Below are 72,089 nucleotides of genomic sequence, written 5' to 3' on the forward strand. Positions count from 1 at the left end.
CAATTATTAAGCCATGATTATTGTTTATGAATACGAGCGTTTGATCCTTGTTAACTAAGCTTTAAACCAACGTGTGTTTATAGTTCGGTGTCCATGGCAAAATAAACATTTTCAGGTTTGCACGATTTCTATACAAAACTCAAGTATCTCATAGGAATAATTGATAGATTTTTGAATCTTCAAGTCAATTGGTTTTTAGCACTATTTCAAAAGGGCATTTGTAAGTTTGAAGAAAGCCTTATGTTTGAGAAAGAGCAAGGAAATTTGTCAAGCGACCGGCTTCATTTTAAGTTCAAACCTATCGTTGAAGCAATCGAAGAAGCACAAGCATCAACTGTTTTAGGGGATGATGTTAATTTATATTTAAATTAGCATTAGGTTATTGTATAAGATTATTATTATTATTATTATTATTATTATTATTATTATTATTATTTGTATGTAATTATAGATAATAGCAAACTGATAATTAGTTGCTATCCAGCAGGTGCCGTACGGGGTCCAGTTTTAGAATGAATTGGTCGGGATGGATGCCATACAAATGTAAGATTATGGCATGGCGAGCGGAACTTAACAGGCTTCCAACTAGAGTAGAGCTGATCAGACGCGGGATTATCGTAGAGGTCTCCTGTCCGTTTTGTACAGTTGACCTGGAGACGTATTCTCACATTTTCACGGGCTGTATATTCTCTGCGGAAGTGTGGTCAAGAATAGAAAATTGGTGTAAATTGGCGCCTATATTCGCTTTTGAGGTAGATATTTACTAACGTTGGCGGAGCATTTGGGGAAGACAAAACATGAGATCCAGACAATTCACGACATCGTTGTTACCACTATGTTGTGTCTTTGGATGAAAGGAATGCAAGAATTTTCAATCGGAAAGCACGGAGAGCAATTGAAGTGGTGGAAACGATTAAGTCATGTTCAATCGGAAAGCCGGCATAGATGCATATTTAAACATTTAGAGTGGAATGATTGGGGTAAATATCCGTTTGGCATTATGTAACTTTGGTGAGTGAAGTTTATCTTACAAAAATAGGTGATGTTATTAATGGGTCATCATCTTACTGTTTAATGGTTATGTATTTCCCTCGTTAATAACTGCTGCCAACATCTAGCAATTATATGTACTTCCTGTAATGAACACGTTACTAGGTTTATTCCATTCGCATATTGACAGGGATTAATCCCAACACATGAAAAGTTTACAAATAGTGCCAAATTTGAACGTATTTACCTCCAGCAATCATAAATTCATGCATATAATATCAAAAGGAATTTAACAAGAAGCCATTTGTTGATACAACATACACTCACACAATAAGGCATACTTGATACCTCTAAACTTATTACTCAAGTTGCCATCCTTAATTTATTCTTTCACACACAAATTAAGCAAAACATTCATCCACTTATGTTTGATTAGCGTTTGCAGAACTACTTAGTGATGTGATGAGCATCCAGATCCTTAGTAAGATTGCATATATAATCCATCAAAGAAATTGGATATGGTACACTTGTATCAGGCCTCTCAAACTCAAAGGTCCATGCAGCCACCTGCTTATCACCCTTTGGTTCGACATGAAAAATGATCGTGAACCGCTTGTAGAGCTCATCGACTAGCTCTCCACCGACTACCTTGAACACAATCATGTGGTTTTTCTCGTTCACTGATTCAATTATATTTTTTGCCACTTTCTTCTTTCCCTCTGTAAAATTCAAATCATGATTCTCATTCAAATGTAAACGTGATTACAAATTAGTATTTATAGATAAGGAAACATATACGGAAACATATAAGCATATATGCTAGTTATCATATACGCTAAACATATACGGAAACATATAAACATATACGCTAGTTATCAACACCCTCTTTGTTCATGCAGAAATGCAAGAAAATGTCATCAAGTAGGTTATAGTTAAGACATAATAATAATAATAATAATAATAATAATAATAATAATAATAATAATAATAATAATACAGTTTTCTAAATAGTGGCAACTCTATAATACAGTTCAGACCGGACGTTGAGCTGGATGATGTTATAATTAATTTAAAAATATTCAATATTAGATAGTCTAAAAATATTAAAGGTCGAATTTATTAATTGTAGAAGATGAATCTAATTTTGGTTTTAAGTTTATAGAGTTTTGGTTTATGCTTATAGAGAAAGATATTTATATATGTTAAATCAAGAAATCTAACACAATTACCATTTAAGTAGAGTTGGAAAACATCTTCGGTTTTAAACATGAGGTCTTGGGTTTGAGATTGTATTACACAATAATTTATTTTTTAAAATTTTACCAAGCGACTATTGTTAGTTGGTTTGGCTATTGAAAACGGGTCGTGGGACAGTAAAATTAGAAATCAGGTCCATGTAATGCAATAGTTTATTTATTATTTAAAATATTAGATGATAATTAGGATTTAATAGGAAATAACTAACATAGCATCTACTTGATATCATATGTGGAGGACATAGTTGAATGTCACGTGGACAACAAGTCTTCTTTAGATTGTATAATTAGGTTCATTTAATAAAACACTATACCAGTTTTCATTCTGTGTTTATTATCTTTTTATGAATGTAATTTTTAAACAACTTAGTTTTGCTATATATCTAAAGAGGCTAGCGGCACAACTTGTGGTTATTTTGCCTTCAATTTCAATGTAAACACTATCGTTTATCATTAAAAGAAAAAAATTATTCTCAGAACAGAAAAAATGTATGAAATACACAAGCTGGATTCGAGAAGACAGAAGTCAGGACGTACCATGAGTATACTGCCAAGAGATGATAGATCCAACGGCCCCTCTCTCACCCTCAAGCAGCTCACAATCATGAACCCTGTCAGGGGTTATTGCAATCATCTTGCGTGGGTCATGCCTAAAGAACTCATGAAAGACATCACTGTCTTTACTGACGTCTACATAACCGATTAACTTTCCTGATAAAGCCATCTTTTCTTGATAGTATATCAAACACTGTTGGGCTTATATAGAAATACTGGCTGCCCCACACAATATATTTTTATCTTTAGTATTGTGTGAGATCCCATATCTGCCTTCACTATGTTTTATTCCTGCATGTGATGGGAACATTATGCCATTTAAGTCTTCTTTCCAGCCATTAATACTCTCCAAGGATCCAACCTCCACCAGAATGCTTATCATTTAACATGTATAAGTTAATATTCCTAGTGACCTTATTATTTATTATTTTTTTAAGTAATCATTTTCATTGCTAAACTCAAAAAATTACAATAAAGTGGTAGATAAGCGGGTAACGAAATGCGCCGCAACCCTTTTTTGAATAGTTTTAAGTTCAATTTGCCTCAAAATAACAGATTTAGTGTCATCTTCAATTATTGTAAACAGTCATCAAAGAAATATAGGACCCAGAAGAGCACGATTCAAACAGTTAATCAAGAACATAACAAGAACAATACAAAGATAGGATAAAACCATAAAAACGAATCGTACTTGATCTAACAAGACACCTCTGTAATGTTTACGTCGGCATCTGTATATACACAAACTCAATCAACACAATATTTGGGATAGACACGGATTATATTAGGAGATAACTGTAATGCAGTTATGTATGACCGTTAATCACATGTATATAGTTTAAGTGTTTCGCTATAACCCCTTAACTATTTTACATTATAGAAGACACTAAAACGAACTATTAACTAATTACGTAAACGTCAACTCATTACTTTCATCCAAACTTGTATTGCACAATTAAGACCAACAAGATTTTGCGTATACTAAGAGTTTAGACAATAACTAACTAAAATGATAAAGATAACTTGAGTTTTTTGCAGAAGATAAATTTATCATTTTAGTTAGTTATTTTCTAAACTCTTAGTATAGGCAAAATCGTGTTGTTTTGATAAATTGTAGGAAGCCTATGGAAGATTCATGCTTGCTCGGTATGGGAAGGACGTCACTCAACATCCTGAGGATGATGATGATTTCTAGGGAGGAAGGAGCGGGCATATATTCGGGATATGATCTACGAAATTCCGATTTGTTGTGACCGGGACACCATCTTCAGCATCTGCCCGTCCCATATATGTTGACTACAAGTAGTCGGAGGAAGTTGTAAACTTATTAATTAAATGCAATTTGTATTTATATATTTTTAATGTTATTATTGTTGCAATTTGTCTCAAACCTCAAAAAGTGCTTAGCCGAGGATAATCTTCACATACCCCTCGACGAAGTGCGTATCGACAAAACAATGCACATGGTTGAAAGACCTGTAGGTCCCGAAACCAGATCCGACAACGAATGGCTTTGTTCTTGATAAACGCTCGAGACGGGTGCGATGAAACAAACGACCGAACATAAATAATATAACGAGAAAATAAAGGAACGATCTCGTAATTGGTACGAAAGATTCATAATATTAAAACAAACCGATCCCACCCAAGGTGAGCTCCCCTTGGGTGGTTGTTTACACTATAAAAACACACACATAGATGACAAACAAAGTCCTATTTAAAGCTAAACTAAAAACATTCTAGAAGCATTCTTCCCGTTAAAGCTAAACGCGTGCACGAAGTTCTCGTCTCGTGTCCGGAATTCTCGCCGACATTAATATTATCTTGACCGTGAATAAATAATGGGCTTCGTAATTTGATATCGCAAGTCACAAATATTGGCCTTACAATCACCCCCTTGACTTGTGATATCAAAACTTTGTCTCACCGTGTCTCGCATCTTCACAAGTCACCCGATAAATCGAAGCCTCTTCGTTTCAATTCACCCCCTCAAGGTATGACCCACCTATATTTAATGTTGAAGTAGTTCTCGCTTGTATATAGGCATGAGATGAGCTTGAATTTCTACAAATCAATCTCGAATTACCGGCTTCATCGATCAAATGAACAAAAGTTATTATTTTGTTCGAAGGTCACCTTTCGGATCCAACTTCTCGAACGCCTTAGAAATAACAAATTTTGAACACGGTTAAACAATACAAAACCTGAAGAAATTTGACTTTCTTCAATTTGGTTAAACCGCAAACAATTATTTCTCGGCCCGAAAACATCTTGCAAAAATGTGGCAAAAAAAAATATTAATCTCAGCAGCCCAAATAAGAAAGAAGTGGACTGGCCTGTTTCTTGATCAATTTGGGCAGCCCAAGTTGAGTGATTAACTTCTGGCCCATATCACACACATAAGCCCAAGTGTTCTCAGCCCAATTACCGAATAGGGCACAAAACAGGTATAGATAGAGCACTTAGTTCCGGCCCTCATCTGCCATCTGAGGAAGTCGGTCGCCGGAAAATCCGCCGGAGCTCCGGTACCTACCAGAAACCCTATTACCGGCCACCAAAGCCTCCATCTATCTCACCTCCTCCGCCGTAACTATCTCCACCGCCGGCCACATCCAACATCATATCTCCAACATCATCATCAAACAATCCCAGCCGGCATCCTCACCAACCGGCGCCGTAAAAACGATTTCCTGCCTCCGGCCACCCCATCCACGGCCACCTAGCACCGCCGCCCTCCTTTCTTCTTTATTTCTTACGCCGTTCACTACCGCCATCATCCTCCACCATAAGTACCGGTCACCGGCAAACAGCCGCCGGCATACCAGGCTCCGGCACCACCACCACCAGATCAGTGGTGGTCATTCCACCCATATTCACCATTAAACGCTGCCAACATCTACCACCCACCACGAGCCGCCGCTGCCATAGCATAGTTTTTGGCCCACACGTCACCGAAATACCGACCTCCTTGAACAAGCCGAGATAACCGACACTCATGTCAGAGTTTGATTTTTTACATCTTCAATCTCTGGAATCGTCACCGGAGAAAAACCTAGGCTCGTCGGACTTTCGGCGCATGGCGGAACGGTCCCGAAACACCGGATCTACAAAGACGAACTTCAAACACCTTTATTTTCCCAAATCTTCAAACTTTATTTCCAAACATCAAACTTTATTTCCAAATCTTCAAGAAATTTAACGTCTCAGTTCGGGTAATAGCGGAAATAGAACCCGAATATCAAGAACAAAGTTGAATCATAAGATTCGACCCGTTCTGATACCAATTGTAGGTCCCGAAACCAGATACGACAACGAACGGCTTTATTCTTGATAAACGCTCGAGACGGGTGCGATGAAACAAACGACCGAACATAAATAATATAACGATAAAATAAAGGAACGATCTCGTAATCGGTACGAAAGATTCATAATATTAAAACAAACCGATCCCACCCAAGATGAGCTCCCCTTGGGTAGTTGTTTACACTATAAAAACACACACATAAATGACAAACAAAGTCCTATTTAAAGCTAAACTAAAAACATTCTAGAAGCATTCTTCCCGTTAAAGCTAAACGCGTGCACGAAGTTCTCGTCTCGTGTCCGGAATTCTCGCCGACATTAATTATTATCTTGACCGTGAATAAATAATGGGTTTCGTAATTTGATATCGCAAGTCACAAATATTGGCCTTACAAGACCCGTTGAAATCATGGATCGTAATGAGTAACAAACAAAGTGAAGCCGCATTTGGTTAGTCTACGTCCGTTGGGAATCACTGCGTGGCACAGAATTTACTTCGAAACACGAAGACGTTATAAAAGAAAAGTACCCGCATCTCTTTGTCGCGGCTACTTCCTAATTTGGGACGAAATTTTCAAAAGTAGGGAATACTATGGCATTCATCATTTTCAGTTCGCATTTATACTCATTTTTGTATTGTAAACCTAACCTATTTTGGCCTTCGGATCATTGGATATTAACAAAACAAAGAATTTTTTATGTTATAATCATGTTTCATACTTGTCGTTTCGTTCTAAAGTCTTTAACGGTGTTTAAAACGATTCTTTTCTGCTCAAAACGACCAAAACGAATTACAGGGACTAAAATTGACAAAAAAGCAAAGTTTAGCCGAGAACCCCACCTCACGTGATGCGTAGGGTTGGCCTCAGCCCGCTTCGCAGCAGCCCACAGTTCAGTTCAACAAAAAAAATCATTTTTTTAAACATTTTTTTGTTTCGTTTAAGCTCGTTTAAGGCCCGAACTCGTGTTCTAACCAATCAATCCGACCAAGACTCAACCCGCAATTATTCTAGAACCCTCAAAGCATGTTTTTATCCCTGATCATACTTTATTTAAATCGAAAATCATTTGAAATAAAAAGAATCAAAGTGCATCGGTTTATCCAACTGATAAGTTTATGCATCATTATCTCAAACCCTAATCCTCCCCTATAAATACCTCTTTATCTCAGCCATTTTTCTCTACTCATTTTCATCTTCTTCTCTCACAGTGTTTGATCTTTCAAGTTGTTCTAGCTAGTTTTGCTTAAGGTAGGCTTTAATAGTCAACGGAACCGAATCTTGCATTTCAATTCTTTTCGGGTATATGTTTTTGATATTTTTAGTTGTTCTAAGTTATTTTATGTTAAGAAAACTATTTTCACCCTTATTTAAGGTTTTTGGGTATTTAAACTCATATTTATGCATTTTCCGACCCGTTTTGCTTGTTTTCGGGAAGTTTGCTCGCTTAACTTTCACATATGAGTTTGGATCTGAAAATTTTACTTTATTTTTTTTCAATGGTTTTGGATATGTGGTAACTGTCCTCGGTTTCATACCGAGTCAAGAACCGAACCAAAACCGAACACTCGGTTAAGCACTTTATTTAACTTTTAAACAAACATATTGTATGGAGCACTTTAGATTTGAATTTTTCTTTATATTTAGTTATTATATGGTTGATATAAAAATATAGAACAAATCTTGTCTTGAACCCAAATTTCGGGTAAAAACCGAGTAAAACCGAACACTCGTTTTAACGAATTAGTTAATGTTCGAACCACCAAAAGTTAAACTTATCTTTTTAGTTATGTTTTATTTTATATTACTCATGTTACTTAAGATTTTGAAAGTGTTGGAACAAATCTTAGCTTAAACCAAGTTTTGGGTGAAAATCGAGTAAAAGTCGAACTGCTCGTCTTAACGAGCTAGTCACCGTTCAAACCACCAAAAATCTTTCCGAACCTTTTTAACTCATGCTGCACTTTGTGTTATTTATATTTCTTTGATTATGGTGTGCCACAACCAAACTTGGGTTTATACTGAGATCGGGCCTACTTACACTCGCTTAAACTCAAGTTTGGGACTTTAATTAATAGAAATCCTCAAACTTGTTTAAGCTACTGATTTTATTGAAGTCAAGCATATATTCAAATGTTTTTGTAAGTTGGATGTGGATTTGTTACTTTATCAAGCCTCAAACTGACTAAACCAAACAAATCTTTAAAAGTCGAATCTTGATGCTTACATTAGCGAGATCGTGCACTCTAGCACTAAGCCAACTCCCATATGTAAAACTTAAAAAAGGTTGAATAAAACTAAGCATCAAAGACCCGGTTTCATATCAAACTCATTCTATGTAATGTTTACTTTATTTAACCGCATTTTGTAAAATACATAGCTTAAACTCCTAAAAACCCAAGCTTTGTTTTAGAGATTTTCATGCCATTATATTTCATCATCAAGACTCAACATTAACTCAAGGTCTTTAATCTAGGACACACACGTTAAACGGTCGGCTCGCTTTCTTTAAGACTATTATTCTAAGTTTTCTTCATTAAGGTCACTATGTCCAAGTGAGTAATTTCATCCCCGTTTCTCTCTTTTATACTTTGGGGGTAGCATGCATACTTAATCAAAAATGATTTAAGACTTGGATTCTCAAATCGTAAACTCTAGTTATGTGTTACTTAGAATAATTGCTTGATTGTGTGCTATATCTCTCAAACCGCAAACTCTAATTATTGAAGTCATTAGAACCCTAGAACCATTGTCGGAATCAATTGGTGGTGCTCAAATGGTGGTGGATGGTTTGTTGTGAGTCATTTGATGGTGTTCGGGTTAAGTTTACCGGCAAAAAATGTGAATTTTCCAGCCAAAATCGTTTCCCGGCGATCTGCAAGTAACAACATTATGATTTTGTTAATCGCTGACAGTTGGAAACAAACACATTAAAGTGGGACTGTCAATATCCAATTCCTTAGTTGGAGCGAGCAGCGACCAAAAGATGATGGTTGAGATCAATAAAAGACATTACACCTTTAAAAAAATTCAAAAATATGTAAAATTTAATATATAATTGGGTTTTGAAGATACGCCAAAACAGTTTAATGTAAGTTAATCTCCTTTTACTATTATATTGAAGTTACATCATTAAAATTTTAAGTTTCTTAAGTGAAATTAAAATAAATGTATTTTATTAGTATAAATAGTATTTTCTATAAATTATACGATTATTTAAAAGATAGAGATGTATGAAATAACATAGAGAGACAAGAAAAAAAATGGGGAGATCCTATGGCAAGAGAAATTTTCAATGTTATCAGCTTATACTATCTTTGCATTGTTTTTGAAATAACCAAAGTATTGATTCTCAAAATAGGAAAGATAGGTCAAAGTACATGCATGAAAATGCATGTTTCAGTGTTAAAATAATCACTTCTAATTCCTTTTGTTTATTTATTTTTCTAATTTCTTTTTATGGTTTTCATTTTGTGACGTATATATAAAGAAAGAAGTAAAAGGTGATTATGTTATAAAAGTAAAGTTGGAGCCGTTGCTTATTTATTGGGATCTTGATGGACCATTTATGTTCTTGCCTCATACTCCTCCATTTATAAAAGGAACCATAATCTCCTTCAAAGAGGCAGAGACACGATCTTCTTCCTCACAAAAATCATTCACTCTATTGAAGCATTCTACTGAGACATTGTCTCCAGAATCATTTGGGTTACCTTTGTTTCTTTTCAATCTTTGATTACTAGAGATCATTATTACTCTAGTTTGTTTGATTGTTATTTGTAAACCCTTTGAATAAATTCTGGTTATACAAGGTTTTCGTCTCTATTTGATTATGCAACTTGTGGAATTTTACATTCCGAATCATAGAAAGTTAAATCAATGGATAATCAATTTAACAAGAGAGCTTTAAATTGAACTTTAAATCAAGTTCTTTTTTCTACTCCTTTAACGAATTATAATCGATCCGATTTGAATGACACGTGAATCATTAATTGTGTAGATGTTTTTATGATTTTATCTATAATATTTTTAACATAAATCACTGTGTAAATTACAGGATTGTAACAAAGTTGAATCTTTTGCCACTAGTTACTAAGTTTGATTATTTGAATTTTGTCGAGAAAGAAAATGAGAACAGGTAATGAACTAATGTGAACTCTTAATTAGTAAAAATAAAAGGTTTATTGGATTTTAGTAATCCCTATTTAATGGTATTGGCCGATAATCCCTATTTATTTTATCGTCACCAGCGGTCCCAAATTTAAAAAAGTTGGCCCCCAATGGTCCCCCGTTAAAAAAGATATAACGTCGTTAAACTTTTTTCTGAATTTCAAGCTAATGTTTTAGGGCTTTTGATCGAAATGAGAATACGAGTCAACTAATGTAAAATTTAGTTCGAAAGCGCTCAAAAATGATGAAACAATGCTTCGATTCGGGTCTTTGAACTTACAATTAACAAAAATCAAGCCGTTTGGATCAACGTTTCAAGCTAAGTTTTAGACCAATCGAATCGTATCCTCCTTCCGATCAAAAACCCTAAAAACATTAGTTTGAAATTCGGATAAAAGCATAACGCCGTTAAGTCCTTTTTAATGGGGGACCATTAGAGGCCAACTTTTTTAAATTTGGGACCTCTGGTGGCTATAAAATAAATAGGGATTATTATCGGCTAACATCATTCAATAGGGATTATTAAAATCCAATAAACCTCATAAAAACATCGTCTAGAACTTAGGTGATATTTAACTTTAAGTATCTTTTTAACAAAATAACAATAACTATTTTATAATAATAATAGAGATTTTCTAACATGTGCCCTAATGGCACATGTAAGAAGCATTTATTAGGTGAATATTCTTGTTGAAACTAAAATTTTATATTAATTACATTTATCTTTTAATAACTACCATATTTAACTTTTCATTCTTCCCTCTTATATATTCCCTTCATGGATGACTACTAAATAATTTTTTTCTAATTCCCTCTGAAATTACTCTTTCATCTCCCACCATATTTCTATTTATTTATATGTAAAGAATTTCTCAAATTTGAAAGTGACTTTTTTTTGTACACCCAAACTAACAATGACTTTTTAATATTAAAATATAAAAGTTTAGAAACCAAAAGAAGAAGTAATTTCATTATTATATGATAACAAAAAAAAGCATTTTCAACATTTATAATGTAAGATGGGGTTGCAATCTACTTCACTGTGCATATAAATTTTTTTTTAGTAGCCAATTGTTGAGCATTATTAGCATCATCAGAACCATGCCGCTCTGGACATGTGCTGAAGTTGTGACTAGAAGATCTACAAAGTTTGCAATGTTTTACTTGTCTCGTTAATTCCTTTCCACTTTTCATTCACTTTTGCTTAGGTCGTCCCGTTGTTTTTGAGATAACAGGACATTGAACCAACTCAATTACATTAGTTATAGGATCACTATTTTTTATAAAAGATGATGTAATATCCAAAGTTCCTTCTTGGTGTAATTGAGAGACGTTATTGAATTGAGCCTCTTCTCGTCTCCATCGTGATAGCCAATAACTAAAAGGAATTTCAAAGCAACCCGTATGGAGAAGAACACTCAAGACATGACGACAAAGTATACCGACAAATTCAAAGTTTTTGCAAGTGCATTCAGCCATCTTACCATCCCAAACCACCTTATGCCATCGAGCCGCTTTGTAATGCTTGACAATAAAACTTGTGTCATTTTCTGTTCATGCCGAATATTGAACCGCTAGAGCAAGCTGATCTTGAAACTTTTGAACGCAAATGGAGTCAACACTTGGTAACCTTGATTTTCCAACGGTGATAATGATTTCAAATGCAACTCTTGATATTTTTCTAACATACCATCATGCATTTGTTTCTGCCCAACATCTTCAATGGCAAGATCAACCTATAAAATTATGAGTAAAAAGATTAGTAAAAATTGTTTTTATTGAAAAAATGCAATAAAAAAATAAAATGCAATAAACTAAATACTGGTACTCACTTGTCTAATAAACTCGCTTAAACATGTACGGGAAGATATAAACATTTTTATAAACGAATTCATACTCTCAGATCTTCCAGTAGTCATCATGCCACCAAAGAAAAAGCCATGAAGATAACTTGGAACCCAAAATGTTTTAATTTGATACAACGCTGTCACATGCTTATTCTCGTTGAGATTGAATTTTGCAATTACTAATGGCCATTGTTGCTCAAATTCTTCAACCGACTCTAACTTATATAAGTTTTAAAACTCGATGCACCAACTTGAATACTCACTTTTTAACACTGAAGTAAACCAACTATCAAACTTATTGGTGATATGTCATATGCAAAATTTTCATTTTTAGCATTTCTACGGTACTCAAAAAGCTCTCTTACATCATTCTTTAAATGTAATATTTGACTTTTGGTAAAAAAATTATACACATCCTTTTAAAGAAAAGAAAGTTCTCCATGCCTTACATTCTTTTCAAGCTCCATGACCCGCATAATTTGTTTAACGGACAAGCTTCCTTCTTTTAATAAAAGTATACATTTCTCATCTTCTAATGTAATATTACGATAAGATGGTAAAAAAACGAACCTCTTGAGTAAACAACAAAACATGATTATGCTCAGCAATAAACTTAGTGACTTGCCATTCTTCTTGAAAAATTTCGTTAATTCTTCTTAATGTTATTATGTGGGCCTTGCATTCACATCTTGCATAACCTCTGTTCCTTGATTTTTTTGTGTAGTCTTTTTTAGGCTCCTGTTTTCCTTCACGATGACAAAAAAAAATCACGTCTTTCCTATCTTCTTTATTTTTCACAAGCCTCCCTTTTCGAACGGAAAACCCATTCGTTCTTGCATAATTTTGATAAAAAAAACAAGAGCCTCTTCTTTATTTAAAAAACATTGACCAACAAATGGCTCCTCACAAATATTTTTCTGGTTTTCACTTTGTTCTTCAATAACATCTTCTTCAACAGGAAGCTCATTCAAATCAAAAAGAACATGTGCATCCATTTGAAGCATAATAATAATGCTTTATATTATTTGATCTTTAAAAAATAGATAGAAAGGTAATAAAAAATGATGGAAAATTAGAAGAGATGAAAGAGTAATTTTAGAGGGAATTAGAAAAAATTTATTAGTAGTCATCCATGGAGGGAAGAATGAAAAGCTAAATATGGTAGCTATTGAAAGATGAATGTAATTAATATAAATTTTAGTTTCAACAATAATGTTCACCTAATAAATGCTTTTTACATAATAATAATAATAATAACTAGGTTAGATGTAACACCCACAAACTTTTGGTTCAAATTTGACAAGTTTATAAAGCTAAAGGACTAAAATTATTCATGGGATAATTTATGGGAAAAGTATGATAAAGAAAAGAAGGCATTTTATGTTAAAGAAATAAATAAGAAAAAACTCTATCCCTATGGAAAGTGAGAAAGAAATGGAAACACTTTATAAGGAATGAATTTTCCATGGTAATGTTCTTGTATGGCTAACCACTCTCACTAGTCCTAGCGGAGGGTGCGAAGCACCTGACGCGCATGGACACAGACACGGACACGGACCCGGGCGATGGGCGTAATGTGGCGTTTTGATGGCGCACTTTGCACTTCGCATCACCGCGAGCCGCATAAGGGCCGCTTTAGTATTTTTGAGATATGATCAAGATGTGACAGGCAACCAAAGACCCGGGATGAAAATGAAAATTTAGCACCTTCGCGATACGCGAAGATGCATGAAGAAACCTCATCCGGTGCTGACACGTGGCAGATCTAGTGGTTGACTCAGCAAAGCTATGAAGCAACTTCGCGATACGCGAAGGAATATAATAATAATTGCGGCTATATTTGTCCTTCGTGATACGCGAAGATGCACAGATTCTGGCTATAAATAGGCAGCCATGGGGATGAAGTCTCCATCGCATCACACACACTTTACCTCGATTTTCGTGCCAAAATCTCGTCATTTCGACACGTTAGTTGTCTAGAAGTACGTGCAAGTAGGAGTGCTACCCACGCGAAGTTTAAGCATTTCGTAGACAAGCCATACAAGGTAGGGGTTCTGCCCGATTATTTTATTATATATGGCTTAGACCCTAGTCGGGGGTATAGTCTATACCTTGATCAGATAATAAGTGAAATATTGCTTTCATAAGATAAGGTTATGAATAAAATATTATTCTTTATTATAAAGATATTTCTTATGAATGAAAAAATGAGATATATTTACATTTCTTCATGATAAAGAAACGTAGTATATAAATGTTTTATAAAATGAAATGAATATCAAGGTAAAAGTTATGCAAATAGACTTAAGGTCTATAGCTAGATTGTAGATCTAGTTATTTATGAAATATTATTCTCGTACTATAGGTCTGAGATAAAGAGCAGGCATTTGTCAGTGAGATACATTGATATTACAAAAGGTGAATATGTTCAACCTTTTTATACTGTGAAATGTTTTATGATGTGAATACATCTATGTATTGTCTTTTTGAAAAGATATTTACTCTTATAAACTATGGATTGTTATCCATATGTAAAGAGTTATGAAAGTATTTGCATGAGGGTTGGTTCAAATCCTCTAAAACGTTTTGATATAAGGTAGTACTAAACACTCAGACTAAAATACACATGTGTCTGGATCCTTACATATATGTACTGTAGTGGGCACACTACAGACATACTAACCATGAGGCAAATGACTGTCTCTAGAGCGAGTGAAGTCCGATTATGTGGTTTGTGCGTATGTTTAGTTCCGATGAGATTGAGACCCACTGAGTCGCTGAACACTATTGGTGTTGTGTCATTACGAATTGTGAAAATGTTTTATTGAGTCAGCGTATTCATCAACATATAGCAGACGTATTTTCAAACTGTTTTCAGGTACTCAAGAGTAAGGTATAGAGATGGATATGCCAGTGGAGATAGAAAGATCACTAGGCATAGAAGCAGCTGGTGGCTCAACTAATTTTGTAATGATGCATATATTAAACTTGTTTTTAAACAAGTAAATTTTGTAAAACAATCAAGGGTATTTAATTCCCTTTGTTATGAAAATGAATATTTTAAATTAACATTTTCCGCTGCAAACTTTGATAAATTGACAAAAATGGTACCAACTGTGAGTCACACGCCTTGGCCCAAAGGCGGGGTGTGACATTAGAGCTCGTGTTCTATACAGGTGAAAAATATAATTAACATAAAAAATTATTATATGTAATATTTAAATTCAGTTATTTCATATATTAATTTTTATTTATGACCTTTTTAATAAGTTTTTGATATAGTATGTACTATAATTTTAAGTTGAAAACAAAACGTTGGTGTTAGATTTATTTTAAAAATAAAATATTCATGCCAATATTGTTATTAAATATTGTGTGTATAAAGATGATATTTATGACAAAATGTTGTCATTGATTTAAAAACTAAATTTATAAAAACTAAGGTTTGGTTGTAAAAGAAAATCAATAAAAATATATTATATTATATTTAAAATGAAAAGAGAAATAATGAACAATCTTAAATGTTTATGTTAAAGAGATATGAGAAGACAATGTGATATTGTGAATTATGAAAAAGCTAACAATTAAGTATAATTTTGATTTTATACTTAAAGAGAAATTACATTTATATATGTTAAGTCAAAAATTATAAAACAATTACCACTTTAGTAGGATTGGTAAGTATATTTAGTTTGAAACATGAGGTTTTGAGTTTGAAATTCGTATCACACAATAATTTATTTTTTAAAATTTTATAAAGTCTTACGGGTCATGTGCTATAATATAATAAGAAATAGTGACATGGCATCTATTTGGCATCCTATATGGAGTGCTTAGTTAAATGGTATGTTGACCACTTGTTTTTTCCTTTAATAGTATAGTTTTTTTTTAGAACGGCGAGTTTCTTTTTATTTAGGCTACCACAGCCTCCAAATTTGGAGGCCCTGATGCCCCACCCTGGCCGGACTATGTTGTCTTAACCAGACCCACGCTAGCTTCAGAGTTTGGCTTGGGCGTTCCCCAGGAAACCATACCACCGACTGCCACCACAAGAGCAGAACTCTCTGACGTAACACACGGTGGGACGAAAACCTGAGTGGGCTCAGGATTCGAACTGACAACCTTTGCATAAGGCCTAGCCCAAATCCTTCATTGCCAATATTCACCCAAATATGACACAAGTGGGATTCGAACTTGAGTCCCCACCGGAGAACCCAAGTCTCCTATCACTAGACCACAAATGAAGGGTGCTTTAATGGTATAGTTAAATTATTATTATTATTATTATTATTATTAAATTATTATTATGTTAAATAATAGTATAGTTAGATTATTATTATTATTATTATTATTATTATTATTATTATGTCAAATGATATAGTCTCATCACTTCAAAAGATATCATATTAAATTATATTGTATTATGACATATTGTATCTTATTAGGGAAGTGGGGGTGGTCCGTTATACACGTGATGGCCTCACGAACACCGCCGCCGGTCCCCCATCACGCGTGATGGGGGTCCGGCCGTGATAGCCATCACGTGGTGAATACCAATAAATTTGAACGTTGGGGAGGGGGGTGACCGTTGGGGTTGGGTAATTAAAAAAAAAATAAACAATATAAATTAACAACCATTTCAATCCAACTCAAAACACTCTCAATCTTCTACTACAAAAACCTATTTCTTCACCACTTCAATTCAAAACAAAAAAATATGGATTTTCCGAGCAACTCGTTTCCGCTAGACACCGATAGCTCTTCGTCTTCGGACGATGACATTGTTGAATGGTTCCCGTTGTTATATAACGAACTTGAATGCCCGAGCCGTCCAAAGAAAAAAATGGTGGATCGTGATCGTATACATGCCCACGAAGTGCTAATGAACGACTATTTTGTGGAGGAGCCGAAATACAATGACGAGACGTTCAGGGATCGGTTTCGTTTGCCGAAATCTTTATTTTTAAAGATTGTAGCGGACGTCGAAGCAAGCGAAGAATGGTTTCAAGAATCTTACGACGCGAGGGGCAAAGAAGTTTTACGGCGCTTCAAAAATGCACATCCGCTATTCGTCAATTAGCGACAGGTAACCCACCCGATCAATTCGATGAATACTTACAAATGTCTCAGAGAACTTCACGTGAATGTCTGCAATTCTTTTGTAACGCGATTATTAAATTGTATGGCAAAGAGTTTCTACGAAAACCAACAAGACACGACATTACACGTCTTTACGCCGCGCATGAGACTAGATGGCATTTTCCAGGGATGCTCGGTAGCATCGACTGTACACATATCGAATGGAGGAATTGTCCACGGGAGTTTCGAGGGGCGTATGTTAGGGGTGATATCAAACGACCGACTATCGTACTTGAAGCGGTTGCGTCAAATTATTTATGGATTTGGCATTCTTATTTTGGTGTTCCTGGCTCAAACAACGACATAAGTGTTCTATACACATCACCGTTGTTTCAAAGCGTGACAGATGGTACCGCATCCTTCTGTCCATATTTTGTCAACGGGAGATATTACAGACGTGGCTACTTTCTTGTCGATGGTATCTACCCGGCATGGTCTGTTTTTGTGAAAGCCTTTTCGTTTCCTGTCGAGGTCAAGGAAAAGGCGTTCAAGAAGTTGCAAGAATCGGCAAGAAAAGATGTCGAGAGATCTTTCGGTGTCTTAAAGGGTAGATGGTGCATACTTAGTCGACCGGTTCGTGCAATGAAAAAACTCATGATCTCTAGCATATTATATGCATGCATCATATTGCACAATATGCTAATAAAAGAAGACGAGCGTGCAATTTCTCCAGATTGGGTGCCGGATCCTCTTACTCAAGTTCCTGTTCCTGAGAACGTGCAATTAGACCTGCGAAACGAAGATATTCACCATCAGTTGAGATATGATCTAGTTGAACTTGTAGGTTCTTTAGGTTTGGAATTTCCGAATTCGGACGAGGAGTAGATTGTTTAATGTAACTTTTATTTTTTTTAATTTACTATTGTTTTTAATTTTTAAGTTGTAAAAAAATATAAAAAAAAATTCCATCACACCACACCACACCACCACCCCCACCAAAATTTCATCACTAGTGATAGAAAGTGATGGGGTGGCACACTTGTATTGGTGGGAGCAAGTGATGGTTTTTAAACCACCCCTTGTAATATCAAATCATAATACATATCACATTGAAATACCGAAATTGGTGGTGGTTTCATAAATCATGTTGACTTGGTGATCCCAAATTGATATACTCTAATATTGTCTTATTTTATTAGCGAAGAAGAAACACAAGTCTATATACGAAAAGACATACACTTTCAAAGGTTATAATGCAAATTTTGGATTACGGTGTAACCCCAGATTATGTTCTCTATAAGTTGATACATTGTTAACTTGATCTCTAAAACCCTTTCATCACCTCTAATCACAACCGCAATACTGCCATGATTGGTGGTTTCATAGCTCTAATCCCGTTACTTCCCCTGACGATATTAGACATCTGAATTTATTACAATGCAATCTTGTTAAGGATATGGATGCTCATAAAAACCGATGGTTTTGCTTAATTTGGGTTGTATAATAAATTGTTTGTGATATAATTTCCTTTTAATGTCATGTATCTTTGTGATCTTGATATGATATATGTATCGATCTTTATCAAATAGTATTAACTTCATATTTTATATATATCTTGAATCTTTATATATCCTTGTCTTATTCATAATCTTCTTAATCCAAATTATAAGTTGTAGCACGTTTAAAATGCATGAAAAGATAAGTACAAGTTACAACTAGGGGTGTTTAATGTTCGAATCGAACTAAAAAAACTCGAAATTAGATTAGATTCAAGTTTAGTAATTGAATTCAATCCAACCTTAAAATTCCGGATCGAATTCGAATTCAAATCTAAGCTTCAAAGTTCAAATAAATTGATTTGACTAATTATAGTATTCAAAGTTTGATTCGTTAAAGATCCTAAACTATGGGCTACTAAAAAAAAACATTTGAGCAACTTTAATAGGGCACGTGGAAAAGCTGACTACTGTTAGCTGGGTTTTCTGGTAAATAAATTACAAAATGCGAGTAATAACCCATATTTTCTTATTAAAGTGATACTATTTACCGTGTTGTTAACTTTGAGTAATCAGGATATATCTAAGATCAAATGAAATTAAGTGTGATGACTGATACGAGTTTGGTTTAAAATTGTTCATGTTGTAAATTGATCAATTTGTCTTGACTCATTCTATTAAAGACATTTGTTTTAGGTCGTTATTAATAAACAAGCCGACTAGTCTCCCTTTACACCACGTTGAACTTGTTTACAACTTGAATCAATCCATTTGCAATCCGTAAATCTATGCTACCTATTTAGATAAACCGATTACATAAACCATGTCATGTTACATAACTTTATAGTTTGTATACGTGTTCATCAATAATCTAACCCGAAATTATAAGAAACTGGCAAAAAATTTTTATCTAATAAAGTGTTTAATTGGTTAAAAATAGCAAATTAAATAACGTACTTTTCCCAAACTTTGTGCATGTGCACTTAGAGCATTCTCAGTTCATTCTCCTTCTCCATCTCTATAATTACACTAAAAGAATCATCTTTTCTCCCTCATTTTCAATTAGATAATATTTTTTTATACTTTTATCATTACATTTTCTCTCTCCTTCACTCACAGCCACTTTAAAAAACATTAAAAAAATTACAGAGGTGAATAGCGTGTTTCTCCAAATTTAACCATGAACAGTAACAATTTCTCACTACTTGACGTGAGGTCGAAGACTCACCCAAATTTAAACCAATTACAACTAAATAGATAGCGGTAAATGGGTATCGAACACGAAGAGTTTGTGGAATATGTGTTAATAAGTAGCTTAACAATTAAACTAATATAAACGTAAATGACAAAAGATAATTTTCAAGTTGATTTTGATTTGATTTTATTAACTAAAATAAACTAGCAAATAAGTTGTAAACATTCAATTAAGCAAGTATTCCTCTTGGAGTTCGGGTTATTACGCAACACTTATGTTAACATTCAATGGATAAACCATACTATTTTGGGTTTATGTACATGTAGTTGTTTGTGATTAATCAAGAACTAAGTACTCAGATTCCTAGACAAACGCAAGGTTGTTACTTGGTAATCAATTAATATTTTTAACCCTAATTCCTTCCACTAAATATCAATTGTCAACGACACCAAGAACGCATAGATTAAAATTAGGTTTAAACAATATGAACACATTACAAACAATCACATAAACATCATGATTATACTAACATAAACAATTAGACAATCAATCCAAATTCAAGAACGATTAACATAAAGTGTCTTGTAAATAACTTTACATCCAAGAGAAACACCCAAGAAATTAGCCACTCATGGTTTTGTTGATCATCATAGTATCAATTGTCTTCATCAAACGAATCAAACACTACCAATAACAATTACAATCACCCAAAATATTGTCTTGGACTCAACAATTCGTCTCCCAGTCAAACCAACTGAAAGCTAGTGAAAAGACAAGAGAACCGGCCTAATAAGCAAGAATAAATCCGGCAGTTACGACCTGGACCGTGGTCCACGGTCCACCCCACGGTCCAAATACCACCCACAGTATGGTGGGTTCTGAGTTTCTTGTTCCAATTGGACCGTGGGCCACGGTGGAGCTTGTTTCCGGTTTCTTGTTTTCCTTATATCACTCTCGTTTTAGCTCCGATTTCTTCGTCGTTTTCACCCATGTTCTCATAACATCATCCTTTAACTCTTCTATTCTGCAATCACACAAATGACAGTAGTTATCTAATTCCACCAAATTTAGTTGATTAAACAACTATACTTCCATTCGTTAACTCGATTAACATCCTCCTGACGAATCACTCGTCACTCCTCCTCTCACAACCACTTTTAATCATCTCTAAAAAATAGAGAACTCCCTCACATAATTTAAAGAACCCACTAGAGTCAAAACTTTTAAGCTCAGATTTATTCTTAAGTGATTAATAAATACCTTTTTTTTACAAAAGTTTGATGTGTAAATTCATTATTTTGGGTAAATTTTTGTCGACTACAAATATAGAACTAAAAACTTAACCAAACCAACCGTATGTAAAAGTTACAAAGCGAAACCGAACACTTTCTAAAATTGATATTTCAGTTTTCACATGGTTAAACACAAAACCGACCCATACAAACCGACTCAAATAAACCCAAGGCCTAGTTCACAAGCCCCCTCATGCGAGGGGCTGTGGTGTTTTTTGGGGAAAAAGGACAAAACTGCCCCTCACGTGAAGGACACGCTGATGGGTTTAACGACCATATTTAACGGGATTAGTGAATTCGGGTTTAACTGTAAGTAAAATGAAACCACGGGGACGAATCGCAAATTTGAAACTATTAAACTAAAATCACAGATTTAGACAAATCAGAAGGACGAAAACCACAGTTCACTCAAATAATAAATTGACGTAAGTTTAGACCCTAAATTTTTAGCCATCGGCGTTGCATTATTGAATTTTTGAACAACTTGATATTGTTGACCCAACCATATGTATTTATTTCATTAATTAGCATATAGAAATTGCATCAATCATAATAATTGATATATTTATGAAAGAAAATATGTAAACATATCATGTTAAACATCATGTAGCTAGTAGGCTAACAACTTTCTATTTATAGGCTAAGGTATCTTATATGTTTGCACACTCGAATTAGCTATACGTGCCTCCCTCTCTCAAACAAAGAAGCGATTTTAGAAACTATCGAAAGTTTTGAACGATAAAAGAGATGGCTCTTGCTGGAAAGATGATGATGCACGTAGAGATCAATTCAGGTGGTGACGTGTTACATGATATTGTTCGGAATAGACCAAATGACATCGCTTCGACGTTGCCTGATAAGGTTCATAGTTGCGTTCTGGTTGAAGGCCAATGGGGCGCCGTTGGATCAGTCATTTGCTGGAATTTTACCTATGGTATATATTTACTTAACTAGCATGAACTTTTTCTAGCTATATTTACATGCTATATTTTTATAATTGTTCTAACTTAATATTATTCTGAAAGGTGGTTGATTTAAATGGTCTAGAGTCAAGTTTGACATGAACCCGGAAATTATGTTGGACACATGATCTAAAGAAAAAGAGTCTTTTGTGATCGATGCGAACACGACTTTCTTAAACTGAAATTTTACTTTTATCTGTCAAGCTAATCTCTAAAACTACAAAGTACATTAATAGTATAAATATTTATAGAATAATTGCATTTAAACATTAAACTTATAAACTTGATGATCCGTTTCTGGTTAACCTTGTAATGTTCGCCATAACTTATAACATATCCGGTCAGTTTAATTAAATTGTTACGGGAAACACAGCTTCAAAAAACAAAAACAAAAACACACACAACTATAGAACTTTAATGGACCCATTTAGCTAAGTGTGTCCACATGTTCGAACAAAAATTGATATGAACACGATGAAACTAAACCAAACCAACCAATTTCATGTAAGGTTCGTTTCGTATCATAAATTCGCATTCTTGCACAAAATAACCTTCTTTTAAACTGTGTACTTATGGCGTGAATTAAAATGTAAATTAAAGAAAGGGTTTTTTGAGCGGCTAGAAAGATCGAGAGTACAAATTTGTGTTACTTTAACAAGTTTTTTTTTTTCATGGAAAACTAAAGATGGAAAAAAGGAAGTTATAAAGCAAGAAATAGAAGAGGTTAATGAGGAAAACCACAAGATAGTGTTCAAGGTGCTTGAAGCAAGGCTAGTGGACAAAATATACAAGTCCTTCAAGATCATATTTCATGTTGAACCAAAGAGTGATGGAGAGTTAGGTGTTGTGAGCTTTGAGTTTGAGAAGGTGAATCCTATGATGCCATATCCAACTGCTTTCATGGATTATCTATGTGATGTTTTCAGGGGTATTGATCACTATAACACGAACAAATAGACATGAAATATATTGTAAGCCCATGAAGGAATATGTATTCCACTAGGGTATTAACTATCAAGTATCATGTTATATACAAAATAACAAGAATAAACAAAATAAAGTAACCTTTGGATTAGGATACGTCTATTAGTGGTCATACATATGCTTGCTTCCTCCCATGTATCTTTATTTGATGTATTTAACGGTGTAAACTAATCAAATGTATACTTATTTGTTTCGACCGTTCGTCTTATTTTGACTTTATACCGAACAAGCGAACAAAAACACATAAACAAACAAACATAAATACATAAACGAACATGTTTTCTTTGCCCGTGTCCATTCATTAATTAAGAAAATGAAGTTAAAATTTGTGTGCTATATAACCGGACACGTACTCTTAAGTGCTCAAACCAAGATGAACTAGCGTTCACGTTTCCATAGCAAACGAAAAAGAAAACCCAAATAACGTGAACTAGCGTTCACGTTTCAAGAAGAGGGCGAAGAAGTACTTGCTCCAGAAATAGCGTACTTAATTAAATGAGATCTTTTTACTAATATGTCTAAAATGATATTGCACTCTACATGTGTAAACGAAATACAGTTCAAACCAACACGTAGACACTAAAGCATAAGAGCATTCTCAGTCCATCCTCTAAAATTATGTGAGGGGATTTTGCTTATAGGAAGAAGAGAGAAAATGTAATCATTCTTGTAAATTTGGTAAAACTTTGTTTACACCTATTTATTTTTTTAATATTTGTTGAATTAGTTGTGAGTAGATGAGAGAGAAAATGTAATGATAAATGTATAAAAAAAGTATTATTTAGTTAAACAAAAAAGAAAATGTAATGATAAGGGTATAAAAAAAGTATCAAATTATGCTCAATTATTATTTTGAGCTACTTTTAGCTAGGCCCAAATTCACGGTGAATCGATCCATAACCAAAACCGTTATAACCTTCTCTTAGTCATAAACAATCTACCAATTATTAGTTCATATTATAAGTTGTAGCATGTTTAAAATACATGAAAAGGTAGATACAGTTTATAACTAGGGGTGTTCAATCTTCGAATCAGACTCGAAAAACTCAAAATTTGATTCGATTTTAGTTCAGTAATCGAACTTCAACTCTAATTCAAATTCAGCTTCAAAAGCCGAATAACTCGATGCAATTAATTAGAGTATTCGAAATTTGATTCTTTGAACATCCCTAAATTATGAGTTAATTGGTTAAAAATAAAGCGCTTTTCTCGAATCTGGATCATATTATATTTTAACAACTGTTTCATTATTGGCTCTTTTTTTTTCGAAAACAATCAATTTTATTACGATCATTCAACAAGCAAGATGCTCATCAAACGAAACAGCCACCAAGATACAAAAACACCAAATTACAAAATATTATGAAAAGGAAAAGGAACACCAACTTTCCCAATCTAATCCTGTTAATTTCCCCTATATTAATTAACCAAGTGAAAATTACATCTCTCAATATCTTCGTTGAGTCTATTGATTGAGACTCTTCAGTTGCTATAAATGGTCTCATTTCTTGTCTTCCAAATGCACCAATAAGCAGTGAGTATCACCCCTCGGATAGCCTTTCTTTTTATGTTGTTTACCCCGCTACCTTATGAGAATTTAGGAGATCTTTTACCTTGAAAGCATACACCAGAGCAATCCCGCACCATTTGCTTACAAATTGCCAAATTATCATTGCAACGAAGCACGAGGATAAAATATGTTCCTTTGATTCTCGATGATCTTGACACAAAGGGCATTGCTGTACCTCTTCGATAACCCTTCACGTATATAAAGCATCCGATGTGGTGATTCTACCCATCTCCACCTTCCATGCAAGTAGATTTACCTTATTTAGTAGCCACTTGTTCCAATCCATTACAAAGTTTGAGTTTGAGTTAGATCTGGTTTGACATCGCTGGCTCCATTGTTAAGAGAATTATATAATTCGTCATCACCGACTCCATGATATGATAATAACTAATAAGTGAAGGAAATGATCAGCAGTTGAGACGAAAAATGATTGAATAATAAGCCAGTTACATAACATGTATTGCAAAGTCATGAATAGGTTTCTACTCAATCTAGCTAGTACAAGCAAGCCCATAACAACCTTATCTAGCTATTTATTGGATTATTAAAGTAATAACAAACAACTATATAAGAACAAAGGATGGATAATGATATAAAACAATATATGTGTCTTAACATGATTTCCTCCCAACTGGGCAAAGGTATCGATGTGCCAGCTTGGATTGAGACGAGTATTAGAAGTTTGTTTATATGTTTATTATATTTCACTTTAAACTTTTTTTTTTCTAAAAATTTACAAAATATTATACGTTTGTCTAAAAACTACTAATTTGTTTACAAAACATATTATTATATATAACATTCAAACTTGTTTCTTATTGAAATTTTTAGACTTAAAAAGAAATAAATAATGCTCAATATCGCTCGATGTTCGATCATAAAATGCTCGACTCGATTTTGGCTCATTTCGTTTTTCGCTCGGTTCGAATTTTAGCCGTTCGGTTCGGTTGTAAACGAGCCAAGCAACGAGCAAGCCTTCATTCAATTCGGCTTGGCTCGTGAACAGCCCTAGTCCCGAATGAAGTGTAAGTCAGTCTCAATGTTTTTGTTACCCTGATGAAAGACAGGGTTAACAGTCAAGTAGCACCAATGTTCTCACACCAAAGAGTGCGTGCATAGCTCATATGCAAACGTAACTCGCCATAAGAGGCATCGCCCATCTTATCTTGGCAATAGCATGAGTGATAGTTTGATACTCTACCTCACTTTTGGGGTAGGCCAGCGTGTTGCTTCTTGAAACTCCAAGTTTTTAACTTTCTAATCGATCGAAAAAATGGGTATTGATGACAGAACTTCGCGGCCATATTTCATCGCTATTTAGTGACAGTTGTGTGACCAAATCATAGCTAACTTTGTGGCGACAGAAACCCGTTGTGAAGAAATATTGGTTGCAAATAGTTACCCCAGTAATGTATATGTGGTAATTTTGCATGTTGTGATGAGAATTCAAAATGAAATAATCAAATTATAGGTTGTGCCGAGCAACAAATAACATCTACTTATCTACTTATATTATTAAATAAAGACTATTTTTTCAGATGTCATTTAACTAGAGTAGTCAGCTAGGATGTCAACTAATATTATTATTATTATCATTATATATATAGATAAATATCAACAGCTGGTGCCACAGAAAACCAACTGTTTTAGCATTTAAGATTTAAGTTTCAATATTCTAACAATTCTGTTGCCATGGTAAGTTGACGGAAGTTGGTTCTGTTAATTCATTTTAGTATTACGTTGCCCAGGTTCGTTCCGTAACTCTTGGCTATTGACAAGAGCATCTTTTTATATATTTATTGTTTTGCTTTTTGTAGGCTGTGAGCATGTGAATTCACATGTTTTAAAGATCTTTGAAGTTAGATTCTTCTTTTAAAGGCTTTTTTTTGTTTTTTTAAGTATATTAAGTTTTAGATTTAGTTTTGATATCGTAACGAACTTAAGCGATATCAACTAAATGCACATCGACTCATCGTCAAAACGCACGAGTTTTTGTTTCTTTATTTCAGTACCGTAACGAACTTAGCCAATAACAAAGTAATTTTTATGTTTACTTCTGGTGCGATAACGAACCTAACTAATGCCGACCGAATGTGTGTCGATTCGCCTCTGCAAAACCCATGTTTTTTTTTTAAATATGTTAATTTTTCAAAAATTATATTTTGGGTTTAGTCCAGTTCCGTGGCGAACCATCGATGCCGACCAGTAGGCAAGCCTTGTATACAAAACCTCACAATACCAATAGTAACCATCCCGTAAGTCTACAGAGACTTAATCACTGTAATGTAAGTAAAATCCTTGGAGAATATATTTAAAAACATTTGGACTATCTGTCATGAGTTTAAATGGTTTAGAAAAGCATCATGACAATATTGAAAAATCAATTATCTCACGCAATTATGAGTTGTATAAAAACTCAAATGTCTCACCTTGCAAGTTTACAATTAAAAGGCTTCTTGGTGTTAAGCGCAATGTAGTATATCTGAGTTAGTATAAACTCCATAATCATAACGATAATCACAAGACTAGAAACTTTACACGATGGCACAATGTCTTACCTTGTTCAGGTAGAGCCTTTAGATTCGCATATAAAAGTTTCTTTCGATCAGATAGGGAATCGTTACGACTACTCGGGTATTATATAGACTTCTAATATAAGAAAAGTGAGAAAGAAAGTAATTTTGGGACGAGAAATGAAGGCTGATTTCAGCCCCTTTTATAGCTGATTTCTGGTCCGGTCGTGTATCATGGTGGACATAAACAAAAGCCGTCGCGTATCACGACGGGCCTATAGCCTTGTCGAGTCAGCCTAGCTAGGCCACGTGGTGTCTCGCCTTTTTAACCTCCACGTCGCGTATCAGTCTAGGGGTGCAAATGAGCCGAGCTACTCGAGATCGGCTCGATCGAGCCGAGCTTAATCGAGCCCGAGCCCGAGCTCGAGCCTAAAAATAAGCTCGTTTAATAAACGAGCCCGAGCTTCACTTATCGAGCTTGAGCCGGCTCGCGAGCCTAAACGAGCCTCTCATTTGTATAAATTTTTAAAAATATATATTTAATAAATTTTAATTAATATATATAATGTTATGAAAAAACAAATAAAAACAACTAAATAATATATATTATTTTATACATAAAGTTATAATAGAAAAAAATATATAAAAATAATTATAATTATATAAAACATAGTTGATATATAGTAAACGAGCCGAGTCCGAGCCGAGCTCGAGCTTGAAAATCTACTCACGAGCCGAGCTCGAACTTTGAAAATAGAGCTCGAATCGAGCCGAGCTCCAACTCAAGCACTATGTAAGCTAAACGTCGGCTCGTTTGCACCCCTACGTATCACTATGGATTACTTAAGGGTCCGTCGTGTATCACGACAGTCGCAATAATTTCTGGATAACTTGCACGTCATCGCGTATTGCGACGAGACTAATGTGCAAAGTGAGCCATCAAAGGGCCACATCGCGCCCATCGCGCTTCACCTGAGCCGTGCGCGTCGGGTGCTTCACACCCTCCGCTAGGACCATTGGGTGTGATTTGTCAAATAAGAATATTATCATATGAACTCTTTTTCTTATAAAAAGCTTACAGGTTTTGTAATCTAGCGATATGAGACAAGAACTCACTTTCTTTATACTAAGGTGGAAGCATTCCATTTTCTTTTCCTCACCAATGTGGGATGTAATTTACTTCTTTTATTTTCTCCATCCATTTACTTGTTTTATTTATTTACTTTTCCTTTTATTATTTTATGGTTTGTTATAAGTCAGAACCAGCTTAAAACATGATTTTTTTAGAAATAATTTGATAAATGCATTGACTATTATATTAGAATTCAAGATGCATATATGTCAGTCTCACTATAAACTAATTGACTTTTCAAAAATAAAATGGATAAAGAGAACCCAACATAAAATTTTAAAAAATACTAAATGCACATATAAGAAAAAAAAACTAAAAAACAAATGTAAACTTGCAAAAATAAAAAGGTAAACTTTCTACATTAATCTGAAACAAAACAAGTTTATTTTAGTTTGTATGGTTACAATGATATTATTACTCATTTCATAATTTTTTCACTTAATTATTTGACCTTTCTTCATAAACCACAGTGTGGTTTGTTCCCACCATTCTAGGTTCCCTTCTTCCCGCCACCATTCTAGGCCCAAATCAAAAACTCACGGTAAAGAAAAACTAACCATGCATGCACATATAATTTTATATCCTTCCATCCTGTGAATCTCTTTGTTCTACCCTGAACCGTTGTTAAGAAAACTGACGCTTAAATATCATCTTCGTCTAGCTCGATATTGCTCAAATCCCTCTAAACAATTTCTTTAGTGAATTTTTGGCCCAAATTTAAGGGGGGCATTCCTTTAGGCTAGACTATATTCAATTCATATTTGATTTCTTCTCTTCGATCACTACTCAACCCAATTTCGATTAACAATGGGATCCTACACGATTTGAAAACAATAAGAAACCATCTACACGAGATAGGGTTTCTACCATCATACCAGACATGGCATTATCACAGCGAGATACATCCTCGGGCTGCAGAGACAGCATCCCTTTTTTCTCAAAGAACCTGTACTCCAATAACAAAGAATGAGATGTTTGATTTAGTTGATATATTATGGAGGAGCAACATACATGCACTCCACCAACAAATAATGGAGCTGGGTTAGACCCAGAATTCGATAAATTGTTCAAGGAGCTGAATACCGAGTTATACCCTGGTTGTAGATGGCTGTCTTCTCTAAACTCTAGCAAAATTAATGCATATTAAAGTCATCAACAAATGGACAGATAGTTCATTTGACCAACTTTTAGAGTTTTTAAGATTTGCTTTCCCAAAAGAAAATAAGGTTCCAACCTCACACTATGAAGCTAAGAAGAAGCTGAGTAAGATTGGGTTAGGGTATGAAAAAATTCATGCTTGCATTAATGATTGCTCTGTTTTGGAAGGAGAACGCCAATATGGAAAGTTGTCCTGTTTGTAACACGAGTAGATGGGTTGACAAAAACACAAAGGGGAAGAAAATAGCACAAAAAGTGTTGCGCTACTTTCCTTTAACTTCCAGACTTCGAAGGATGTATGGTTCTAGATTCATAGCAAAAGACATCATCTGGCATAGTACCGGACATTCAACGGATGGTATGATGCGTCATCCAGTTGATGGGAAGGCATGGCAAGAATTTGACAAGAGATATCCTGAATTTACCCAATAACCTAGGATCGTTCGTCTCGGTTTGGCAGATGATGGCTTTAATCCGTTTGGTAACATGAGTCAGGTTTACAGTATGTGGCCAGTTGTGTTGACAACTTATAATACACCTCTATGGTTATGTATGTGTAACACCCCGGCTAAAGCGGAAACGCCTGAGTGTGACGTACAGATTGCTCAAACACACGTGACACTATTAGGTGACCATAATAACATTATTTCATTTAAATCTTCATGTAACACAAGTTTATCAAATAATACAAGTTATAACAAATAAATAAACAAATGATAAGTTGTTATTTGAATATCCTGTAGGTATGCTATGTGTCTTCTAACTTTCATCCTCGTATCTTTACACCTGTAACATATGTATAAAATAAAGTCAGCTATGAACATAGCTGGTGAGATTCCCACAGTTTAATATAATACGTAAAAATCATACAATTCATGGACAAGTGATAAACGAGCAAGTAAAATCCTTTCCAGTTGATATCAACCAATGTACTCGGGTAATCGCGCAAGTAAGGTCCTTTCCAGTTGGTAACAACCAACGCACTCGAATAATGAGGCCCTTTTCCACTCGATACAAATGGACCGGAGTGCAAAGGGGGGCGTATGATCATACTTAATGAGGCTTCCCAACATGCAAGTAATATTCGTGCAAGTAATACACAAGTCCATATACGAATTGTAGTTTATAATAGAAGAAAGCAATACTTGAATTTTTTTATATGGATACATATGCTACCCCAAAACAATAAAACATTAAAAAAGGGGTGGTGAAAAACTCACCTGATTGAACATAAACATTGCAACGAAAACCGAAAGCAACCGAAAGTGCGTTAAAGAATCCGAAAAGATTGAACTTCAAGAACTATAAAAAAACAAAACGAAATCTAACTATCGGGATTATAAAAGTTAAATGAAATATTTGGTTAACGGGGTATTATATTATTTTAATGTGTTTTTAAGGCACTTGGATATAATATTGTTTTGAAAAAAGATTATTAAGTTAACGAAAGGTATTTTATAATATTAGTTTAAGCTTGACGGAAATCTAATGATTTGAATTATTTTAATATTATTCTAAGTTAACGAATTTTAAGTTAATGAAATATAAGTTTAACGGATTATGAATTAACAAATTAAATTTGACGAGTTAATGTTAACGAATCGTAATTAAAACTAATTTTTAAGGATTTAACAAAAATATTATTAATTTAACGCTAAGTTTGAATATTATAGAGTTCACAAAATTTTCGGTGTTAACGGTGTATTTTATTTTGAAAATGAAAGTGTTAACGCATTATAAAGCTATTGAATTAAAGTTAACGTATTTATAAAGTTAACGAAACGAAGTTAACAAAAAATAATGTTAACGGGTTTAACGGCTCTTACCGAATATGGAAAAGTTAGTTTTTAGGTGACAATGGTAGATTATAATTTATAATTAATTTTAGTTAATTTAGAATAATTTTATTTATTATATAAGAATTAATTTAAAATGTATAATAATGAAAGAATGCTAAAGGAAAATAAACGGTGAGGCAAACCCACACAAACACAAACAAACCAGTTAGACTATCTTGCAATTTAATTTAAAAATGGTAAAAGTTAAATATATATCATTGTTACTAGTTCAATCATCTTCCCTAAAGAAACCCTAGATTTCAATCCCCTTAATCCGTTCAATGTTGGTTTAAATTAAGTTAGGGGTTTTGATTAACGGCTTGAAACAAATAAATTTCATATATATGATACCTGAAATAGTGTCGGGATAATGGCGAACAAGACTTGGCTGGAGTCGGACAAAACGAACCAACTTAATATTATTGAGAGTGTTTTTAGAGAGGATTGAAGATTGGTGCGAGTTTAGCAGAGGGCGTACATCCTATTTATACTAGTTATTGGAGTCTATTACATCCTATTTATACTAGTTATTGGAGTCTATTACGGTTTTGACACAATTAAAATGTTGATTATTGCCGTCTAAATTTGTTATGCTAATTTAACGGGTCAAAGGAACGGAAAACGCGTGGTTTTAGGGATGCCGGATTTATTTATGGTCGCTGGAATTGGCTCATCGGAAAACCGATGTTGGGACGACGAGGCAGAAGGCTGGGTGTTTTTTTTTTCAATGCATTATTATAATTTTAAATAGTATTTACACTCTAGCCCTTGAAGTTTCAGTTCCTTTTAAATCAGAAATTAAGATTTTATTTACAAACTAAACCTTGAACTTTGAAATATTTTAAAAGATGAAATAAAAGTTTATAATCCTTGAATATTTTCGTATTATACCCGCATAGATTGAAAGGTCGTTTAACTAGAAACTTTAAATCCCGGAATTTCGTAATTTGAACAAATGAAAAAGAAACGAACGATAAGCGTAAATCATCATGAATATTATATTAACGATAAATGTTAAACATGAATATAATGAAGCAACGAAACGGGTTGATTTTACGAAAGCGAATGCAATCCACTTACAAATAAAAATGGCGAATACGTGTAACGTAATTTATATATATATATATATATATAAACAAAATCGAAAAAAAAATTAAAATGTGTCGGGTTTTCGGGTTTGAAAAGTAACAAATGTTACAGTATGAAAGAGTCTTCTTTCATGCTGACTTTGCTAATTTCCGGCCCTAAATCACCTGGAAAAGACATTGATGTTTTCCTAAGGCCTTTAGTGGATGAGTTGAAATTGTTGTGGGGCGAAGGAGTTCAAATGAGAGATTCATTAACTAACACTGTATTCAAGATGCGTGTTGCACTATTGTAGACTATCAACGATTACCCTGCTCGTAGCAGCTTGTCTGGATGGAGTGGTCATGGGTATAAAGCATGCACTACTTGTAACGAAGACACACCCTCGTGCTCTGTAAAAAGTAAGATTGCTTTTGTTGGTCACAAACGATTTTTGAGCAAGAAACATAAATGGAGGCAAGATCTGTCGTTTGATGGAAAAACAGAGATAACAAATCATCCTAGACGGTTGACTAATGCAAAAATATTAGAACAATCAGACCGTCTCCCTGATCGTGTTTCGGGGAAACATCCTGACCATGGAAGGGTGAAAAGAAAACGTGCTTCGTCAGATTGAATGCATGTATATAAGTTATTCATGTTAAATTGTGAATATTTATTAAGAATGCTTATTATATCTTTATTACATGTTTTTTTTTGTTAAGGAATGGTAGATGTTGCACGTGGACACGAGGGCGATGGTGGGAAACCACCATAGCCGCCTCCACCACCTCCACCACCTTGAACCACCACCGTCACTACCACCATAGCCAGATCTGAAGCAAAGAGCTTGTTGCAGCAAGTAATAAAGATATATTACAATTTGCATACCATGAAAAAGTGCTTGTTGCAGCATCTTCATGGTGCCTTGATTTATAGAAAGAATTATATGTTGCTTGCATATTTGGAGTAACCTTGTCTTGTCCAGATATCCCTCCATTTTATTACCGGAACCCAGATCAGAAGCAGCGGAGACCGGGCCGCCGTCGCCGGAGAAGGAAGAAGAACCTGCAGCATCGGGCAATTTGGGATAGGGACATTCACGGCCAAGAAAGTCATGTAAAATAGTGGGTTTAACATCATCGGTGCTGGTGGAGGTGGCTATGGTGGTAGTGACGGTGGTGGTGGTGGTGGAGGCGGCATGGTGGTAGTGACGGTGGTGGTTCAAGGTGGTGGTGGTGGTGGTGGAGGCGGCTATGGTGGTAGTGACGGTGGTGGTGATGGGGTGGGGCCGACGGCGTCGGTGATGGTGGTGGTTCAAGGTGGTGGTGGTGGTGGTGGTTCAAGGTGGTGATGGTGGTTTAGGGGTATAATTGTAAAAAATATAATTTTTCAAGAATTTGAATATTTGGACGGTAAAGGTAGGAAACATAAAAAAAACAGTCTCTCAAGACGGTTTTTTTGTGTAAAAAAGTTTTTGAAAAATTTGAACTTTTGTTCCAAGGTTACAAATAATTTGGACTTTACCGATATTATTTCCTCAAATCTCGTCTTTTACCTGACTTTCTTTCGAAATCTCATCTTTATTTTTATCTTTTCCCAATGCGTCTTGACAGTCCAAATTATAAAAGATTTTGAGGAAAAATGAGCTATTTTGGTACTTCTCTCTCTAAAAGAGGCTATTTTAGGGATTTTCCCTTTAAAAAATATGTGTAAAAAGTGTGCCATCATTTTCCCACTTACTTATATCCTTAGCAAATTCTTTTTCTAAACGATTCTGTTTTAAACTCTCCTTTATTCTTTAAGAGTTAGCCGATCCTCCACATAAATAAAACTTATAAAAAAGAGAAGTAATGCACTACTATGTGGTACATTGACTGGTATGTAAATACATTGAAATAAGTGTTAAAACTTCTATTTTTAGTATCTTTACTCCCGTTATATATTCTATAAGATAATTTGCCAACTGATATAAAATTAAATATATTCTCATGAATTATATTCTACTCATTTTTAGTAAATTTGATCTACTCATTTTTAGTAAATTTGATAAACTGTAAACAAAATCGAGAAAAAAAAAACTAGAACAAAATGAACTCGCAACATAAGAAAAAAAAAAACATGCATCATATTAAAATATGTTTCTTGTACTTTCAAATCCACAAAAATATAAAGAATCCACATGAATATATAAGATCCTAGCCAAGTCCCATACTAACAACTAACAAGTAACAACACTTTCCAAATCATCAAAACATTAAAACAAGAAACATAGTACTTAGCATCAGTCACCCAGAACCATCTTTCACATTGGTCGACGAATCGGTCCAGCCAGCGACCTAAAAATCCCTTCAATAACTTCATCATAAACACACAAGTGAAACTCCGGCTTCACACCCTTCTCATTCGCTTGCATGCAACCCTCACACAATGCTTGAGTTCCCAACAGGGTATCCAGCCTCTTAACCGTAATATTCGCCTCATTCGAACCAAAATCATCGTTCGAATTATCATTCATCATGTTATTATGTTTTCCTCTCTCCATCTCCAACTCATGCAGCCAATAATTAGAAACATCCGTTTCATAACCATAATCAAACAAGTCCACGCGGTTTCGATGGTAAGATTTCCTCCTACGGTCTCTTCTTGAACGTTTTAGCACCACAAGAAAGCACGCATTCTTTTCTTGCATTAAAACCATGAAATCAACTTTACTTGTGATGAGAATCTTGCGGGGACTCTCCGGTCTGCGGTTATCGACTAAGTAGGTGGTGAGATTATTATAGGATACTCCAATCTTCTGTTTTAGCATTGTTAGGAACTTATGAAAGTTAATGGTGGGATTGATCTTGATTTTTTCGATGAGCATGTCTCGTGAATTAGGGTTGAATGGTTTGTGAATTGTGATGGTTCCGTAGGGGATTTATGCATGATATGATATATATATATATATATATATATATATATATATATATAGGGTTTGGGTTGGTTTTAAATTTTATTTAAGTTTTTAAACTTTTAAATGGCATTGAATTTAGCCTCTCTAGATCCTTGGGGCTCAAGTTTGTTAATATTATTATCATTTATTTTTTTAGTTCATTTATTAAATTGCTGTTATTAACTATTTACCTATTTTAATAAAGAAAAATAACTTTGGATACATGTCAGTTGGAGATTCATTTCTAGCCAAAATTTTTCGCTAAAACTATTTTTCAATTTTTAATGACAACTTATTTACGTCGGTGTAATCAAAACATATTAATCCATCGTTTAATCAAATAACTAATTACCTAAATTATGGAGATTAAAAATATGACAATATTTATGTCAATATAAAAAAATATTTATATCTTTAATGAAATCATATCTAAATTTTTTTTATTAATTAAATTTATAAATACTTTTCAATGTAGGAGATGAATATGGTAAAAATTAATTAACGGTATTTATAGGTCTAAGAAGATAAAATAAAGAAGAAATTATCAATGAATAGCAATTTTATTCTTAGGTACGTATTCAGTCAACCTCTATGGATTCATGGAGTTCTCATCGATCTCCTTTAATATGTAATACAAAAGCGTGTTATAGTCAAGCTGATTTTATATATGATTTTCTGTTTTATGTCATTTATAATGAAACATCTTATCATCTTTTGTTAAAATTCATCATTCCATTACAAAAAAAAATACAAATACAACTTATAAAATCAGTATGTGCATCTTTTTCGTGATTATGAAGAAATTACGTGAGAATGCATCACGTAATCGTATGAATATTCCATTAGAAAATATAATTTGATTATTAAACTATGTAATTTGATAAAATAGAGGGCTTTCTAATTTAATCATTTAATATTTATAGTTTAAGTGTATTTCTTTTGAGTTTCTCGTACATCACACGGGTTCTAAAATTAATTATTACATAATCGAACTTGAAATTATTTAAATTTGTTATGGTTACTATTTGAGCCTTAAATTTCTGTAGATGTGGTTTGGTTATATACAATGAAACAAGACATTTATCTAAAATTTTAAGAATATTATTACCCAAATCATTGTCTTCTTTGTGACATTCGTCAATTTCGGGTCTTGTTTGTATTCGTTTTTGTATTTGTTTATTATGTAACCGACCCGATTTGTAAACCGAAGCTTATGTTATAATCAAAATGATGGATTTATTTTACAATATTGTTTCACACTTGTTGGGTCTTGAAAACATCCTATTTTTATTTTTATTTTTATTTATTTATTTATTATTTATTTATTTTTTTGTTGTTTTGTGTTTTTGTCTTGATCCATTTTGCATGAAAACTCTTGTGTCTCACACTCATATTTGACCACCAACATTACCCTATATATACACCACCTTTCCTCTTCATTTTCCCTTGCTACAACTCCAAAAAAAAAAAAAAAAAAAAAAAACTCTCTCAAACATCAAAGATTCAAGGTTATCTTCTTAAGTGTTCTTGAAGGATTTTGGTCTTTCATCTTAATTAGTTTATGTAGCCTTATTAATACTTGTTTATGGTTGTGCAATATATATATAATATACACCCCTTGTTTACCTTTGGTAGTTACTTCTCTGATTCCGGTCGGTGAGGTTTCGGACCCCATAAGGCAAGGCTTCATGGAGGACTTCGTGTCCTTGATATATATACATCTATATAACTTGTTCATACATATTAATCTTGCTTATTTTAGTTTGTTGGTCATGTTTACAAGTTCCATGGTTATGGGTTTTTAAAAGTCTGTGCTTCGGTTTAACCGTAAATAGCTCTAAACCGTAAACCGAACTTTGTTACTAGTTTTGTTTGTTTAAACATACTTAGTGTTAGATCTAAGTTTCTAAAATCATTTTTACAAATTCTATGGTTATGGGTTTGTAGAATCTTACCTCGGTCTTAACCCGAAACACGATCCGAACCGAAAACCGAACTTTTGTTTAAAGACTTTATTGTTAACTTTTGGTATTTTTTTACTTGTACATTATTATACAAGTTATTTAGTGTTTGGACATGTGGAAACCATCTATGAACTTGTTGTGAGATGGAAACCGAACCAAACCGATTCTTGCTCGCTTAAGACACACAAGTGTGTTTTTTTTTAGCCATCAAGACTTGTATATTTCTTTAAAAGTAGTTACAAATTGATTTTTAAATATTTTCTTAAGTACTTGGAAATGTTGGATCCAACTTGATCTCATAACAAAGTTTGGACCGACAAAACCGTACACTCGCTTAACGTGCGTTGTTAGTTCTAAAACAATGGAACTACATACTTGGTTAAGTCTTATTAAATTTTATTGAGTTATCTCATAACATTCAATATTTTGGAAAGTTGACTTTGGGTTTGACCAATTATCAAGACCCGAACCGACAACCCGAACACTCGATAAAAAAACCCGTTTTAGTATCTTTATTCTAAAGGGATTTGCATTCTTGCATTTTACCACCTTATTACTTAACATAGGTTAAGTAAATATTAAGGTTAGATACTTTAACCCGGTTTCGAGCAAACTTACATTTTTAAAGGGTTGTTAGTATAAATTCTTAAATAGTCACATTTTAAACCTGAACTTTAATTATTTACATTTCTCAACATTTATTTTGTTTAAAAACCTTCAAGACAACCTTTCTAAATTCAAGACTTCTTTTCTTTTTAGGCATTGTGCGTTAAACTCGTCGTTCCGACAAATCTCCAAATTATCATCTTTCAAGTTTACCACTTGAAGGTGAGTACTTCATACCCCATTTTCCATCTTTTATTTTGGTTGTGACATTTCATACTTATTCAACAAAATTCTTTATATTTGAATCTTAAACCACAAACGTAGTTGTATACTTTACCTAAATAATTGCTCGATTTGGTATTCTATGCTTATATGCCTATGTGTTTATCGCTTTTGGTTGGTGGAACTATAAAATCCTAGACTATTTGGCATCCCCTTATAGCAAGGTGTCGTTAACGTAATGCAATTAACGATAACTATAAAATCCTAGACTATTTGGCATCCCCTTATAGCTAGGTGTCGCTAATGTGTTTAGCGATATCTATTTATCCAAATTACCACTTTTATTTATCGTTTCATATGCAAGTTTTGTGGCTATCTTTATTATATACTAATATGATTAAACTTATGAATTGCTCACCGACCTTTGTGTTGACAAACTTTATTTTATGAAATGTTGCAGGTTTGCATCTTGGTTGATTTATGATTGTGAAGAAAACGACATCAAAGACCTTAGGATATTAGTAAAAATGAACAATATCAATTTGCCATATTTTGTGATATCTTGTTTATGGTTATTTTATAGATAATTGTTATGTGACATTTTCGATGTTGTGAAATGAAATGAGTTTATTAAATACTGTCACTTTAATTAGTGTCATGTGCTTATGGACAATCGTTACACCTCGGCATGTTCCGCCGCCTTTGGTCGGGGTGTGACATTCTTGCTTTAAAATTACAAAAGTTTACGAGACAAATAAGGGTAAAAGGATAAATATGTTTGTTATGTACTTATATAGTTATGTATCAAACTTGATTTACATATTTTTGGTTTGGCCCCGGGAATTGGTTGGGCCCAAACATAAGGATTTTACTATAAAAATTAGGGTGTCCTAATCGCTCGCCACTTAAACTCGCTTATCATTACCGCTCGTTTGAAAATTGCTTGGAAATGCTCGCTCTTTTATAATTAATAGCAAAGTTATAAATTTATTAAATGAGGTTTTTAGATATTTATGAATTATAAAATTTTATTTATAATTATTTATATCTTATGAATACATAAGGCATGTTATTACGTATATTATTAAATTTAATTTTTTTGTTGTATTTTTTTAACCAGTCGTGTATTACACGGGCTATATTATAGTGTTTAATAAAGGAACATATTTGGGTTGGATTATAAATTATAAACAGACCAATTTTACAAGTTGATCAGTAATCAAGGCTATCTTTAGGGCTGTCATTTTTAACCGCAACCCGAAACCCAACCCGAATAACTATTAACCCGAACTCGAAAGTACCCATACTCATGAAACCCGAACCCGAATCTAGCAAACCCGAGTACAACCCGAACTAATACGAGTCGAGTACCGATTACTTTTTAATTGGGTTTCGGTAAACCCGAATAACCCCTTTGACTAAGTATTCTATTCATTTATTATATCACATGCCTTCTACTATTTAATGAATATCGTTGTCTGCCCAATTCCTTTTTTAAGTCGCTTATTCTATTTAGATTCCAACACCACCTATCGATTGTTATCTAACATTAATTAATCTAGAGATTAGATTTGATAATTTATTTCATCAATCAATTTGTTTTTCATGCTCAGTTCATTAGTCAACCAGCTATTCATTCCATCAATCGAAGTGTTCTTCAGACTCTTTCGATTGGATTATGTGGTTTGTTATTTGCTTATGTGTAAAACTTGAAGATGGTATATTTGCTTGAATTTTAACTCCTCTTAATGAGAGAACTAGAAAACTAATACAAAATTATTTTTAACTTTTTTTAAAAAAATATTTTGTGATTTTTTTCTTTCCTCCTTTTAATAAAATGATATTGTTCCTAAAAAAAGTAAAAAAAAAAAAGCCGTAGATGTAGTGCAGATATGCACTAATGTGTGTTGCATATATATAATAGTGTTTTATTGCATATTAATACAACACAATTGCATTATATAATACACACTATTGAATATATGCAAATACAACACTAATAATTGTATAAAATACACACTATCACATATACGTAATACAACACCAATGCACGTACGCACTATATCGATTTTTTTTATTTTTGTATATAATATAACACTATTACACTAATACAATAAAAAAATTTCATATATATTATTCAATACTATCTCACATATCAAAATACAAACTAGTGCACATATGCAATAAAAAAGTCGATGTATTGCATATGTGCACTACAATGAGTTATTTTTAATTATTTTTATATTTTTTTATTTTTATATTTTTTTCTAGTGAAAAATAACAACATATAAGAATTATGAAAGAAAAAAGAATTTGAAAATATTTTTTTAATTAAATTAAAAATATTTCTTTATTAGTTCTTTAATTCTCTCTTTAAGAAGGTGCTCTCTCTTGATCCTCTCCCTGTATATATATATATATATATAGGGTGGGTTCAAATGAAAACTTCTCTTAAAGATAAAATTTAAAAACTCCTAAAAAACTATTTTTAACTTTTTTGTTAATTTTTTTTTAAGTTTCCTTTTTTTTCCATTATTCTTATACGTTATTGTTCAAAAAAAATCTCGTCGGTGTAGTGCACATGTGTAATAGTGTGCATTACATATATGCAAAAGTGTTATATTGCATAGAATATAACACTATTACACATATTTGATACATACTAATGTATATATACAATATAATATTAATACGCACATCGAATACACATTAGTACGTATTTGTAATACAACATTAACGCACATGTGCGCTACATCAACTTTTATTTTATTATTATTTTTTTCCATATAATACACACTACTACACATATACAATAGGGGTGTGCACATTTAGGTCCGGCCCGAAAAAACCCGAAGAGTCAGCCTGTAAAAATCCGAAGCCGGACCGGCCCTATTTACAACTTTAATATTCGGTCTTTAATATCAGGGGCAATCGGTTTCGGGTCGGGTTGGGTCCATTGAAAACCGACTAAAACCGATTAAGCATTACTTGTGTTATACGATCAAGCAAAACATAACTTGGGTCAGACTTTTTATCAAACAGTTGGTGTGCACTTTCAAAAAACATTAAAGAATTATAAATTTATTGAATTGATCCCTAATTAACAAGTTTACACCTTAATAACACAACACATTCAGGCATATGTGATGATGAATTTAATCAATTTAGGTAAATGAAATAATAATGTTATAAATAATTATACCTGGTAATAACGAAGAACAATAGATCTACTGTTTGATGTTGAATTGAAGAATTTGAAGAAGCATATCATGTTCAGTTGATGAATTATTGCCTTCCAAGATCAAACAAAACGACACTGAATTGAAATATTAATCGGGTTCGGTCATTTGCATCACACTGAAAACCCGAATACATGAAAAATCGAAACCCGACCCGCAAGATAAGGTCCAGTCTTCAGTTCCTGCTATTTTTAAAGATCGGTCTTCGGGTCGGGTCGGGTCGGTCTTCACCCGGGTCAGGTCGGGTCGGGTTTCAAGCTTTGCACACCCCTAATATACAATACACAAATATTGAATATATGCAATTAAACACTATTAAACTTAAAAATACATAGTAATACACATGTGCAATACAACGGTATCGCACAGTAATACGTATGTGCATTACAGTGGGTTTTTTTTAATTTTTTAATTTTTTTATTTTTTTATATTTTTTTCGAGTGAATGGTAAGAAAATATAAGAATAATGGCAAAAACAGAATTTTGAAAATATTTTTTTATTTTTCATTAAAAATAACTTTTTAGGAGTTTTTAAGTTTTCTTTCTAAAGATGAGTTTTCTTTTGATTCTCTCTCTCTCTCTCTCTATATATATATATATATAGGCTAAGTATAAAATGAAAACCCACTTGAGTTGTGAAAACTCTAGAAACCCATTCTCAACCACATATTTTTAATTAATGTTTAAATCTTGTGATCCATAATTAAAGTGAATAAAAAATGTAAATATAAATATAACTTTTTCTCTCTCCTGAAAACACATATAAAAATTAGTAAAAAAATGTTTAAAAATAGCAAAATATATTTTTTTTTTGATGTTTCGATGTTTTGTATTAAATATTACAACATATATTACATGTAACAAAAAAAAACGATGTTACATAGGGTTTTCGCGGGTTTTCACAACTCAAGTGGGTTTTCATTTTAACCTTACCCTATATAAATATATATATATATATATAGTTGTATATGTCAAATACTCGAAACCCGATTAACCTGTTCTTATAAAACCTGAATCCGAATAGCCCAGGGGAGATTAGGGTCGGGCAGTGTCGGATCCAGGAATTTTTTTTCAGGTGGTGCACTAATTATAGATGCTTCAATTTCATATAGTTGGGTATAAAAAATTTCCGGGTCAGTTTGAGGTTCGGGTCGGTTCGATGGTTCTGGCAAAGTTCATCTTTTTGACTTGGGTGATAAGATGAAATTGGTTGCCTTTTGGAAAGATCCCATGGAAGATCATCCAAATTTATTTTTGACGGTTTATTATTTTACGCCCTGCTTGCGGTGCGCGCATATAATGTATATATGTGTGAACCCTCGGGTGGGCAAAAGTAAAATTGCACTAATTTTGACGTTATTTTACTAATCTCGTGAAAATAACGTTAAAAGTGGCGGAAGGTAATCAGGCATCATGTGGTGGCGTTGATTGCCGAAAGACAAGGGCACATGCACCGATCAGCCGGTGTCCCGATGATTGAGTGCTATGTGCCTTATGTCCAAGGCTTGATACAAAACTACTATCGAGCCGGGGGTCTCACCGGAAGCAGCCTCTCTATCCCTATGGGATAGAGGTAAGGCTGTCTACATCTTACCCTCCTCAGACCCTACCATAGCATTGCTATTGGTGGGATATACTGAGTACGATGATGATGATGATGATGATGATCCAAGGTTCGATGGTTCTTTTTAGAAATATCTCGTGATGTTCATAATACCTACAAATCAACAATTACAAACTAACAAACTAACAAATTAAAACTAAATTTAACAAATAACTTAACAACCAACAACATAAAAAACAATTAACAAGGACAAGTAATTAGCATGTAACAAATAAATGTGAACATACCTTCAAAGTGGGAGGATTCGAGCTTTGAGGAAGAGTAGAAGGCTGAAGGCAGGAGTTGTGTGGAGTGTGGCTGGCCGGAAAAAGCGAGGGCTAGCGGGCAACGACGGTGGGCGGTGGTTGGAGAATAGGCCAGGGCGGCTGTGTGTGTGCGTGACTCTTGAGAGGCAGCAGCTGCCTGTTGTGATATGTGGTAACTGGTAAATCTTAAAACCCTGATATGATATAACATATATAGCTTAATTTAAAAAAAAAAGTTCAAAAATAAAGTATCGCGTCTAGATCGAGCCCGCGACCTCTCCCTTAAAAAACCAAGTTTTTGCCAGCAGACCAGCACATATAATTGAGAGTAAGGTGGTTCCTTCTTAATTTATAAGATGGTTCCTATAATATTTTCTATATAAAAGTACGCTATTATTTCGAAACCCGGAACCACCCCCTTTCAACGTAAATCCGCCCCTGGGGTCGGGTATGAGTACTCGAAAAAAATTTCTCAAGCCCAAGGAACCCAAAACCCGAAAGTATAGCCCGAAAAACACCCCTAGCTGTCTTGGACAAGTGCGGGTGTGCATCCGTACAGAGCCCACCAATTTGAGAGACAATTTTCAACAAATATATATTATATATTTTTATAATTTGTCTTCTAAATAAAAATTGAATTTGCTATCGGAGTATTGTTTTGTCTAATTATCAAAGTTAACATTTTATTACCGGTTATATATAAGTTTATATTAAGGGCCCCCATTTTTTTACTCACACACAGTGCCGGCTCTGGTGTTAAGCCGGTGAGGCGTAAGATTTAGGCCTCCACATTTTGAGAGCCTCATTTTCGAAAAGCTTCTAAGTCTTATTTTCTAAGCGAAATACGGTTTTTAAATGTATTTTGTAAATTGAGGAGAAGAACCATTTGTAACAATAAGATATGTTGTGGGTTTGCTCTATTTTCCTTTTTTGTTGAAGATGATCGACCGAAGAAGATGTTAGTTTCTAGCACAAAAAATGGTGACAAAATTAGGGGAGTGAAAAAAACCTTGAACTCACAAGGAAAACGTGAACGCCCAAGACATGTATTTGTGTATGAGATTAGTTTAAAGAAACATGTTTTGTTATCCCGAGTATGATATTTAAGTGAAACAAATGTTAGATTACACAAACATGTTTACCTGCATCTAGGCTGACGACGTAAGATACCTTACCAAAGGCGGCGACCCACACGGGATAAACACATGAATAGATCATATAAATTTTAAACATCATGAGAGGCCATACAATCAAAATATAAACACTTTATGCCGAACCTTTTTCGCCTTTTCAGCTAACCTCTTCACGTCTATTGCATCAACATAACATCTCCTCAGCTCGTTTACAATCTCGGGAGGGTGACAATCAACAAACACCTCCAAAAACCTCTTTTCCGGCATCCTCAAAGCCGTGAACAGCTTGGGCCCGTTTACACTTGGGCACAGGCCCATATCATCAATCTTCGCAGCTAAAGTCATGCGCGGTTTCAACCTCGCTTCCAAGTTATTATAAAGCAAAAACGGGCAACGAAGCACAATCCGAGCCGGTTGCTTCATTGTCGACACCACAAAAGTCAGGTTTCTTTGAACTTTGTCGACCGATAAACTCAACACGAGCGGTGACATACCCACAAGCTTAAACGCCTCGTCTTCCAAAAGCCCAAACTTTTTAAGATTCGCTATTTTCTCGCGTATGGTTTTGAGGCGCGAGATTGCCATAATCGTGACAACGTATTTATACAATTTCGAGTCTTTTGAGATCCCCATTTTTCTAATGTACTCCAACTTTTCGGCGTCTAATGATGATCTAGGTATTATAGACGGTTGGGAAAGTAAAATTATTGTTAAATCTCGACCCGTTATACCCATCGATTTGTACAATTCAACGGTGGGTTTAATCATCTTTTCCAAATCATAAGTGAGAATGAACGGGTTTCGAAAAATGGCTTTTTGAAAAGCTTCTTTTGACCGGAATAAGCGTTGAAGGTACCGAACACATTCATCAGGACAATGGTTGATTCTACGTCTTAAAAGACGGGGCCTGCAGCTAATCATTTGAACCAAACCTGAAGGTGTGAATCCAAGATCTTGAAAAAACTGAAGTTTTGATTGCAGATTATCGAGTCTCGTCTTGTGCAGTGATGGAATACGTTCAAGAATTTGCGATATTTGTTTGTTGTTAAATCCCCGTGCTTTGAATACGTCTGCACAAGTCTCTGGTGCATCCTTCACCTGAAGAAGATATCAAACTAATTTCAAGCCTCACATCACTCTATATAATATGAACTTAGTTTTCAGAGTGAACTGCGATTTTCTCGTCCTCGTGGTTTTTCCAAATCTGCGGTTTTAGTCCAATAGTTTCAAATTTGCGATTTCGTCCTTGTGGTTTCATTTCACTTGCAATTAAACCCGAATTCACCAATCGCGTTAAGTCTGGTCATTAAACCCATCAGCGTGCCCTTCACGTGAGGGGCAGTTTTGTCCCTTTTTTTTTCCAAAATACACCCCAGCCCCTCACGTGAGGGGGCTTGCAAATTAGGACTGGGGTTTATTTGGGGAGAAAAAGGACAAAACTGCCCCTCATGTGAAGGACACCCTGATGGGTTTCACGACCAGACTTAACAGGATTAGTGAATCGGGTTTAATTGCAAGTAAAATGAAACCACAGGGACGAAAATCACAAATTTGAAACTACTAGACTAAAACCGCAGATTTGGACAAATCACAAGAACGAAAACGCAGTTTACTCTAGTTGTAATATGCGAGAAGCACACAAAAGCGACAAGGTCCAATTTTCGTACACGAGGCGCAAGGTTTTTATATAAATATTTTTTTTATATATGTGATAGGTTTTTAGCATCCTCTAACCAAAATTTAAGCCATAAATAAACATTCTGAAATCTGAAACATAAAAATGACCCTTGTACAAAAGGTGCACGCCTCACCTGCGCTTTTTGGACTCTGGTCGCCTTGAGTAGGCAAAAACGACAAGGTCAAAGCCTTGTGTCGCTTCGCGCTTCGGTGCATTAAAGCGTAATTTTTAAAACCAAGAATACGGATTTTAGGCGGTAACATCAATCTATGCATAAAAATTTGATTTTGCCAAAAGATAGTACAAAGTAGGAATATGCAATGGATGAAACAGATACCTTCATTTGAAGCACTGGTTCGTCGGTTAACCCTAAACATGTTGAAAAAGCGTAATCACCACCAATGACATGACTAGCCTTATTTGCCAAATGGTCTTGCTTAAGCAGCATACCGAACCATCTCTCCTGCAGATGACATAGAACACATCTACATGATGTAAATGAACTACCAACATGAATTAATCAACATATAGCTTCAAGTAGGGTGCAAAACGAGCCGAGCCAAGCCAAGCCCGAGCTAGAAAAGAATAGGCTCACGCTCGTCTCGTTTGACTTATCGAGCTCAAGCTGGCTCTCGAACCTAAACGAGCCTGTCATTTATATAATTTTTTTAAATATATATTTAATAATTATTAATTAATATATATTATGTTACGAAAAAACAAATGAAAATGACTAAATAATATATATTATTTTATATATAAAATTATAATAGAAAAAAATAATAAAAATAATTAAAAATATATAAAAATAATCAAAATTATATAAAAAATAATTGATAAATAGTAAACGAGCCGAGCCCAAGCTCGAGCTCAGTGTATATTAAACAAACTTAATTTAAAGCCTGGGTTCGATTTGAGGTTTAAGCAACAGCAAAACGAAACCCTAGAAAGTGAACAGTAATATAATTGGTAAATAATAACTGTACGGATTGAAATTAACTTACAGTGAATAATAATGATGATGATACAACCCGTGGGTTATGCGATAGAAGAGTTGAGGCTCTTAATTTAAGACAAAATCGCCATTGTTGTTGCGGCGGCCACATTTGGCTTACAGACGATTGTTTGTATGTAGACATTGGGTTTTAATGATCTTTTTTTTATTTTTTTTTGGAGTGAAGTGTGGTTCACGTCCATGTGGTTTGTCTAAATCTGCGGATTTAGTTCAATAGTTTCAAATCTGTGATTTTCGTTCCCGTGGTTTCATGTCACTTGCAATTAAACCCGACCACACTAACCTCGTTAAGTCTGATCGTTAAACCTATCAGTGTGTCTCTCACGTGAAGGACAATTTTGTCATTTTTTTGTCTCAAATACATCTCAGCCCTTCATGTGAGTGGGCTTGCGAATTATGGTTGAGATTTATTTGGGAAGAAAAAAGACAAAATTGCCCCTCACGTGAGGGGCACGCTAATGGGTTTAACAACCAGACTTGACGGGGTTAGTAGAGTCGGGTTTAATTGCAAGTGAAGTGAAACCATAGGGATAGAAATCACAGATTTGAAACTATTGGACTAAAGATTATTGAGTCGATTCATGGAGATGCTAGTAATAATTTTGACCATAAGCGACCCACTATTTTCGGTTTCAGAAAATCATTGTGCCAACCCATCGTTTTTTGGTATGCTTCAGTTTCATCGATTAATTTGATTATGGGTCGGTTAATTTGATTTTCTGCACACCCTAATATCTGGTCATGGTGTCTTTGATTTATTCTAAATAACATGTTTCTAGTATGATCTTTAGTTGTATGTGTATTGGTTTTTATTAATCACAACTATCATCTTTTGGTCGTTGTCGGTCTCAACTAACGAATTAGCTGATAAGGTCCCACCTTTTTATCATATTTGTTCCCATGAAGGATGTCTATGTAACATCGTGAAAACTCTATGTAACATCGTTTTTTTTTGTTACGTGTAATATATGTCCTATCCAACCGCTTTCATGGATTATCTATGTGATGTTTTCAAGGGTGTCGATGACTATAACACTCGCAAATAGATCTGAAATATATTGTAAATCATGAAGGAATGTGTATTCCGTTATGGTATTAAGTACCACGTTATTATTGTATACAAGATAACAGGAATAGAGAAAATAAGGTAGCCTTTGGATTAGGCTACGTCTATTAGTGGTCGTGCATGCTTGCTTCCACCCATGTATCTTTATACGATGTATTTAGAGGTGTAAACGAATACAATGCATACGGTTTTCTTTTTTTAACATCTAATTTTATATAAAAAGATGATGGTTAGAAAAAGCTAAAACATTATAAAAACATAATCACGTGAAATGAAAAGAAGAGGGTTTTGAAACCACCCGGCCCACGGAATTATGATGTTTTTGTTTCTAGTTACAATCCATAAAAATGAAAAATGGACTATCGAATAAAAAATGAGCTCCTTGTTCAAATCATTTGCATTGTAGATGGCTTCATTCCTATATTTCCAAATCAACCACCACATTATAAAAATATGCTTCCACCACATTTTTCTTCTTCGAATAATTACATTGCTCAAGCCAAATTTGTATCGTATTCGGTTGCATTGGTGAAGCAACTGAAGTCTGAAGTCATTTCAGTACCAAGATTCATGCCTTTTCCGCAACAACACACAAGATAAAAAGATGTTGAGCCGTCTTCATGTGTTCAGAACAAAACGGACACATTATAAAAGGAATATCCAAACCTTTGTCAGAAAGGTTACCCTTGTTGGTAATCTATTCAACCGAAGTCTCCACACAAAAATATTAACTTTCTTGGGAAGCTTCCTATTCCAAATAGTTTGTATTGGACCTTCCGGAAGCATCTTCTTTTCTATGGCTTTTCTTATATCTTTTATCATAAAGTCCCTTTGATTTTCATGTCCCCAAGCCCACGAATATTATTTTTCGCCCACTCATGTTATTGAAGCAAGTTTCGAAATGAATCAAAATTTCCCTCCCTCCCCCCCCTATTCGAAGATTAATGCGGTAATCCCAAACTCACATATTATTACTTTTCCTATCTTCAATAAAGCAATTTTTATTATTTTTTAATGCATATAATCTTGGATAAATGAGTAGAATCTCCCATCCCCACTTTCTTCTTCATGGCCGATAAGGGAATTAATCTTTATCATGTAAGTAGTGTATGCTGTTCACGATTCGGTTCCATACTCCAGTTCCTTTTGCCACCATTTCTTTGTCAAACACATCAAAATTATTACTAGCATCTCCATGAATCGACTCAATAATCTTAATAATCTTTAGTCCAATAGTTTCAAATATGTGATTTCTATCCCTATGGTTTCATTTCACTTGCAATTAAACCCGACTCCACTAACCCCGTCAAGTCTGGTTGTTAAACCCATTAGCGTGCCCCTCACGTGAGGGGCAATTTTGTCTTTTTTCTTCCCAAATAAATCTCAACCATAATTCGCAAGCCCACTCACATGAAGGGCTGAGATGTATTTGAGACAAAAAAATGACAAAATTGTCCCTCACATGAGAGACACACTGATAGGTTTAACGATCAGACTTAACGAGGTTAGTGTGGTCGGGTTTAATTGCAAGTGACATGAAACCACGGGAACGAAAATCACATATTTGAAACTATTGAACTAAATCCGCAGATTTAGACAAACCACATGTACGTAAACCGCACTTCACTCCAAAAAAAATAAAAAAAAGATCATTAAAACCCAATGTCTACATACAAACAATCGTCTGTAAGCCAAATGTGGCCGCCGCAACAACAATGGCGATTTTGTCTTAAATTAAGAGCCTCAACTCTTCTATCGCATAACCCACGGGTTGTATCATCATCATTATTATTCACTGTAAGTTAATTTCAATCCGTACAGTTATTATTTACCAATTATATTACTGTTCACTTTCTAGGGTTTCGTTTTGCTGTTGCTTAAACCTCAAATCGAACCCAGGCTTTAAATTAAGTTTGTTTAATATACACTGAGCTCGAGCTTGGGCTCGGCTCGTTTACTATTTATCAATTATTTTTTATATAATTTTGATTATTTTTATATATTTTTAATTATTTTTATTATTTTTTTCTATTATAATTTTATATATAAAATAATATATATTATTTAGTCATTTTCAATTGTTTTTTCGTAACATAATATATATTAATTAATAATTATTAAATATATATTTAAAAAAATTATATAAATGACAGGCTCGTTTAGGTTCGAGAGCCAGCTTGAGCTCGATAAGTCAAACGAGACGAGCGTGAGCCTATTCTTTTCTAGCTCGGGCTTGGCTTGGCTCGGCTCGTTTTGCACCCTACTTGAAGCTATATGTTGATTAATTCATGTTGGTAGTTCATTTACATCATGTAGATGTGTTCTATGTCATCTGCAGGAGAGATGGTTCGGTATGCTGCTTAAGCAAGACCATTTGGCAAATAAGGCTAGTCATGTCATTGGTGGTGATTACGCTTTTTCAACATGTTTAGGGTTAACCGACGAACCAGTGCTTCAAATGAAGGTATCTGTTTCATCCATTGCATATTCCTACTTTGTACTATCTTTTGGCAAAATCAAATTTTTATGCATAGATTGATGTTACCGCCTAAAATCCGTATTCTTGGTTTTAAAAATTACGCTTTAATGCACCGAAGCGCGAAGCGACACAAGGCTTTGACCTTGTCGTTTTTGCCTACTCAAGGCGACCAGAGTCCAAAAAGCGCAGGTGAGGCGTGCACCTTTTGTACAAGGGTCATTTTTATGTTTCAGATTTCAGAATGTTGTACCACATGCTTTTTTTTTGGCTGTACGTGTAGGTAATTGTATACTAAATCTTCTATAAAGTTTATTTATGCCTTAAATTTTGGGTAGAGGATGCTAAAAAGTAAAAACCTATGAGATATATAAAAAAAATATTTATATAAAAACCTTGCGCCTCGTGTACGAAAATTGGACCTTGTCGCTTTTGTGTGCTTCTCGCATATTAAAATTGGAGTAAGCTGTGTTTTTCGTCCCTTGGTTTGTCCAAATCTGCGGTTGTAGTCCAATAGTTTCAAATTTGTGATTTTCGTCCCTGTGGTTTCATTTCACTTGCAATTAAACGTGAATCCACTAATCCCGTTAAGTCTGGTCGTTAAACCCATCAACGTGTCCTTCACATGAGGGGCAGTTTTGTCCTTTTTCTCCCCAAATAAACCCCAGTCCTAATTCGCAAGCCTCTTCACGTGAGGGGCCGGGGTGTATTTTGGGGGAAAAAGGACAAAACCGCATATGGACAAACCACATAGACAACCAGACATAACGAGCTTGGTGAATTCGGGCATAATTGCAAGTGAAATGAAACCACAGAGACGAAAATCACAAATTTGAAACTATTGAACTAAAACCGCATATGGACAAACCACAGAGACGAAAACCGCAGTTCACTCTTAAAACTAAGTTCATATTATATAGAGTGATGTGAAACTTGAAATGAATCTGTTTGATATCTTCTTCAGGTGAAGGATGCACCAGAGACTTGTGAAGACGTATTCAAAGCACGGGGATTTAACAAGAAACAAATATCGCAAATTCTTGAATGTATACCATCACTGCACAAGACGAGACTCGATAATCTGCAATCAAAACTTCAGTTTTTTCAAGATCTTGGATTCAGACCTTCAGGTTTGGTTCAAATGATTAGCTGCAGGCCCCGTCTTTTAAAATGTAGAATCAACCGTTGTCCTGATGAACGTGTTCGGTACCTTCAACGCTTATTCCGGTCAAAAGAAGCCTTTCAAAAAGCCATTTTTCGAAACCCGTTCATTCTCACTTATGATTTGGAAAAGATGATTAAACCCACCGTTGAATTGTACAAATCGATGGGTATAACGGGTCGAGATTTAACGATAATGTTACTTTGCCAACCGTCTATGATACCTAGATCATCGTTAAACGCCGAAAAGTTGGAGTACATTAGAAAAACGGGGATCTCAAAAGACTCAAAATTGTACAAATACGTTGTCACGATTATGGCAATCTCGCGCCTCGAAACCATACGCGAGAAAATAGCGAATCTTGAAAAGTTTGGGCTTTTGGAAGACGAGGCGTTTCAGCTTGTGGCTATGTCACCTCTCGTGTTGAGTTTTTCGGTCGACAAAGTTCAAAGAAACATGACTTTTGTGGTGGCGACAATGAAGCAGCCGGCTCGGGTTGTGCTTCTTTACCCGTTTTTGCTTTATAATAACTTGGAAGCGAGGTTGAAACCGCGCATGACTTTAGCTGCGAAGATTGATGATATGGACCTGCAGCCAAGTGTAAACGGGCCGAAGCTGTTCACGGCTTTGAGGATGACGGAAAAGAGGTTTCTGGAGGTGTATGTTGATCGTCACCCGCCCGAGATTGTAAACGAGTTGATGAGATGTTATGTTGATGCGATAGACGTAAAGAGGTTAGCTGAAAAGGCGAAAAAGGTTCGGCATAAAGTGTTTATATTTTGATTGTATGCCCTCACATAATGTTTAAAATTTATATGATATATTAATGTATTTATCAGGGATGGTAAATGTGACCCATTGGGTTGAATGGGTTGTAATAAAATGTATATAATGAGTCAAACTAAAAAAAGAAAAGGATTGAAACGGGTCGAGTTTTTTTTTAATGGAACGAGAAAAACGGAGGAAATTTTATAGTTTTTTAGTTTTTGATTTATATTTCAAGTTATGATTTTTTTTAATTATTATTTTTATTTGTTTAACAAGGGTTTTTGAAATGGGTCAAAATGGGTTGTGATTTGAAAAACCCCTCGTTAAAAATTTCAAAAAAAAGTAATTAAAAAATCATAACTGGAAATATAAATCAATAAAAACTAAAAAGTTTTCTCCGAAAACTCGAGAAATGTCAACCCGTTTTAATCATTTTCTTTTTTTAGTTTGACCCATTATATGCATTTTATTACTACCATTCAACCCAATGGGTCACATTTGCCACCCCTAGTATTTATCGCGCGTGGACCGCCGCCTATGGTATCTTACGTCGTCAGCCTCGATGAAGGTAAACATGTTTGTGTAATCTAACATTTGTTTCACTTAATATCGTACTCGGCATAACAAAACATAATTTTTTAAATTAATCTCATACATGTCTTGGGCGTTCACGATTTCCTTGCGGGTTCACAGGTTTTTTCACTCCCCTAACTTTGTCACTAAAAACAAATGTGCAAGCTTCTAAAGAGGGTGGTGACGCAGGTTGTTGACCACTTACCTAGTTATCTGCCTCTCTATTGTAGTTGGATCCTTTTCTTTTTTATTAATATTCCGTAAGTATACAGTTCATTGACAAGAAACGAACACAAATGCATAAACGAACATGTTTTCATTGTCTGTGTCCGTTCATTAATTAAGAAAATCAAGTTAAAATTCGTGTGTTTATATAAACGGACACATACTCTTTAATGGCTCAACCCAAGATGAACTAGCATGTCACGTTTCTTGAAATCGAAAGCAAAATCATAATTTTTAAATATAAACTAGTGGAATCTATCCTTGCGCGTTGCGGTGGATGGGAACGCGGTGAGTTTGGTACACCGTATATAGCAAACGAAAAATATAACTAAAAAATATTGTTTCAAGAAGAGGGCGAAGAAGTACTTGGCCAAGAAGTACTGTAGTTAAAAACGATTTCATGTGCACTAATATATCTAAAATGATATTGCACTCTTGGTACATATAGAAACGAAATACAATTCAAACCAATACGTAGATCACTAAAATGGAAGAAAACATATATTCTACTATATTTGCGGAACATGAGAGTTATGTATGCTTCAAAATAAAAATGATAAGTTTCATCAGTTATACTTATGATGAGTATATATTATTATATACATAAAATATAGTATTAGTCAGGTACGTGTTCGCATACAACGACACAACAATTTCTTAGAGACCTACAAAGCAAGCCATAACAACACCATCAAATATTGGTAACCTAAAAACAACACGTGAATACATGATACCAATTAAGAATGCATACAGCTAAAGATCATACTATAAACACGTGATTTAGAATAAATCAAGAACACCAAGACCGCATATTAGGGCGTGCAAGAAAACAAATTAACCGACCCACAACCAACTTAATCGGTGAAACCAAACAATACTATATGCCGATGGGTTAGCACAATGATTTCTGAAAACCGACAATAGTGGGTGGGTTACAGTTTACAAGGTTTCTATACCTGTTAAAACCGAGTCGATTATATTTAATTTTTTAATATTATAGATTCTATGTATTTTTTTTTAATGTTATGTAATATACAAATGTGTAAAAGCAATTTATTCCATGGTCAAAAATTTTCAAACCCAAAATTTGAGGAGCTATTTTTGGCTACCCCAAGTTTACGGTTAACCGGCCATATAACCGACTCGCTATAACCTTCAAAATCGATTAACCAAAAACGTCATAACCGTTTGGTTACGGTTATGGATATTCATTAACCGTCATCTCGGTTATGGTTTTCGTTCTAGGACAAAACTGACCCAAACCATACCATACACCACATTTGAAATGAATGCAACCCATGCCAAAACCGACCCAAACTGACCCATACTATATTTTAAAAAAAAATCGATAATTAGAATGGGCTAATGCTGTGGAGGGATGGGCTTGTGATAAGCCATTTAAGAGTATTGGCTCATTTAATGTAGGTAGAAATTAGAATAACATGGGCTTCCAAAAACTTTTCATACGAGGTGAAATGAAATATAATATTTTCTGTATAGTTATTTAAATAAATTATTTTATTATTACATAAGTTACTTTTGTCAAATTTTTAACATCCCACATATAGGTTTTTCTACCAAAGGGTCTTCAGCATACGGCCTACTAATATCAAGGAGTTGGATAATGTTTCATCTTTTCAACAAGTATGAGTTCAAGTCTCATTGTTGTCAATATCAACAGTCTAATTAATTTCTACAACTTAAAATGACGCTTATCATATGAAAGTAAATAAGCTAATGCTAATCTAGATTCTAGAGGTCATTTAATGCATGACATTCCAAACTGGTTTAACAACGCTAAAACTATGGAAATTTATACATTGTACTCTTTTTTAAATGTATAAACGATATTTAATCGAAATTTTAAAATGTTGAAAGAACCTAACATGGTAAAAGAATGAAAATAATTACAAATTAAATAAGTTGGTTTGTTTTTTTCCGATTTCTTTTGAAGATGATGTGGTTTCGCATTGTGTTCAATATATTATCGAAAAGATACCGATGACAATCGAAAACATATTGATTTTGAAATCTCAATTTTTATAGAGTTAGCCCGTTATACAATCGTTTAAGATGTCATCACCAGAAGGACAACTTGTCATAGCCGAGCCACACATTGTGTTCTAACTAACTGAGACACATCTGTCAGCTCTCTAGTATAAATGAACAACACAGTTTGCTTTAATATTAGAGTGATCAGTGAACTAAGACCAAATCAGGCTGTGTTGAAGGCCAAATCAGGCAAAGTTGCTAAACACAAGAAAGCTTGTTTAAAGAATCAACAGGTGTTTCCCCATTTGCTTTTGATACATTTGGTTCTCGGGACTCGGAGGCTGTGAATTTTTTTAGCAGGGTTCAGCGGGTCGTGCATGGTACTTCTCCAGCTCCTAAATCCCAAAGCTTCGTTTTTAACAGGATTAACTTTGTTATTCAAAAGGGGGCTGCGAAACAGCTTGTTGCCCATTTACCTGCCACTTTATTGTAATCGTTTCGAGTTTATTGAGAAGAAAATCGAATAGTAAAAAAGAAATAATAAACAAGATCAATTGTGGCTCATCTTTTACCATTAATTAAGATTTTGACTTACCTTACACTAGATAAATACTCATATTGTAAGCTCACATTAGGGTTTATTGTTAAACAAATATCAAATTAGATCTTGTAAGCTCACATTGGGGGTTCATTGTTAAACAAATAGGTGATAAGAGACCAAATATGTTTTAGAACTTGAAAGTCTTAGATAATGACACTAATAGTATCATCAAACTAGATCTAGATTTCACATGTGAAAATTTAATATAAAAATATAAATATTATTAATAATATGTATGATCTAGTTTTGTAAGAATTAATTAGTAAAGAAATGGAATCACATGGGAATGTCTTTCTTTTTGACTTTGGAATGTGTCAAGATTATTTATAGGTTCGATCCATATTCAACAATTTGTTTATAACATTTTATTTAATCTTGATTCATATAATGTGATTGAAATCGTGTTTTCTCGTTAAATATTGTCACGAGGTTTGATGCTATTCAGACTCGGCTATCAGTTATTGTAGTTAAGGGGCCATATAAGTTGTATGCATATAGACGATTCCTAACAAGGCTTGAAAAACGACATGAACACGAAATGAAAATAATCTTGTTACAAGATTGGCTAATATAACTCATTTTTTATGCATGCCAATTTGAAAATGACATGTTTAATAAGATGATTAACTATTTTATGTTTAAAAGTTTTTAAAAGGATTTACCATTTAAAATTTTATTTTCACGCTCGACTTTTGACATGACACTTTCTCGTTTGTTTGATTGTTCTTCATAATTGTTCATCAACCCCAATAGTGCTGGCAAAGCAGGTCTTATTGTATTATACAGATTAGAGACGACGTGTTTAACACTAGTATATATTCAACACGAATACGACTCATTTAACTAATTTATATCTCATGTTTATAACACAATTGTATGTCTTACGTACCAATAAAGAGAAATGATGGAGTCTAGCCTATAAATTTTAATTATCTAAAAAATAAAAAATACATGGTATACTTTTTTATTTAACAGGTTTAATCCTATCTTAATATTAAATCATTACTTTCAACTTCTCATCATCATTTTTATCATGCTCCTATCAGTTTCATCATGTTATTATAATCTCAAGATAAATTTAGAAACGCAAATTTTTCACTTGTGAATATATAAAAGATAAAAAAAGATTGAAAGAAAAAATACATAGATGATAGTTTTTTTGTGTGTGTTATCCTGAGAGTATAAAATCTCTCCACAATGATACATGCTAGTTTTATAATGAAATAGAAGCCGAAACCGTCTAAAGAAAAGTAAAACAAAAAATGAATTGCATTAAACGTCTTTAATACACTTTATCTGGTTTTAATGACTTTACAAAGTGAAACGAGCCCCAAACAATATGTAAGGCACCCACAAGCCACAAATTTTATGTACTACAAGTGAACCAAAGTTTTCTAGAAACCAAACATAAAAACAAGCATGTTGATGTTGCATGAATCTTACATAAAAAGGAAAATCCAGCAACAATCTAGAAAATATTTATTAAATAGTTTGTAGGAACAAGAAAAAAGTATACTCTTTGAAGTTCGTGAGCCTACTTTATTGATGCTGACGTGGGGATGAGCTCGGAATGGTACCGGTATCGACCGGTACCGATCCTGAAAATCCCAATCCCGAAATTCGGAAATAGTTGGTACCGGTATCGAAATGTTCGGTTCGGTACCGTTACGGTACCGTACCGAACCGTACCGATACTGAAAAATCAAAATTTGGTACCGAAGGTACCAATCGATACCGGTACCAATCAATACCCATACCAAAAACACTCATCCCTATTATTGACGTATGAGAACATGGTACCACGAATTCTATTAAAAAGCAAGTTGAGTTTGTGTCTTAGAATCAGTATAGTTCACAAACATATTGATTCAAATTTGGACGCAGCTGACGAGATTCGAATTATTTTGAATCTCGTCGGATCAATTTCCAACTTGTCGCCCTAGACAAGATTTGGAGGGCTATTTTCGGATTTTAAATAAAAGTTTGGTTATTTTTAATTTCTCTCTCTAAAAAAAGGGTTAGTTTGGGTAATTTTCCCAATTTAGTATTAATCTCTTGAATTGTTATAATTATATATTAGGATAGAGTCCGTATGATATACGGGGCTTTAAAAACAACAAAAAAAGTTAATTTAATAATATGCATGATAATATATTTTATGAATTCACAAGATATAAACATTGATGAACAAAATTTTATAATTCATAAATTTCTAATAAAAACTTTTTTGAATGCAGCATTGGATTCTGACTTACATGTTTAATCTTTTCTAGTATTAATTATAAAGGAATTAACAATGTATAATCTATAAATCAAGAAATCCAACACAATTACCACTTAAGTGGAGTTGATACCTTTAGTTTGAAACATGAGGTCTTGGGTTCGAAATTAGTATCACACAATAATTTATTTTTATAAATTTTACGAAGTTTTAATACCATATGAAAATGGATGTATTTGAGGAGAAATCAGGTCATTATTCTAGCATGAAAACCAGGCCATGGGTTATAAGCAAACGGGTCTATGTCCCATATTGTGTTTAGAAGAAGAGATGATAAAATAGAAAATTGTTCGCATGACATCTATGTGGCATTCTATGTGAAGACCCTAAAATGATGTCATGTGAAAAAATCATCTTACTTTAATAGTTTAGGTAGATTCAAACGTATATAATAGAATTATTGTATGTAACATATAAGATATAACATTACAGCATATAAACATGATCCTTGATTTGAATGAAATACTTAAGTAACAACAAACAAAAATGATGTTAGTAACCAAACACAATATGCCCGGCACAACGCGTGGATGACATTGTTAGTATTTCATCATTTGAAAATTTCCAAAACGGTTTCTTTGTAGAAAAATGTTTAAAAACACTTTATTTTTTTTTTTAAAAAAATGTTATTTTAAACTATAAGTTTTTTAGTCTTTAAAAAACTTCAAATGCTTTCTCAACAAAACTTAAAAGTCGTTTTAGTATCGTTTCTCTAATTATCATTATACGTTTCTCTAATTATCATTATCATTTATTACAAACTGTATTTAGAATATACTACTATAACATCTATATAAAAACAATAATTAATTAATTTATTTGTATATTTTTCTCTAATGTCTATGCCAAAAAAAATGTCAAAAACAATATGAATTTTTTTTAGTTTCCAGCGTATGAGATTAATGACATTTGAGAAAAAAAAAACTTGTTAATAAAGTTGTGTTTATTTAACTATTTTTATTTATTAAAAAACAATTTTTTTAAAAAAAATTATGTTTAATGTTCTTTCTAAAAATGTAAACTATCTCTAAAATATATGTTTAAGAAACACACTCTACAAAAACTAAAAACTTACTGAAGGAATATTTTTTTTACAATAAGAAAAAAAGTTAACAAGAAAAAAAACGAAAATAGAAAAAAAAAATCTTTTAAAATAATAATGATAACAAAAGATAGCAAAACGGAAAAAATAAATGTAAAACTTTAGAGATTGGTATTCAGTAAAAATAGATGGAAATGGGGGGTATTTCTAGAAAAAAAATTGTTTCGAGTTTTAGTTTTATTAAATGTTTTATTTTGTATTAAAAAAAAAGAAAAGAAAAAAATTTCCACGATTTAGTTATACGAGAAGCTTAGTATTACAAATAATTGTTTCAAAGGAAAAAACTAATAACTAATATTAATTTTCAAAAGGATTAAAAATTTTAGATGTATTTTAGAAAAGAAAATCATCATGATTTCTAACTAATTAATGCTTTATTTTATTAACAACTTTCCATGCCATAGTAATGAATTTTATAAGTATGGCATTCTAGCACCTAATTAAATTCTAATATCGAAGCCACATCTATTTAACTTCAAGTTTCCTCAACACTAAAATACTACAAAGATATAAAAAAAAAATATGGTTGCTTTCAACTCTAATATGGTTGTTTTTATGGCAGTGGTTGCATCCATGGCATTATGTGGCTCAGCAATGAAGCATACGGTGGGTGGTGCCTTTGGCTGGGGAATTCCAACATACCCTAATTTCTACACTAAGTGGGCATCAAATAGGATCTTTATTGTCGGTGATAGTTTGGTCTTTAACTTTATTGCCGATGATGTCACAAAAATGTCTAAAGATGAATATGATAGATGCCACAGAAAAAATCCTGGAGATACCATAATAACAAGTCCTGCCACCTTCAACTTGACCAAACCCGGACACCATTATTACATCTCTTCATTGGAGGGACATTGCGGCTTTGAACAAACACTAGTGATTAATGTTATCTCGAAGGGTTACTCTTTTGTGGGAGTCTGATTTGTATTTGTAGTATGTTAGTCAAGTAATTGACTTGAAATAATATAAGTTTTATATTTATTTAAAGAATAAGTTAATCATTTGTAGCTTATTTTCTATCATTCATTAAGATTTTGACTTACCTTACAATAGATAAATACTCGTCTTGTAAGCTCACATTGGTTATTCACTGTTAAACAAATGGGTGATTCTTAGTAAATCTTGTAAGCTCGCATTGGGGGTTCATTGTTAAACAAATAGGTGATAAGAGACCAAATATGTTATAGAACAAGAAAGTCTTAGATAATGAGACTATCATCAAACTAGGTCTAGATTTCTCATGTATATATTATAAAAAATAAATATGATTAATTATATTGGGTATGAAGAATATATTATGATTTAGTTTTGTAAGAATTTATTATATAATACAATTACAAGTTTTGGTGCCGTTTAGTTTCGATTGAGTCACTTGGCGGCACCGTATTAATCGTTGAATTTTGTTTTTTTTTTCCTGTGTTAGTTCCAGTACCATGACAAATATGACGCAAACCGAACAAATTCACGTAGACTCGTTGCATTTTGTTTTAAGTTCGGTACCGTAACCAATATGATGGAAATCAGCCAAATTTGCGTAGACTCACCGTCTCAACTTCCAGAATCGGCAATACTCGGATCTTCCCAACGCCCGAGTTTTTCCGACCGACACCACTCAATTGATCCACCCTAAATTTTATACATTTTTGTTTTATATTTGGTATGGAGAATATATTATGATCTGGTTTTGTAAGAATTTATAGTAAACAAATATAATCACATGGACGAATAACGAATGTCTTTCTATTTGACTTTGGAATGAGCCAAGATCATTTATAGGCTCGATGCACTTTCAAGTTTCAACAATTTTTGTATGACCTTTTATAATTTTATTCAATCTTGATTCAAAAAATAGTTTGATCAAATCGTGTTTTCTCGTTAAGTATTGTCACAAGGCTTGATTTTTAGGATCGGTTATCAGTTATTGTAGCTAAGCGGTTGTATTAGTTGTATGCACCTCGACGATTCCTAACAAGGCTTGAAAAACGACATGAGCACGAAATGAAAATAGTCATGTTTTTGGGTTGGTAAATATAACTTGTTTCTTAAACAGGTCAATTTAAAAATGACATGTTTAATACACACGCCAACCAAACATGACATGTTTAATAAAACAGTTAACCCTTTTAAGTTCAAAAGTTATTAAAAAGTTGATACCATTTAAACTTCTATTTCATAGTTCTCCATCCACCCCTAATTGGGCTGGTGAAACATGTCTTATTGTGTTAAACATGTTTGAGACAATACGCTTAACACAAGGATTAAGCCTGAATACAACTCATTTAGCTGCTTTATATCTTATGTCTATAGCATAATTGCATGTTTCATGTACCTATAAGGAGAAAAATGGAGTCTAGGCTAACAACTTCAATTATTTAAAAATAAAAAATACACGGTGTACCTTTTCATTCGAAAGATTTAATCGTGTGTTAAACACGTGTTTAATTGCCAGTTTATACATTAAATCATTACTCTCAACTTCGCTATATCATCTTTCTCATGCTCCTATCATTTTCACCATGTTATTCTATTCTTATAGTGAAATAGAAGCCGAAGCCGCCTAAAGAAAGGTAAAACGAAAAATGAATTGCATTAAACCTTTTCAATGCACTTTATCTGGTTTTATTGACTTTAAAAAGTGAAATGAGCCACCGAAACAAAATATGTAAAGCAACCACAAGCCATAAAAATCTAATGTACTACAAGTGACCAAAGTTTCTAGAAACCAGACATATATCGACTCCTAAAAACAAGCATGTTGCATCCGACAACAGTCTAGAAAACATTTAATTAAATAGTTTGTAGGAACAAGAAAAAGGTATATTCATTGAAGATTCTTGAGCGAACTTTATTGATTGTTGGGTTTGTATTAAAAAGCAAGTTGGGTTTGTGTCTTTGAAATTTGACCACTATAGTTTTTAATTTTTTATTAAAAGAACAACCCCATGTTTTGCGGAAATTACATTATATGGAGTAATCATAGATGGGTTTTTTTTTTTCTTAAAAAAGTTCTATGCAGACTCTTTTGTTTGCGTCACGTAGACCACGTGCAGACAGTGTTGTCTGGAGTTTGTTTGATTTCTTAAAGACGTTTTCTTAAAAAACGTATGTGCAAGCTCTTCTTGATGCGAACTTGACACATCCACTTCTGAGATCTTCTAAGATCTGCGGAGGGTTAAAACACCAACCTACTAACACCCACTATCTACCACCACCACACCATCCACCACCCACCCACCCACCGTCCGCCACCACCACCATCCACCCACCGGACACCATCACCACCACTGTCTACCACCATCGTCCACCACCACCACTGTCTACCACCCACCACCGCCTTCTACCACAACCACCCACTACCACAGTTCGTACACCACTATCAGTTTTTTTAGCAATCTACAGATGTTAAAAAATCAAACAGGCTTCTTCTTGCAGACTGCAGAAGTTTTGTCTACCTCTTCGTCTACAGATGTGTTTATATTTTATAAATTGAAAATTGAAAATTTGTATAATTTTATTTATATTAATTAATCAAACAACATAAAGAAGATGTTGAAGCATCTACTTAATATGTCACTTGAAGTTGTATAGTCCTTGTCTTCTATTATCTCTTGTTGAATACCGTATGTATGAGTTTATATTTTATACTCATCCAAACAAGTTTAATTAGTATTATCGATTAAAACACAACGGAGGATCTCATGGCATTTGTTTACAAGATATATTACCTATACCAAAATAAACATTGCTCTTTTTTTTTTAATAGCCAATTTTTTTAATCTTTATTTTTCTCTTCTTGTGATGTTCGAACCTCAGCCTTTGCTAGCTAACATCAAAACCTTTTATCACCAAACCCAACAGCTGGGGGCAATAAACACCTACTATTACTAATTTAAAAACAAGAAGCAGTCTATTATTAATATAACATTAATATTCACCAAATAAAATGAACCTATTTTTTTAACACCAACTTTCGAATAGTGTGATCCCCCCCCCCCCACCCCCTGCCGGGCGGGGCCGGGTTGTGTGTTATAAGGAAGCCTCAATCAACCCCGACCAGTATGTTGTTTTAACCAGGACCACCTGACTTTAAGATTGGCAATAAACTCTTTTCTCTCATGAAGGTACATCAATCTAACTCAACGGGCCAAAGACCTAAGAATTAAGATCATTTGCAAAAAAATGGAACCTATTAGGCGTGCTCTTCATGTTCGTTTTTCAGGTGGGGCTCTTCAGGTTTGAAAGTTTTAAATTTTAACCCAAAACCCAACACAAATCTCTCACGGGTTTTTTCGGGTTGGGTTAATCAAGTTTCGAGTATCTTAAAAAAAATTAAACACTATACTAAAACCGAAACAACATATTCTTTTCTTTCGTAACGCAAATAATCAAATAATAAACCAAAATAACTTGATAAAACAATTCAAAAGAAGAGTAAAACAAACTCGAACCATAATCGTCTTCAATCATGCGTGATTTGGTTTTTCGATTACGCTTGCTATTAGTAATAAACGAAAAACATAAATTAACAATAAACAATCGATAGATAATACTTGGAATGACAACAGTCGATTAGGATAGCTTTAGTGGCTAAGACTTGACCAATTATACCTAAAAATATATTTAATTTCAAAACTACAAGTTTATTCGGGTTGACCCGAAACTTATAAATCAAACCCAAGAACCAACCCGAATTACTTCGGTCCGGGTTAGTCTTTCTCAGGTTCATGTTTTTCAGGTTGGGTTAGTTCGGGTTCAGGTACGGGCTTTTTCAAATTAAATTTTAGGTTTCGGGTAGAAGTGACAACCCAGAGCCTAATTAGGTATCTCTGATTTCTTTTTTGTTTTTCTATTTTTTTTTTCTATTTTTCTGAACGGCGTATTATTAAATTTATATTTAGACACAACTTTGAAAACCGTACCCCTTTGAAAATAACAAAACACCAACTTGCCACCCTTATCTTTCCCCCCCTCATTATATAAACTCAAATGCTCAAACCAAATCCATCAACACAACAAAGGACAAGCCCCCTAACCCATCTTCACCTCCGGCTTTCCTTTGTTCTTCCTTTTGTGAATGGTGGATACTTCGCCTTCCTCCGCTTTCGCCTTCCGCTCTTGCAAGGAAGACGGCTGGTACTTCCGTTGCATTGGCGTTGATCCTTGAAAACTTTTTCCACCACCTTTTTTTGTGTTGTGTTGTTGTTGCCTCTTTCATTTGTTTTGTGGCTTTGTTTATTAATTTACACAACTTTTCGTTGTTTTCGTTAACACTTCGAAAGCGTTTGATTCGTTTTGTTGTTTTTGTTAACAATTTTGACAACCCTTTACTTGTGTTGCTGTTTCATTCCTTTTGTGGCTTGTGGTTATTAATTTCGACAACATTTCGTTGTTTTCGTTAACAATTCGAACACGTTTGATTTGTTTTGTTGTTTTCCTTAACAATTTCGACAACATTTGATTCGTTTTGTTTTGTTAGATTGTTTCATTGTTTATTCGAATAAGAAGATGTTGTTAATGAAGCATAAGAAGAGTCACGCAGCAAAGGTGGCTGGAAACCGGCTTTTGATTAGTGTAACGGTTGTTGGGAGCGCTGGACCGTTAAGGTTTGTTGTGAATGAGGAGGAGTTGGTGGCGAATGTGATTGATACCGCGCTTAAATCGTATGCTAGAGAAGGAAGGCTTCCGGTGCTTGGATCAAATTCAAATGACTTTGTTTTGTGTTGTCCTCTCGTCGGTACCGAAGGTTAGGTTTCGATGATCTTGTTTTTCGGTTATTGTAATTGTTCGTTGTTGTTGCGAATTGAATTGAATCGAATTAGAATGCTGATGCATTTGATTTGAATTAAATCGAATTGGATTGATGATTTGAATTGAATTGAATCTAATTCGATGGAATCGATCGAATTATAATGTTGATGAATCTGATTTTAATTGAATTGAATCTAATTAGCTTGTATAGTGTTCGAAAGTTAAGTTTGATTTAATTCGAATATAAATTTAATTGGTAGGAACCAATTCGGGGTATGGTCAACAAAAGTTAAAACTGGGTCGGTTAGGAACCGGTTCCGGGTATAGTCGGGTATTTGACCGTTTTTTTTTGTTTGGGTCCGGGTTTTAATCAGGTAAATGTGGAACCGGTTCCAACGAGTCCGGGTCGGGTTGGCTTTTGACTAGGTAAAGGTGGAACCGGTTCCGGCGGGTCCGAGAAGAAACCCAATACCAAGTCGTACTCGCGGGTCGGGTACGGATTGGAACCAATTCCGGGACGGGGACATCAGTCGGGTCAGGTAGGAACCGGTTCCGGGTATAGTCGGGTATTTGACCGGGTTTTTTTGGGTTTTGGGTCGGTCGGGTTTTGACCAGGTAAAGGTGGAACCAGTTCTTGGCCGGTTGCACCGGTCGGCACCGGACTTGGGTATTTTGTGCACCTCTATTATTGATTTTGATTTGAATTGAATTGAATCTAATCAGATTGGATCGAATTAAAATGTTGATGAATTTAATTTCGATCGAATTAGAAAATTGATGACTATAATTTGAGTCGAATTATAATAATAAAAATGGTTTTGATTTGAATCGGAATGAATCAAATTATACTTATAATGTTGATGATTTTGATTTGAATCGGATGAATTGAATTAGAATGTTGATGAGCTTAATTTTAATCGAGTTAGAATGTTTATGGATTTGATTTCATTCGAGCCGAGTCTAATCGACTTAGAATGTTTTGACTTGCGTCAAATTAGAATGTTGACGAATTAATTTTGTTACAGCTTTGAAACCATGGGAACAGATCGGATCATTCGGTGTGAGGAACTTCATGTTATGCAAGAAACCGGAGAAGGAGGCGGGTGGAGGCAACTACGAACGACCAGTGACAGTGGAAATACCAAGGAAGAGCTTTGGCAGTTGGAAGGCATGGTTCAATAAATCACTCATTCTTAAGGTATCATCTCACTGAATATGAATACCATGTGATTTATTGTCCTAATTACAATCTTAATTTCTTCTAGTATTTGAATCTATTCATTTCTTCATGTATTGTTTCTTATATGTTGTTGGATAGTGATGAAGATGAGATGAAGTTTGATATGTTGTTAGGGTTTTTGTTGTTTTGAAAATCAATTGTTCAATATTTGATTATTGTTTCATGTCCTGCATTGAAGGATAAATATTGTACTTTGTACTATACTATGATATCAATATGATATGAATAATTGTATTTGTCAATGGTTGTTTATATTGTTAAACCGATTGATTTGGATGGACTTTAAAGCGTAAGTAAAGCGTCACGTTATTGTCATATAGATGGTGCGACTTAACAAGTAATAACAAGCAATTCCCTTTAAAGCTTCGTTGCCACATTAAAGCCCCCTTTACCCGCCCGTTAAAGCCTTATTGTGATTTTTTTTGAAAGGTGGTATTTTATAAATAAAAAAACTGTCCTAGCAAGTAGTTAGAACAAAAAAGCACAGAACATTACAAATACAATAGAGAGTTCTTAAGCCACTCGATCCTAGAAATATTATATTTACAGTTTTTACTGTTATACCACAAGAACGAGAAATGTAAAATTTAATCAAATAGAGTCAAATACAAGTCATAAAATATGACAACCAGTCTAACACACTATCTAACTCGAGTAGCGGTCATTTTCACTTTAGTGATGCGATAAGACGGTTAAGATGTAAATTATGAAGAGATAATTGAAAACCAATAAGCTTAATCCAACCAGAGTAGTGGGTGAAACACCAAAAAAAGGATGAAAGTGCTAGCTGGAAATTAGATACTAAAATAATATAATTTGCAGGCTTTCTTTGGCCTTCAATTTTTACAAGGAAAATACAGCTAGGTTTCATACCAGCTTGTACGGTATAACTTTGTTATTTCTATAAAAGAAAAAATAATTATAGAATGACCACAATATTAAAATAAACGCATAATATTTTAGTCTTGTAGTTATCAACCTCTTTTGTTTTATTAAACGCATAATATAACTTTGTTATTTCATATGTTTTTATGTTTAATTAATATATAAATATAAACATATTGTTAATATTATAAATTGTTTATTGGATTACATCGAAACAGAAGGCAAACGGGCAACAAGCTGCGCCGCTTGTTGCTTAATAAAATTTGTTTCTTGCATCGGTCTTTTCTTTCTTATTGAAATTCCTTTGTATCAATTAGTAAAAACTCATATAATTATCCATATATAGTAAAAGAGAAACTTGTCATTACAAACTTGATTTCTGATTATTTTGTTTTTTGATATATAATAGATAACTGTGAAGGCATAAAGTTACTTGTTGCTGGGTGGTTGTTCTATGGGTGTGCTTATGGTTTGAATTGAATGTGGGTATCTTCTCGGTATCGATTCTAGGCAGCTATGAAAAGAATTATATCCTTTTTTTTGTTTATATAGCTAGGCTTTTTTTCTTTCTTTTTTTTTAAAAATTTTACTTTTTTATTGAAGGTGTCTTTTATGATTAGGTGCCAATATCGTCAATACCGATCGCATTCACGTCGAGTCACAATAATTAAACGCGGGTTTTGTCTTCACTATCTTTTTTAAAATAAGTTAACGTGTTGTGTTTGGACATTGACGAATTTTAATTTGATAATTTACGGTGCCATAACTTGATACAGACCGAATGCATGCCAGTTTGCAATTGCGCCATGTGATTTGTTTTGTTATATTTTTTAAATTGGCGATTTTCGCTGCGTATTTATTTGTTTCTTTTTTCATTCTAAAAATGTTAATTTGTTTGGGCATTGGCGAATTTTAGGTTTGATACCGTAATGAACGTAACCGGTATTGTTCGATTCGCGGCAATTCGCCGGCGCAACGTTCGGGTATTACCGATCGGATAAACGTCATTTTAAACATATTGCAATACAAACTATACGAGCTTTATGAATGTTTACTAATTTATTTTTTTGGTTTTGTGCCAATAACATAACGAATTCAACTGATACCAATCCAGTTTGTCTCGCTTTTATTATAAGTTGTATGTGTATCAATGCTATTTTGGAAGTTCACAAATTTATTTTTTGATTCAGTGTCGTTGCCATTTCTAAGTCACTGTTACCGACCGAATTCACGAGGGGATTTGGGATTGGATAATCTATCAAGTGTTGATTTAGTGTGGAGAAGATAGGTTAACTGAATTCGCAGCGTTGCATTGCCGCATGGGGTTTACACCTAGTTTCATATAAATACTTATTAGTTTTTTAAGTTATACCCAAAAAAAAAATAGGCTCTTCAAATATAGGTATTATTTCACTTTATATTTTTAGAAAATAACATTCACTCAGAAAAAAATTGTGGTTGATTATAATGGTGCATCAAAATTATCACAAACGTAACAAGACTGCATCTAAATAAATAACGATTTGCCTAAATTGTCCAAATAGAACTATACAATTATAATGGTGCTACAAACCACAACCATGGTTTATATGCACCTACTTGTAACTTAGCAAACACATATATACTTTTACCCTAAAAAAACACACGCCTCTTCCTAGATCCTTCGTAAGAGACTTTTACAAAATAAAATGACTGCACACGCCTCTTCCTAGTGCCTTTAGCATGAAATAAAAGTTTAACTTTTGGATTCATGTTATTACTGAAACTGCTTCAATCGCTCTCAACAATGAATTGGTACGACACTCGTTTGATAATCAATAGTAACACGAATATATTGATATTTTTATTAATATGAAACGTATAAAACTTTCACATGGTACCAAAATCATATCATTTGTACATGAGTTTTCTTTTTCTTTTTTTTTTCTTTTAGAGATTATTTTATATAAGATTGGTTTGCAAGTAATATATAATATAGTATTTGCATAACAAAACAATTTATTTATAGTTATTATTCGAAAAAAAAAATAAAGAGTTTTATACGTATCCGTACTTATCAACTTATAATTTAATGCAACTTTTATTTATAAAAACATAAGCATATAAATCGTTGGTTTTTTTATATATTTTGTGGGCCGTTGAATGTTTTTTATGCGCCGACGCCGCACGATTAGAAAACAATACATAAAGCCAAAACATCATAAATTTATTTATAGATTATTATCTATTTTTCATATTAATAAAAAATATTAATCCTTACGTTTTACTGTTGATTATCGAACGAGTGTCGTACCGGTTCATTGTTGAGAGCGAATCGGAGCAATTTCAGTAATAATACGAATACAAAAGTTAACGCTTATTTCATGCAAAAGGCACTAGGGGTTTTAGAGCATTCTCATCTCACCCTCTATCTATAAATCAAAAACTACATTAACTGGATAGAGTGGTTGAAGAACCCTCTTTTATTCATGTAATTTTCCTTGTTTTTTGCCCGGCTAATTTCTTGCTAGTCGGCGCTTTATATAATATCCGCCGTTCAAAAAAAAAAAAAAAACTACACCAAAACTCATTACATTTTCTCTCTCCATTTCAATTAAATAATACTTTTTATACCTTTTATTATTACCTTTTTTCTTTCCTTCACTCACAACCACTTTCAAAATATATTAAAAAATTATAGAGGATGAACAGTAACTTTTCAAATATACAAAAAAATCACGACTTTTTCTAAAATATAAAAACTTTTCACTCGCAACACCCTAAATCACTCTCTAAATTATAAAATCATCCCTCACACAAAATAAAGGACTGGATGAGAACGCTCTTATAGTACTCTCGAGTATCATAAAACTTACAATTCCTTTACAATCATCTCCTTTTTTTTTCCGATCGCCTACCCTAAGCTATCCAACAACCCTATTTTTCCTTATATCACCTTTTTCATCTACCCCAAATCGTTCTTTTATTTTATTTTTAATAAAATTAAATAATAACTTTAAAAATAAAACTATATTTAAACTTGAACTTATACCCCACTTGTGATCTAGTGATAGGAGGCTCTAGTTTTCAGTTTTCTAATGAAGTCTCAAGCTTGATTCCCACTTGTGTCACTTTGAAACCATTAAGTGACTTTGCTTATTTAACTTACAACTAGTATTTAACGCGGTGGGTGGCGTAAAGTTTTTAAAAACAAAACTATTTGGTGTCTAAGTAATGCTCTAAATGACTAAACTACTCGGCTAGGCAAACATTACAAAGGAAACAAACTTATAAACGTTTGAAAATGTTAACGCTAGTCAAAACATAAATTAAAAGAAGCAATATACAAAGAAACCATAAGAACAATTTGTATAACCATTTAAAATACAGAATACGCAAAAACCATTAGCTACACTTCCAAACATAAGCAATTCAGCGTTGATGCCACTACAAAGCCTTTAAACTCTTAAAAGCCTACAAAATGAAAATGCACAAAATTAGTAGGAAAAAAACACTTGTTATATCAAAACAAAAACAGGTGGATATTGAATTAAAGAAGCAATAGACACATAAAATCAAAAAGTAGAAGCATTATTGAACAACTAAATTTTAGTATTTTAATATATGGGTTGTAGGTGATTCTTTTTTTATTGTGGTTTGATAGAAAAATACATATTAAAAATTGATGGCATAAGATAAGCAAATGACCTTTTTGTTTACACAGCTTGAGATTTATCAACAACAATGTCTCGGGTGCTTTTGTTGGTATATTCAACACCTCTTCATCTTTTATGAAAAGAGTCCTCTGACAAATCTTGAGCTGTCATATGTAAACCTAAACGACAACAGCAGCTGCTTCAAATAGGCACAAATAAAATTCAAGAATAAACATGAGTGTGAAACTAAACTAACCCTAACCCTAACCCAAACCCAATACCCAATAACAATAACAATAACAATTTAACAATAAAAACAGAATTAAAATGGCAGCATTTATGTAAATATATATGACAGTAACAATGTTTAAAACAATTTTAATTAATAAATAATTTAAATATCTATACAATTCCATTTCTTTGAAGCAGCCATCATCTCTTCCCGTTTTTCACAGAGTATGTTCAATTTTTGTTAGCTAACTTAGACAAAAATGAGAAACTAAACTTGTTGTTGCAGATTAGTAGATTACACACCCAAAAAAGATGTTGAGTACTAACTGTAAAGATCTAATGTTTTTTCTATTATTTCACAAGATACAATACAATATATAATACAAGTCAAAGAGAGAATCAATTAAAAAATATATATACCAATAATATCAAGAGATATTATCGGTTAATACTAACCTTGAGTTTAATTGGTTGCAATCTATCGTTCTTCCTCAAGTCCAACCGATTCGAGCAACCTTACTGGTTCGGTGAGCTTTATTTTCTCCAACAGACAATGATTTCAAACACCAACAAAAAAATAAAATAAAATAAAACCATATCATCTCATCTCATCTAATCAATAAATAATTAAATCCCTGGGTCTTTTTGTAGAACTTTTGAGGCTCAAATCTCCGTTACGGTTGCAACATGCGTCGCCATTCCAAATAATGGAGCTTCATCATAGCCTAACACAATGTACAAAATAGTAAAATGTGAGTTAAGCAGCATGTTTAGGGTAAACAACCGACATCAAAACCGCACTGGATTGCCGCCGCCACACCTTTTGAAACATATATTGTGATGCATTGGTGTGAGTCATAACTAAATTTCACAAACCACCACACTTGATATGAGCTTTTTAGTTTTTTAGTTTCTTTTCATTTTAACGTATTTTGGCGGATTTTATGTCCTTTATTCTATATAATGTTTATAGTGTTAACTACAAACAGAAACACCATGAATACTAATTAAATTGATGATGGATTTGCATAAT

At 33.7% G+C, this 72,089-nt stretch overlaps 5 protein-coding genes across 5 annotated transcripts in view; 3 read left to right on the forward strand and 2 right to left on the reverse strand.

Moving 5' to 3' along the window:
• Positions 1-1,437: 1,437 nt before the first annotated feature.
• LOC143619064 (kirola-like) lies at positions 1,438-2,970 on the reverse strand. The gene is made up of 2 exons (XM_077091088.1): positions 2,784-2,970; positions 1,438-1,709 (listed from the first exon to the last, which is right to left on the reverse strand). The coding sequence occupies exons 1-2, from the start codon at positions 2,968-2,970 to the stop codon at positions 1,438-1,440; spliced, it is 459 nt and encodes a 152-aa protein (XP_076947203.1).
• An 18,692-nt stretch (positions 2,971-21,662) lies between these two features.
• Positions 21,663-23,101, forward strand: LOC143619065 (MLP-like protein 31). Its single transcript, XM_077091089.1, has 2 exons — positions 21,663-22,116; positions 22,830-23,101. The coding sequence occupies exons 1-2, from the start codon at positions 21,930-21,932 to the stop codon at positions 23,099-23,101; spliced, it is 459 nt and encodes a 152-aa protein (XP_076947204.1). The 5' UTR covers positions 21,663-21,929.
• Positions 23,102-44,463: 21,362 nt separating this feature from the next.
• Positions 44,464-47,192, reverse strand: LOC143619136 (transcription termination factor MTERF15, mitochondrial-like). The gene is made up of 3 exons (XM_077091142.1): positions 47,058-47,192; positions 46,391-46,516; positions 44,464-45,473 (listed from the first exon to the last, which is right to left on the reverse strand). Exons 1-3 carry the CDS (start codon positions 47,190-47,192, stop codon positions 44,493-44,495), a joined length of 1,242 nt encoding a protein of 413 aa, XP_076947257.1. The 3' UTR covers positions 44,464-44,492.
• Positions 47,193-49,796: 2,604 nt separating this feature from the next.
• On the forward strand, positions 49,797-52,600 carry LOC143619137 (uncharacterized). Its single transcript, XM_077091143.1, has 3 exons — positions 49,797-49,931; positions 50,473-50,598; positions 51,575-52,600. Exons 1-3 carry the CDS (start codon positions 49,797-49,799, stop codon positions 52,553-52,555), a joined length of 1,242 nt encoding a protein of 413 aa, XP_076947258.1. The 3' UTR covers positions 52,556-52,600.
• Positions 52,601-64,822: 12,222 nt separating this feature from the next.
• LOC143619139 (uncharacterized) overlaps positions 64,823-72,089 on the forward strand; it is a 9,325-nt gene continuing 2,058 nt past the window's right edge. Inside the window, exons 1-2 of the mRNA XM_077091145.1 lie at positions 64,823-65,060; positions 66,091-66,263. Coding sequence (XP_076947260.1) covers positions 64,823-65,060; positions 66,091-66,263 — 411 coding nt within the window. The remainder of the gene's footprint in view (positions 65,061-66,090; positions 66,264-72,089) is intronic.

This window comes from Bidens hawaiensis, unplaced genomic scaffold (assembly GCF_021521415.1).
Source record: "Bidens hawaiensis isolate Kalapana, Puna unplaced genomic scaffold, B.hawaiensis_p1.1 tig00002414_1, whole genome shotgun sequence".
NCBI lineage: Eukaryota > Viridiplantae > Streptophyta > Magnoliopsida > Asterales > Asteraceae > Bidens > Bidens hawaiensis.

Coding starts and splice junctions, on each gene's coding strand:
- LOC143619137 (XM_077091143.1), top strand. CDS start 49,797: ATGTCTACATACAAACAATCGTCTGTAAGCCAAATGTGGCCGCCGCAA. Junction 49,932..50,472: donor CATCATCATTATTATTCACT/GTAAGTTAATTT, acceptor TGTCATCTGCAG/GAGAGATGGTTCGGTATGCT. Junction 50,599..51,574: donor AACCAGTGCTTCAAATGAAG/GTATCTGTTTCA, acceptor TATCTTCTTCAG/GTGAAGGATGCACCAGAGAC.
- LOC143619065 (XM_077091089.1), top strand. CDS start 21,930: ATGGCTCTTGCTGGAAAGATGATGATGCACGTAGAGATCAATTCAGGT. Junction 22,117..22,829: donor TTGCTGGAATTTTACCTATG/GTATATATTTAC, acceptor GGAAAACTAAAG/ATGGAAAAAAGGAAGTTATA.
- LOC143619064 (XM_077091088.1), bottom strand. CDS start 2,970: ATGGCTTTATCAGGAAAGTTAATCGGTTATGTAGACGTCAGTAAAGAC. Junction 1,710..2,783: donor CTCTTGGCAGTATACTCATG/GTACGTCCTGAC, acceptor TGAATTTTACAG/AGGGAAAGAAGAAAGTGGCA.
- LOC143619136 (XM_077091142.1), bottom strand. CDS start 47,192: ATGTCTACATACAAACAATCGTCTGTAAGCCAAATGTGGCCGCCGCAA. Junction 46,517..47,057: donor CATCATCATTATTATTCACT/GTAAGTTAATTT, acceptor TGTCATCTGCAG/GAGAGATGGTTCGGTATGCT. Junction 45,474..46,390: donor AACCAGTGCTTCAAATGAAG/GTATCTGTTTCA, acceptor TATCTTCTTCAG/GTGAAGGATGCACCAGAGAC.